The sequence below is a fragment of the Salvelinus alpinus genome, chromosome 30 (assembly GCF_045679555.1).
Source record: "Salvelinus alpinus chromosome 30, SLU_Salpinus.1, whole genome shotgun sequence".
Classification (NCBI taxonomy): Eukaryota; Metazoa; Chordata; class Actinopteri; order Salmoniformes; family Salmonidae; genus Salvelinus; species Salvelinus alpinus.
Window position 1 is genome coordinate 26,988,097 of NC_092115.1, and position 72,089 is coordinate 27,060,185.

The window sequence follows — 72,089 nt, forward strand, 5'->3', positions numbered from 1 at the left end:
AGATTTCTTCAAACCCAAGGGTCTCAAGAAAGAGGGTCTCCTGTCCATAGTTACACATGGGTCCAGACAACAGGCATATCAAGGTTATTATTATACCTGTATGAAAAATGAAGGTTATTCAAAAGAAAACTATATGTCAGTAGAAGATAATAGCGTTGTGTACAGTACAGGATATCTAATATGACACAAACCATATTTATAAACCAAAAACTAAAATCAACAATGCACCAACAATTACTTGGTTCCAGATTTCCAAACTTCAACTTATTTGGAAAAAAATGTACTATACATGCTCAGCTCCCCAAAAGCGTTTCTGGCACACGACCTTGGCTGAGGCACTAATTCAATTGAGTGTTTTTGAGGGCATCACCTCAGGCTATTCACTCACCAGAGGGGCCAAGAGATAACTCCAGGCACTTGTCTGACAGCAAGCAATTTTCTATCACCATTAACTACTTTAATACTTCATTAACAATTAATTAAATCAAGTCTTTGAGGAATTATGTCTTAAAAGTAAGATCAAGAATAAAGACCATGTTCATTTTCAGAATCACCTGTATTCACCAAGTACTGTACATTTACGCATACCCAGAATTTGCTTCATTGTGAAGGTGCTGCCAGCAATAGACAATATACAAACAGAATAGACACAAGTCCACATAAACATCATACAGCATATACAGTATCGGTACAGTAAACATAACACTGGAGTTTAGGCTGATCGCAGTGGGAATATCTATCTATATAAACAGAGGATTTTACACAGTGCATATACAGTGTTGTGTGGAAGACCAGAGGTGTACATAATGAAAATGCAGTATAGTGCAGATTAGTATTTGAGGTCATTGATGACAAGGTGCAGTAATCATCCCAATGCAGTCACTTAATCCCCATGAGCCCGATGGCCGGTTGATGAGGGCCACAGCAGGGAAGAAACTGTTCAGGAGCAGGGCGGTATTGGTCATGATTGACCTAACCCGTCTGCCAGAGTGGAGTCTTTGAAAGATGGGGGGTCTGGTATGGGCAGGGTAGGAAATGATTGTACCTGCATGCTTCCTTGTCCTGGAGCTCTGCAGGTCCTTGATGGTGGGCAGGTGACAGCCTATGAACTTCTCCGCAGACCAAACGATGCGCTGCAGTTTGGACTTGCAGCAGGCAGACCCAAACCAGATGGTGATAGAAGAGATGAGGATTGACAATGATGGACGTATAGAACCGAACCAAAATTGCCCAAGAGAGTTTGAGTTTCCTCAGCTGGCGCAGACAGTACATCCTCGGTCGAGCCTTCTTGGTCACCACTGTGATGTTGTCCTCCCAGTTGAGGTTGAGAGATGATGGTCCCCAGGAATTTAAACATGACTTGGCTGTGCTGACAGCTGAGCAATCAATCTTGAAAGGGGAGAGTTGGTGGGGGGGGCATTTCCTGAAGTGTACCACCATCACCACGGTTTTGACTATGTCGAGTTCTAGGTTGTTGCGACTGCACCAGGCCACCAACCCTTCTACTTGGATGACCAGGTTTACATCAGCAAACTTGAGTGTTTTGACAGATGGGTCATTGGAGGTGCAGTCATTGGAGTAGAGGGTGGAGAGCATGCAACCCTGTGCTGATAGGGATTCTGAAATATGTTTTCCCATCTTAATGTGCGGTGACCTGTTGGTCAGGAAGTCAGTGATCCACGGGCAGATAAGAGTCCGATACGTTCAGCTGGGGGAGTTTGTGCTGTAGCAGGTCCAGAATGAATGTGTTGAAGGCTGAGCTAAAGTCCACAAACAATATCCTCGGGACGGCGTCGTCTACAGACAGATCTATTGGCTCTGTAGACGAACTGCATGGGGTCAAGGAGGGTGTCGATGGGGGTTTTGAGATGGGACAGGACCAGATGCTCAAAGGTTTTCATGATGACCAAGGTGAGCGATGCAGCACTGTAGTCATTCAGGCTGACTGAAAATGTCAGTGAAAACAGGGAAAGCTGGTCAGTGCAGTGCTTTTGGTAGTCAGTGCTGTTTGGTTCAATACATGAAACCAACCAACTCTGCTTCTTGTTTTGCGATTGTAAATTTGCCACTGGCATAAGAGTTTCAGCACTGTTCCATGAATATCTAAAGAGGTATATTTGTGAGAAAGCAAAGAAATCTAAGATTCATTTTGACAACAAAGTTCTGATTTTATTCCAAAAGTGTTGAATAATTGCTAGAACCTTAATAGAATAAAAAAAATGAAAACCAATCCATAATTTAAACATTCAGTCCACAAAAATAACATCAATTTATGTATGCATTATCAGCGATTGTTACAAAAACCTACAAAACAACGATTATCTATTCACAGGGTACAAAATCTTGCAAAATATCAAGAGCAGTGTGACTGTACAGCAGTGTGACTGTACAGCAGTGTGACTGTACAGCAGTGTGACTGTACAGCAGTGTGACTGTACATTGCAACTTGTTTCAGTCGTCTTCATTGTTTCCTCCAGTACAGGACCTCAATGGAAAAATGCACTTCACTAAAACCCTCATCTTCACCTGACTTCTTCTAGTCTTCTCCTCCTTGGTCTTTGCCATCATGTGAATTTATTTGTGAGATTGTTAAGGAAAGTGGTGAGCAGGGCTTTAAATCTAGAATCCTTATTGGCTACATCCATTTTTTGACTTGTAAATTAAAGATATATACCGATTGATTCTTGAAAAATAGAACTTAGAAAATAACACTAATTTTGGGTTTAGTTGTTGTCAATTTGCAGTCTACAAATTATAATTATTTTCTGTCCCCCCGGACAAAAATCGCCCCACAGCTGAATCTAATGGCATACGCCTGCTGTATAGCCTCAAAACATGGTTAAAATTATCATTTTGACCTCATGGAGGGTCAGTCCTGAAATTGAAGGTGGTTACATTTTACCAGGCCCATCACGCAGCAGAGGCGGGGTGACCACTTTGTTATGGTTTCAATTAATCACAATAAGAATCATTGCAATCAATTGACAATCTTGTTTTTGGCTGTGCTCAGTGGAATCCGAAAGGCAATCCCCTGTAAAGCATGAAAAACACAAAATCTCACTGCTGATAGACTGCCGATAGGTACTTATCACAGTGGGAGACCGTTCCTTCTCTTGCATTTAAAAGGATATGATTCATAATCCAAGCTCTGTGTCAATACTCCAGTCAATATAAACTCAGCATTGTGAACGTCTGTATGGAAGAAACAGGGGAGACAAGAGTTAGGTTTAGCCTCGAGTCAAAACAGGATGCCATAACTATCAGCCATATTCAAAGCACATGTCCACATTGACAGGTTCCTCTTACCAATGTTCTTCAAGAAGTACTCTCTACATAGATGAAGATCATTCTCACAGGATATCAGAATGATCTCAGGAAGGTTCTGAAAATAACAGGAAACATTCCATGAGTTCAGTAATAGTAGATCACCTCCGTCAATCTTCAAGTACACAGTTACAACAGTTCTGTGACTACATGGAGATGACCAGTACCCTATTCTGCTTGTGCTCCATTATTTTGCGGAAGGAGGGCTGCTTGGGGAGCACCTTTCCTCCTGCGCTCTCTATGATGGCTTTCATAGTGGTAAGGCTGGGACAGATTCCAGGGGTAATATAGAAATACTTGCCCTAGGGAGGGAGAAGAAAACAGAAGACATGTTTAAGAGCCAGTTGGGAATCTAATGCATCCAATCAGACAAATGGACTCTTATCAATCTGACTCAACAGAACAATTAAATATTTCCAAATATCCACACATGGTGTCCACTAACCAGGCAGATGGATATTGGGGATAGATTCCACAAGTGCATGGGATCACTAACCTTGAAGAGTGGTGCAGTGTGGGCCCTCTTCAGTGACTCTTCCAGACTGAAGCCGAATAGCACCTCTGCCTCTGCATCTTTTAGCATGTAGTTCTGCTCATCTGAATGAACAAACACACATACTCTAAAGCCAGACTCACTCTAAAAAGATACACACAAAAAGGATGACATCACAACTATCTCGCAACATGAAACTCCCTCCCACAGATCCATTATCTAATAACTGAATACCAACTTAAAGCTAGAATCCTTAGTTGCTACATACATTTTTGGACTTTATGATATGTACCCATTGATTCTTGAACAACTTATAAATGCCTTATGAGCTTAGGTCAACTATCATATAGTCTTAAAACATGGTTAAAACTATATTATTTGTCCTTGCATCAATAGCTCAGTCTGTGAATTTGAGAGTGGTTACATTTCTTCAGGCATATCCCTCAGCTTTTTTACTAAAGCAGAGACGGGGTGACTGCTTTGTTATTGTTTTGATTAAGGATTCTCGCTTTAAAGTACCAACAAACTTCTGGCTCTTCCAGCTCTCTTCTAACCACTCAGGGGTGACGATGTGCTCGACAATGGACATCGCCGTGAGGAACTTCACAGTCCTCGTCACCTTGTTGGCCACCAGATGGGTGCACTTTTGAGCACTCTTTGCGATCTCCCCTCCAAGGTTGTGCAGCCTCTGAACAGACAGAAGGGGACATCGGATGCATTGTTAGAGGCAGAGTGCTGCGAATCGGATGTGAGCCTGTAAAAACTTTTACCTAAATATCGGTGATGGATATTCTTGCCAACAGTAATTCACAACAAAGGCTTCTGTTTCCTGCAGACTCTTGCTCAGCTGTGCATAAACATAGACATAACAATTACCTTCATGAATTGTTGGACCTGTGTTGGCTCAAAGCCAGTGAAGAAAATGTACGGTGTGGATTCTGGTGGAAGCTTCTTGGTTGGGGCTTCGATCTCCTCAAGTCTACAATTGAGAGAATATTTGGATCATTGGGAGATAAACTTTGAGTTGACTGTCCTGTGAGGATCCGAATGGGTCAGATCAGCTTGGCAATGGCCGACAGTAACCAGACCTTCTCCCACCCACAGAGGGGGGAGGAGGGAGCTGCTGCCGGGTTGACAGCTCTCACCCTGTCTTACATCTGTCTGTAGAGGAGATCTAGTGTCTCCCTCGCCAGTATTAACCAAAGGATTGTCTTTGTTAACAGACTTTCCCCGACGAAACTCTAACACGTTCAAAAAGTGAATACTGGAACAATATTTCTAACATAAGAATGTGGGGAATGGTCAGTGGTGATCTATAGAAAACTAATGCCATATGGGTTGATATTTTGTGATGTCATTAAAGTGTTATAAAGGAAATACTGTAACTTGAAAAGTATATACAGTACATGTACGAAGTCTCCATCCTCTACGTTGTATATGAAATAAGACTTGAATGCAATTTTAGGAGCCATGAGATAATTTTTCTCCTATAAAACTTTGCATAGTAAGTAGCCACGCCCCGAGTGAGGTCAGAGAGCGTCAGCCAGACAGAACCTTCCCCTTCGACTAGAGTACATAAAAGGATTGGTAAAGAAATTAACATTTAGGCAGAGAGGCGTGCAGCTGCAGCACACATCCAAAGTGGTCGAACTCTGAATATCAACACGATTTGGAGAAGAAAACTCCCCTCTCAGACAATTACTGGTACAGCTAATTAGCTGTCCTAAGAAAGGTATCTAGAAAAGTGAATTTAAGTGGGACCACTCTACTACTCTTCTCAAATCACTGTAGTACGCTACTCTCATCACCAAATGGGAACCCGTCGACACGGCTGGCTAGCCTATCTTCCAGAGTGAACAACAGTAGAAGGAGGAGACCCCTTTTGGAGAATCAGAGCCTTACAAGCGTGCCGCTGAAAGGCCCATCACCCTTCCTAAGGAGGGCTGGTTCCGACAGAGATCCACAGCGAACGAAGGCATTCACATGTAAATACATTCATGATTTCTTACTCCAAACGGGCGGCGGTTCGTGTACAAAATATATGACTACTGTGAGAAAAGTTTCTAAAATGTATAAACGATAAGTGTTTATTTTTTTCTCTCGCTCTCCCCCTCTCCATGTCGTTGTGTAACAAGCCGCCATATGTTGTGTCAGTCCGCTAGGGACCTTGTCCTAATGTATTAATAAGTGTGTATGTTATCTTGTGTAATCATTTAGTTAGCTTGTAAATAAATAATTAAACCAATTTGTGTAGTACTGAATTATAAGTAAGGCTGGGGTTTTTGCAGATGCAGGATGTTACGACTGTTCCGAATGATGATGTGATACAAGGTTATGATTAATACGTTGACTGTTTTATGGATGTGATAGGTAAAGATCTTTAGAGTTCATTTGGGAGATGGTGACCCTTTAACTTCTTATGGCTGCAGGGGCAGTATTGAGTAGCTTGGATGAAAGGTGCACAGAGTAAACGGCCTGCTCCTCAGTCATAGTTGCTAATATATGCATATTATTGGATAGAAAACACTCTGAAGTTTCTAAAACTGTTTGAAATATGTCTGTGAGTATAACAGAACTAAAATGGCAGGCAAAAACCTGAGAAGAAATCCAAACAGGAAGTAGAAATTCTGAGGCTGGTCGATTTTCAACCAAGATCCCATTGAAATCACAGCGAGATATGGATGAGTTTGCACTTCCTACGGCTTCCACTAGATGTCAACCGTCTGTAGAACCTTGTCTGATGCCTCTACTGTGAAGGGGGGCCGAATGAGAGGGGAATTAGTCATCATTGCCACGAGCTGACCATGCTTTCACATGCACGTTCACATGAGAGGGAGCTCTGTTCCATCGCTCATCTGAAGTCAATCTAATTCTCCGGTTGGAACGTTATTCAAGATTTATGTTAACAACATTCTAAAGATTGATTCAGTACATCGTTTGACATGTTTCTACTGACTGTTACGGAACTTTTGGACATTTCGTCACGTTATAGTGGACGCGCTTTGTGACTTTGGAATTGTTTACCAAACGCGCTAACCAAAGTAGCTAATTGGACATAAATAACGGACATTATCGAACAAATCAAGCATTTATTGTGGACCTGGGATTCCTAGGACTGCATTCTGATGAAGTTCATCAAAGGTAAGGAAACATTTATCATGTATTTTCTGGTTTCTGTTGACCCCAACATGGCGGCTAATTTGGCTATTGTTCTGAGCTCCGTCTCAGATTATTGCATGATTTGCTTTTTCCGTAAAAATGTTTTGAAATCTGACACAGCGGTTGCATTAAGGACAGGTATATCTATAATTCCATGTGTATAACTTGTATTATCATCTACATTTATGATGAGTATTTCTGTTGAAACGATGTGGCTATGCAAAATCACGTGATGTTTTTGGAACTAGTGAATGTAACGCGCCAATGAAAACTCAGATTTTTGGTTATAAATATGAACTTTATCAAACAAAACATGCATGTATTGTGTAACAAGAAGTCCTATGATTGTCATCTGATGAAGATAATCAAAGGTTAGTGATTAATTTTATCTCTATTTCTGCTTTTTGTGAAAGCTATCTTTCGATGGAAAAATGGCTGTGCTTATTGTGGTTTGGTGGTGACCTAACATAATCGTTTGTAGTGCTTTCGCTGAAAAGCATATTTGAAATCGGACACTTTGGTTGGATTAACAACAAGATTACCTTTAAAATGATATAAGACACATGTATGTTTGAGGAATTTTAATTATGAGATTTCTGTTGTTTGAATTTGGCGCCCTGCACTTTCACTGGCTGTTGTCATATCGATCCCGGTAGCGGGATGCAGCCATAAGAAGTTTTAAACAACCGCTCTCGTGGTGCCCCAAATTCCTAATGAGTTAATTGATGATTGATGATTAATTTAAATGGGATAACAATTAAAACAGTTAGTTGATTAGATAAATAACAGTCATAAGATCAATGAAAGTCACAACATATCCCAATATACAAAGATGTATTTTTAGAAACAAATTCTGCAGATTGTCTAACTCATCTTCATACCATGCTACACACCACTGTGAAAACTAGGGTGATGGAGTCTCACCTTGGTTTCTTATTTGGATGCTGGGAGTTTGACTCAGACTGTTTCTGCTTTTGTTGCAACTGCAATGCCTCCAACACATCAGGCGAAACCTTCACAGGAGCCCGCCAAGCACCTAAAATTAAGTCCAAAAGGAGAAAAAGTAATTATATTCACACCTATGTTTAACAGATGGTTGTCCATCTTAACAAAAACTTCCATATAAAGTCCCCTTGCCCCCACTGTAAGACTTCTGAACCCTGTACCCAGTAGGTTCTGAACCAGATGCTGGTTGGGGATGAGTGGTTCCTGCAGGTTGAAGTTGGAGTATCTGCTGTGCTGGACCTGCCGGAGGACTTCAAAGTTCCCCAGGAGAATGTCACAGAGCCACTGGGCGTTGACGCAGGGGATCCTCCACTCCTTGGCCTTCTCATACTTCAGACCACTGGGCCTGAGGGGACAGGGAGGGAGAAACGGTTAATAGATGGGTTTACTACAGTAGAGTAAAACAGACATGATACAAGCATTAACACACAAAATTAAACCTGACACCCATCCACACAAACATGAATACGCCAATGACTTGATTGTGCCAGCAACATTTACATGCCATTCATAATAGGTGAGAACATATCAAGGTCATCTCTTACTCTCTACAGATGAGCACAGTGTTACTACGACAGAGGTAGCCTGTGTATCTGGCTCCTGCCAGGTAGGCCATCAGCTTCAGGTCGTCACGTTCTGAGTCCACGAAGCCAGTTACGGAGATGATCTGAGGAGAGAATGATAGCAATGTCGATGGACTTAGTATAGAAGCTAAGCTATAAGCACCATTTATGAGTCATAGGCTTGCAAGTCTAGTCATTACCTCATGATACACCAAAGCAAAATGTATCATTGTTTCAAATTAAAAACATACGACAGCAACCCATGTTAGATGTTTTTAATGGGGTGCGATAAAAAGGAAGTGATGCGTACGTGTTGTGAGCAGGGCTTGGCTCCTGGTGGGAAGGCGAAGGGGAGGTGTAGGGTTCTGTGAGGAGGAACCATCTTCTTCTTCTTCAGGATGGTGTTCAGCCAGTGGGCAGTGACACAGCGCCTCCCCTCTCGTAGGGCCTGAGGTACAGCAACAAGAGAGATTACATTTAAAACCTAATCTAACTGACAAAGACACAAACAGATTTTGGCCTTCAAACAGGCCTTTAATTTTTTATGTAACCTTTATTTAACGAGGCAAGTCAGTTAAGAACAAATTCTTATTTACAATGACGGCCTACCCCGGACGACGCTGGGCCAATTGTGCGCCGCCCTATGGGACTCCCTATCACGGCCGGATGTGAAACAGCCTGGAATCGAACCAGGGACTGTAGTGACACCTCTTGCACTGAGTTGAAATTCAACCTTTAGTTGAAATGAAAAAACGATTTAGTGATGCTTACCTGGACATACATGATGCTGACTTGAGTTTCACAGAGCAGGTGAGTGCAGCGGTTGCTGAGAGAGGAGTCCACAATTCCACCATAGGCCTGGATAATCTGTGATTGACAAAATACAACTCAGCAATGCAAGGGGCAAAATAGTAGTTGAACAAATGCAGTTATAATGCTGTTTGCTCAGATACAAGATAAAGATAAGGCCATGAAAAGACAAAGTCTTTCTCTTACTCTCTTCCACGTGGCTAGGAGCTGCTTGTCTGCCATCTGCTCTGGGTAGTCAGCGATAGCAAACACACAGCCCACCAAGAAGCTATCTTCTGGAACTACAGCAGCAAATAGAAACATGATTGGTTAGTCAAACAAATCATAATCACAACCATTAAAAACATAATGATGATCATTGGCTGTATTTCATCTGATCACAATTGTTTCATGTATTTTTATAACAGATTTTTTTCTAATGAACTGAAACAGAAAGTGAAACTGACTGAAATCTATGTTAGTAAGAGTGAACTTACTCTCTTGGCCTGGCTCGTGGCCAAACAACTGGTGCACTTGAGGAAGCTGAGGCTGTAGTGACCCTTGCTGCTGCTGGCTCGGATGCTGCTGCAGCGACTGCTGCTGGCTCTGGAGATGCTGCTCCTGCTGCTGTTGAAGCTGCTGCATGTGCTGCTGCTGCATCTGTTGCTGCAGGAAATGCTGCTGCTGTTGGAGGTGTTGTTGATGGAGTTGCTGCTGCTGGTTCTGCTGCTGTTGGAGCTGTAACTGGAGCCTGTGCTGCTGGAACTGCTGTAACTGCTGTTGTAAAGCATGCTGCTGCTGCTGCTGTTGTTGGAGCTGCTGCTGCTGCTGTATGGGCGGCCGGGAGAGCTGCTGTGGTCGCAGTTGTTGCTGCGAGAATGCACGTGGCGGTTGCTGTTGTTGTTGCTGGGGGAAGATCTGTTGTTGGTGGATCTGCTGTTGGTGCGGCTGCTTCTGCTGCTGCTGGATGAACTGATGGGCCGGTTGTTGTGACAACTGAGGAGGGAAACCTTGCTGAGGAACCTGTGGTTGCTGTTGCTGCAACTGCATGAGTTGCTGTGGTGGAAGATGCTGCAGCATGGGGTGCTGTTGCTGTGGCAGCTGCTGAGGTGGGTGTTGTTGTGGCTGTTGGGGGACCTGATGGGACTGCTGCTGCAGTAACTGCTGCTGTGCTTCGGCTGTGAGCTGCTGCTGACCTTGGGGCTTCACTTGGTTGAACAGGAGCGGGTTGGGTTGGGTGTTAGGCTGGCCCAGGTTCGTTTGCTGCTGCTCCAATGTCTTCGTTGAGGCAGAGAGACTCTGTAGGATCCGTGGTAAGAAACCAAACAATTTACATTTTAGCACTGCTTTTAGAAATGGACTAGGAAATTTGGACTTCCAAGTATTTTACGCCACTAAAGCAAAAAGAAACCAAGCAAGAAAGAAAGCTTTTGAGCACATTAAAGGACAGTATTCTTACATGTGCAACGCTGGAGGGTCTGCTGGTCTGCTGGATGTCAGAGTTGTTGGTGATGTTCCGTAGCGTCCTGGCCGCTGGGCTCCAGCTTGCCATGCCCTCTGGCCTCTCTGCCCCCGGCTGGGCACCACTGGGTCCCAGGGCTGCCCGTGTGTCTGGTGGCCCTGCACTGCCCGGCACAGGGGGCACGCTGGCACAGAGGTTGATCAGGCCAGAGTCCTTCCCTGGCTGCAGTCTGCGTTTGGGACCCGGGGGTGGCCCGGTAATCTCTACTGGGGTCCAGTTCAGGTTCCGTTCCTCCTTCTCCGTGGAAGAGTCGTCCGAGTCGTCGAACATGAGCTCGTCTCGTCGCTCAGCTTTGGACGAGGTCCCTCCTCGGCCACTAGCAGGGGAGTCGTCTCTTGAGGAGCTGGATCTCCGGGACCTGGGGCCTGGGCGCCTGCGGCCTGGAGGGCTGTAGCTGCCCTCGGAGAGCGACTCATACTCACTCTCCTCATCCTCTTCCACCTCCTGGTAGGTCAACCGGGGGTGGTACAGAGCCTCGTCCTTCCGGCTCTTGTCTAACGCCGAGTGTGTGATCCACTCCGGCGTGACGATTTTGATGCTGCTGTGCTTCAGGGCGAGCTCATACTTTTCCTAGAACACACAATTTACACCATGGATCTACAGACATACAGTTCCGGTGTACAATATTTCACTGTGTAACTTACTGCAAAATTGGTGTTGTGGTGTCATCTGACCAACATAGTACCGCTATCAATATTGCAGATGTCAAGATTATTCGTTTTACTACAATACAACCTGAAGTAATAAAGATATGTTGTGTCCAGGTATTTCTCAGTGGTTAAGCAAGGACTAGACAACCCACAGGCAAGCTCTACCTCCTGGTGCCTGAGCACAAAGACAGCAGTAAAACAAGACATCCCCTTCCTGCAATAACCATCAGACATACCCGAGCCAAAGCAAGGCTAATAAAATATCCAATACAAGGAAGGCCTCAGCAGGCGCCTCAAAAGATCTTAAAATTAGCAACATGCAGACATTCTTTCTCAAAAGACTGTTCAATTCACCAATTTGTTCATGTGCTCCATGTTTTTCCCCCTATATTTGCCTTTGAGTCAGGAGAGCATTGGAATTATTTTACATTAGAAAAACACTTATTCCATCACACAAGAATGACAAAGCAACTTTTTATGGCTCTTATAGAATTGAAAAATAATTACCCCTTTTGGCTCTGGAACAATCAGGTGAGTGCATTTCTTGTTAAGGTTGAGTTGACAGTCACCGCCATAAAAAGTGATCAAGGCCCAAAGAGTGTTGAGATCTTCTGGTAGCTAAACAAAGAAATGCATGAGAAAGATGTTAACATTCTATAAAATACTCATCCTATGAATCCATAAACCATTTCCTAGATATGTGCATAATAGTTAAAAAGGTAATATGTAAAGGCACATACCTTTGGCAGACATGCCGTGACACCGAAGAATATTTGTCCCGACTCTGGGGAGAATCCTGTAACTCTGTATTATCTTTTGTCAAGGAAGTCATTCAACTCAAGTGTTAGGCTATTTGTTCAGCTTAAGTGTCAGAATATCAATCAGAAACATAAATAAATTGCCCGTAAAAAAAAAAGAAGAAAGGTTACGGTAGCAGGTCTCCACATCTTACGGACAAAGTCACCCAAGACGGCTGAAAAACAAAGAAAACAGAGTTTAATGTTTGAACTGTTCCTCATCCCTTCACACCAACAAGGCTACAGGTTTGTTAGTAATTGACTACATAAGGGGATCTACAATTCACACCCTTACCTTGACAACTGGAAGGTCAAAGACCTCTCGTGACTCCCCAACCTCTGGGTTATCCCCATCCTCTGCTATGATGTGTGTAGCCAAGGCATTGTATGAGACTTCTTTTCCTTTCCCCGCTTTAAGGAGCTGGACAACCTATAGTGCACATGAAATCACACCAATGAAACAAAACAGAACACCTGGAGTCGATTGCACCAGTTAAAGGCACATGATATGTCCATGTGTAAAATCCTGTCTCAAACCAAAGTGTGATAATGGAAGCCAGTAGGTTTCCAAGATGTTATTCATAAATCATGGGGTGGCCTGAAATGGAAGTTATCAATAGAAGATACTGTTGATTGCAGCTGTATTAGTAAATTACAAAAAACACTATTACAAACAAAAGCGCAATCGAGGAACAATTACATTTTTCAAGACGTATTTGATATTTAATATACCCTATGTACACGATTGATTAAATTACAGGAGTTATAAGAGAGTAAATTTAAGCCATTATTTGGCAGGAATTTAGAACTTGCAGCTCTACAATGGCGGGCATGTCCTCGCACATGCGCAATGTCAGGCGCACAATTCAGCAAGCGGACGATGGGCTCTCACCTCAATATATTATCAATCCATCTCGTTCTATGGTAATCCATACACATACAATTCAAACATTAGGACATTTCTGTGTTCTTGTCTTGCTAGCCAACTGCATTGAATTGTATAACAAAGTCCCTAGAATGCCAGGGTAATGGTTAGCAAGCTAGGTAGCCAGTATGTGCTATCAAAACTAGCTCGCTAGCTAACGTTAGTATCCAGCTGGCTATGGTAGTTCGGTAACCTCATCTGGATCAATGACAACTTCATATCTATTTGTAAATCGCAATAAATGTATTAATTCAAACGGCACATCCACAAACCATTCGGGTTACAAATGATCAATTTGAAGTGAAATTGGAACAGTAGACTGGTCGTTAGCTTTTCGTTAAGCTAAACGGCTATCGGTAAACATTGGTTGGCTAACGTTAGCTAGCTAACGTTGAGCTCTTCACCTTTTGGTCAATATCCCCGACCACGTAGAATTTAACATATTTGAAGAGCTCTTCTGGGACCTTCGGTTCTTCATCCGACATTACTATCCATAAAATGCTAATCGGGATATGTAAAACAAGATTACTAACAAGTTAAAGGACATGAAAAAGTTATTCCACTGCAAATGTTCATCTCAAGGCAACACTAGCGCCAAATCTCACTGTGCGCGCGCCATGGACCAGAGGATGTGACGATGAGGGGAGTGGGACAGAATAACATTCTTGTTTCAAAAGGGGCACACGGGGACAACAATTAAGTTACTTTAAAACAGTTACAGAGTTGAATGGCTGTGATAGGAGAAAACTGAGGATGGATTAACAACGTTGTACTTACTCCACAATGATTGACAGAGTGAAAACAAGTAAGCTTGTACAGAATACAAATATCCCAAAACATGCATCCTGTTTGTAATAAGGCACAAAAGTAAAACAGCAAAACAAATTGGCAAAGAAATAACCTTTATGTCCTGAATACAAAGCTTTATGTTTGGGGCAAATCCAACACATCACTGAGTACCACACTTCACATTTTCAAGCATGGTGGTGACTGCATGATGTTATGGGTATGCTTGTCACCGGCATGGACTAAGGAGTGTTTTATGATTTAAAAAATTAACGAAAGAGAGCTAAGCACATGCAAAATCCTAGAGGAAAACATGCTTCAGTCTGGTTTCCAACAGATACTGGGAGACAAATTCACCTTTCAGCAGGACAATAACCCAAAGCAAAAGGCAACACTGGAGTTGCTTACCAAGATGACATTGAATCGCTTGAAAATCGATGGCAAGACTTGAAAATGGCTGTCTAGCAATGATCAACAACCAACTTGACAAAGCTTGAAGAATTTTGATAAGAATAATGTGCAAATGTTAGAGGCTTACCCAGAAAGTCACACAGCTGTCATCGCTGCCAAAGGTGATTCTAACATGTATTGACTCAGGGGGTTAAATACTTATCTGATTAAGTGTTTTATAAAATAAAAAAATGTTTTTTACAAAAATCGTTGACACAAAATGACAATTAAATCCGTTTTAATCTCACTTTGTAACACAACAAAATGTGGAAAAAGTAAAAGGCAGGAGGTCTATGGCCCCCAAAACAAAACTGCCCTCATGTCAGGCAGCTCCTAGACAGCGCTTGATGCAGATGTAGCGACGATGGCCTTTTATTTAGCCTAGCTGTGGCAGAGCAGGAAAAGAGCCATATTATCAGACTGTAGCAGTCACAATTTATGATATAATGAGGCAAGTCATGCAAACAAAGACAGATCATAAGTGTGGACATGCAGAATGTTTTAAAGGCCTTCCACCCATGAAAAAATGTATATAAACATACTGTATTCATCTTTAAGGGTAATAATGTGTATGTTAGATTGTGACTGCTATCAGGCTAACATCTACTATAGGCAATGATGTAGTGTCAACAATAGGTGGGTAAACTCTGATCACCGGTCACGGTGAAAAAAGTTACACTTACTATACTCTCAATGCATTTGTCTGCAAAAGGTGGGTAAACTGTTGGGCAACAAAAAAGGTGGGTAAACTGTGTTTACTTGCGTTTACCCTCCACTACACCACTGACTGTAGGACTGATAAAGACTGTTATTTTCTATAAAAAAGGTGAGTAAACTGTGTTTACTTGCGTTTACCCTCCGCTACACCACTGACTGCAGGACTGATAAAGACTGTTCTTTTCTATACTATTGAGACCGTAACATGGTTTCCCCTATATTTCAAACACATGTAATTCACATTTTCCGAGATGTCTTCTACTCTGGAATTCATTCCTCCACAGTTCTTAGCTAATTGGCCTAATTACTTCATTAATTAGAAGGTGTCAAATTGAAGTCCTGTCAAACTGGCCACAGCGGGTGTGTATGAAATAGCCTATAGTTAAATAGCCATAGTGAATTATGGACATCAGTGTGAAAAGACCTTGACAAACTCTGAAATGCATCCAATTAAATCTGTAATGGGATCACTTAATTGACAGCTACATTACATACGAGAATGTGACCTTGTGACCTCAGAGTTAGAATTTGACATCCTTTATCTAAAGTGTTTGACAAGGTGAAGCAGTTTGATTAAAGTCAATTTTACCCATGCGAGCATATTGTCTTTCTCCTTTACAGGTATAGCATGCTCAAGAGGATTATATTAATCAAGCATGACTATTGAGGTAAGTACCTGTTCAATTGCAAGCACATCATGTCAGTTCATAAATTAAGTGTAGTGACCATTATGGCTCTATGATTTCATGACAGGGAGTCCATCTTGAAGCAACAGCTAACATGCTGTGCCTAGGTCCTTGGAAAACATTTTGGACAGTGAAAATGTTTCATATATATTTTAGACATCAGAAACATCTGATCATTCATAGAGCACATAAACAAACCCAATTGTTGGGTCACTGATTCTCTGGTTCCATAGATTACTTTCTATGAGGTAAATTTGGGTGAACTATCCATTTAAATAATCCATCTTCTTTGTATCCACTGAATGTTTTCCCAGGACTACAACAAGCTGCCACTAAGCATCACAAGTAGACCTTGTAGTCTATATTTTATTTGAGTTTTTAATTTGAATTACACTGAGACGTCTATTTTCTCACTAACAGGTCTGCCACCAGGCTCACCAGCAGCAACCATCCAGTATCAGTCCCATCCCTTCTGAGGCAGCTTCGTACACAGTCCTGGTGGGGGACTGACAGTCAGCCTTCCGCCCAGAGATTTCTGGGAGCAGGGCCAACTTTTCCTCTCTGGATCAACTCCATGGTAACGGTTCTGTTTCTTATACGAGCTGTGCCTCGGGTCATGAAGATAAGTGTGTATTCCATCCATGAATCATGGATCACATGTGGCCTATGTTGATCATTTTGTAATGACAATTATTAATTTTATGGACCTATTTACATAACAGATTGTCTGGACAATTACAATAAACCAGGTTTTTAGTTTAGCATGTTAAAATGGTAAAAAAGGTATCTGATATGCCAAAATGTTCTTAGATTTACAGTTGGAAAATCAACTGAAAGAAATGTTATAAAATCCCATGTATATCCCAAATATCTTAACCCAAATGCACCACTAGACAGCACTGTTTACACTTTCTGCTTATATGCCGGCTGGTTATCAGAATAACTCTGGATAATGGAAAGCAGAGACCCCTGCTGGAAAGAGACAACATTATTACTTATTTTGCTCGTGAAAAGAAATTCAAAACTACTTTCTAAGTAAGAGCAGTGATTGAAATCACAGAAAGTCACTCACACAAACGCATGTGCATTGTGCACACACTTCAAGAAACACTTCAAGGCACTTTCAAACATTTTCTAGGACCAATAGGTCAAACCATCATCAACTTTTATGGTACAGTATAGGCTACCTATTGTTAATTTCAATATGGGGGTAACATAAATTAAATTATGGAAATATTCTCTAAAGAAATAGTGAAATATTATCAGGGCTATTACTTTTTAATAACATTCTGTTAATTGAAATCCTGAAAATGACCTGCTGGAGAAAAAGGGAAAGAGCCAGCATGTCTAATAAAATATCCCTGGGGTCCATATACACTAGTACTTACACAGGGATTCAATCAGTGGGCTCAGATTAAAAAAAGGGAGCAGCACATTTTTTAATTGGGGCATTGTTCCCTGATAATCTATCAGAACAATACTATTTGGTCGATGAAATAACACATCACTAAGGCACTGTAAAGGAGATCGCTTCTAAATGTTATTCTACATTAGGTCAAGGTTTTAAGTTATCAATGCATATTATGAGAAGTAATTGAAAACAAACATATGTTATTTCATGGTCAATTATAATGCTGAATATTCAAGCCAGTTACACCAAGCACAACACAGTGGTCTCAGTCTTTCAAAAGTTCAATGCATTTCGTGACTTGCTTCTTTGAACTGAGTACAGTATAGGCTATTGTTGACCTCCATGCTGACAAATGATTAAAGTCCTCAGGACAGAGTGATAAATTATTTGTTAAATAATATTTAACATCAAGCAAATGCATTTACTGCACTTTGAATGAATAAATTTTGGCACCAAGGTTCAAACATTTCTGCTTTCCACCCTTTTTCATCTTTCCTTGTCTCTCGCTCTGAGAGAGTGTGAAGCTCTTCATGAAGTATTCTTGACAAAATGCATTATGAGAGGCCAGGTATTTTATCAAATCAAATGTCACATATGAGCCATAAAAAGATGTCACATAACAGTTGAGCATATTATAATGTATTATACATTCACTATTGAATGTACGTGCGTACTTCTACAGGGCTAAATTAGTGTCATATGAGTTTACGGGTTAAATAATCTTAGAATATTAGAATGTATTATTGTTTAACTTTCAATTATGATCAATGACTCAAACTTAATATACTGTATCATAGACTACTGAAGACAAGTAAAAGTCCACTAAATTCGTATTATGCACATGAGAAAACACATGGCTGGAATCCTTGTCTGTAAATGGATCAAGACACTTTTGCTTAGCATTATCAAGTGGTCCTAAATTACACGGATGGTGTCAGTTAAATTCCATTAAATTAAATTAAAGATCCAAATCATTATATAGGCCTATAAGAATTGATCAAGTACTCTATTTCACTGAATTACGCTATAATGTCTTTACTGAACTGACCGAAATTAAAATGCAATGGACCAAAACCCTCTTTTGTCGCTGTAGCCTGGTAGTTGCTGCAACCACGGTACCCCAAAAAGCAGAGGAAAAGACTGGAGTGGAGTTGACTGAAGAAACCCAGACTGGCTCCGTTTCAAACGCCTATTCAGATGTGATTTGTCCCCGCCAGGGCGATCAGGGTGATGAACCAGTAATTAAACCCCAAAAGCAATCGTCCCCTTGGCCTTTTCAACGTCTTGTCACTGGTCAAGGAGACTTGGTCACTTTGCACATAAAGGAAAGTGCGGACAGTGGGACAGATCAATAATCTAGGCCCCTCAAACTCAACTCCGGACCTCGAAACCAGCTCCGCTGCATTTTTTCATTGTTCCCCTCTAATCAAGGATTTGTTTAGACCTGGGACACCAGATGTGTGCAATTAATTATCAGATACAACAGAAAACCAGCAAGCTCCGGACCTCTTAGGGTAAGAGTTGAGTACCTCTGATCTAGGCTATGAGTAGATAACCAGCATGTCCTAAACTAGTTTCACTCAATTTCTCCAATAAGTTACATGTTTATGGAAAAATACACATGTAAATGACACGTAGCCTATACCTATATTAAAATTACATTCTTGACAACAAGCAATTGAGTTTTGTAACGGATTTATTTTACCGTTATTCACGATTAATTTCCCTGGGATATGACATTATGTGATGTAACATCGTTGTACATTAATGAGTTATATAAGGGTTAATCAACGAGGGGCTTGGCTATACGTTCTATGGGAAATAATGTTGAACGACGTGTACGGTGTGTTCCACGACCCGCACCCCCACCCCACACCGGGTGAACGTTAAGTTTTTTTCCTTAGCACTACACAGCTGATTCAAATAATCAAAGCTTGATGATAATTTGGCTATTTGAATCAGCTGTGTAGTGCTAGGGTAAAAAAACAAAACGTGCACGGATGGGCCAAGGACCGACTTTGGGAAACCTTGGTCAACTGAATAAAATGTGTCGGAAGATGTAGTTATTAGGCCTATACGGTATGTTAAACAGATCTACATAATCTAACCTAAAGGAAAACACTATGTAAATTGGATATGTCCTGGCCAGAAAAACCTTATCAGAGTTGAGACCAGTGTGCCGCACAATTTTCACCAACAGCTTTCCAGACTAAATAGGAAGTGGTCAGTAGCCTAACCTTTATCCGCATCCTCGGGGACCCCCTTAGTGTTTTCTCCCTCCGTTTGTTTTTCAAAGGCCAACCGGAAGCAGCAGGATCCCACATGACCCCTGCATTGTTACAGAGCAGATATCACAGCCATTCAATGGAGCACATCTGTGTGCTGCTGATCTGAGGCTATGATCTGTGAGCTGCAGCCAACGCTATAGCGTTCATTCACAAATCCCTCTGACCCTCTAGCGTATGAAGGGGAAGATAAACCAAATAGAAAGATACATTTACCCGAACAGAATGTTTTGGCTGGGCTAGGAGAGCTAGGATGGAAGTAACGAAAATGGGCATCAGGTAGGCCTAATAGAAATGGCTGGAGATTATTCAGTTCAAATAGGCTAGACTAGAATAGGACTCATAAGGCAATATTTTCCCAACTGTTTAGGCTAAGTCATGATGCAGATTTTTTATTTATTGAGTTGAATAATAATAATAGCCTATACAGAAAAGTGTTTAAGGAAAAGGTGCATATAGGTTGGTTGAACTGCGATGTTTTAAATATGAGCAGTTAATTATAATTTTGAAAAAGATATGAGTTGGCCTAAGACCAACTCTGTAAAGGGACGGATTGCACATTTGCAATCAATAGCCTACACCTAATTATATTTCTGTTTTACAGACAGATTTGCAGATTGTGAGAGTTGAGGATGTCACCATGAAGCACAGAAATGTCCATGAAATCTATTTCAATGGCTAATATTCACATCTCTGCACATTTGTTCATCTTTGCACTTCAATTGCAATATTAGATTATATAAGATAAGGTTTTGCTCAATTACACATGAAAGGCACAGTCACCATTTCAGTAGGCTATCAAATCTGCATGAGCTTAATATAAAATAAACATTACACCCTTGTTGTGGTTTATTAATTAGCTAATGTTACTGCTCAAAAGTGAAGTAAGTATTTTTGACTTTTGACTGTAAATCCTCTGGAATGCGGTTAAATAAAAGGTCATTGAAGGGAGGATCTACTTTCTATCACCCACCCTGATTTAAATGACGGAAAGTAGGCTAGGCCTATAGAGTGTCATTCTAGGATCCTTGTTTTGCCTAAGAAATTCAAAGCAGGTTAAAAGACATTTCGAATAATGGAGTAGCCATAATACAGGCTCAACAAAACCCATCTGACATCTGCTTGGACCTCTGACAACTTCAAGCTGTCTTTTTGATTACAGGCTCCAACTTCACCCATGAGTTCTGGTAAATTTGCAAATAAGCATTGTAGAACAGCGTAAATAATTTCAAATAACGTCAACACGTCTGCGGCACATCAGTTTCAATTGGAACACGAATGCAGTATTCCCCAAAAAGTTTTTCAGCCAATTGGAATTTCAGTGTTTGCTTCGTCACATGTAGCCTATACGCGCACCTCACCGTCCATGATAAAAGTGAGCGTTTCAAAAGCTGTTCATAAGCAAAGCACGTTGTCCTTTTAAGTGCTATAGGCATATGAATGTTGCATTTAATATTTGGTGCAGGTGCACTTTTTTTTAACCTTAACAATCAATACGGCATCAATATGATATGCAAACATAGGCATAATAGCCTGTATCACGACAAAAAGACCCGAAACAAAACTAATCACAAACATGTATTGAGATACTAGGTCTACAAAACAATAGGCCAATATTTTGCTGAATTACATTTTTTGGGGGGGGGAGGGGGTAGAAATTATTCAAAACCTTTTATGATTTAATACAGCCGTATAACGCAAAGGTTTGACCATATTTCGTGAACACATTTTTTTCATCTGTTTTTGATAGGCCTATATCCAAAGGTTTTCTATTCGGGATGTATAAACCCGTAACCTCTACATCCATCTATTAAGACAATGAAAGAGGGAAAATAGATCAGCTCAATCCAACTCAATATTCTCAAAAAGCAGCCAGTTTTGGACATTTCATATTTTAAAAGTAGCAGTCCAAAACATATATTTTCTTATTAGTTGGGCTTACAATCACTCCCATCAAAACACGACATCCTCAGGTCATCATTATCAATATGCTATTCTCGTCCATTATTTTGTACAGTAATCTTTTGCGGATCGTTTGGAGTAACTGGAGTAACGTCTGTCTTCTACATCCCCCAACTATAGGCCAACATTAAACACAAAATATGGATTCAGGTATATGGCCTATTCCAACAATAGGCTACATCGAGTTTTTTGGTGTTGCCATAGGCAATAGCTATCAAAAATAGAAAGTAACGATGTGCTCAATATGGCTGTATTACTATAACCTACTGCACACCAATTTTGGAGCGCAAGATGCGCTCTTGTTGACAGGAGTTAATTTCGCTCGGCAATATGTCGAAATGACCCACTTCGATTGTAGGCATATGACAGTTAGACAGTATATAGGCCCACTATACAGTCAAAAATGCCATGTGGGACTTTTGCAAATAATCATAAGATATAGTTATTTGGCCATAAAGGATTTAGGCTTATCTTTAAAAAATAATAACAGACATTGCTGAAACAAAATTTGCATCCCACTTAAGAGAGAACGCTTTGGCCTATGTGGGCTAGTCTAGGCTAAGCTGCTCTGCAAAATATCTCTCCACAAACCTTGAATGAGCATTCATGATTATTCATTAGCCTATTGGCTATCCTGTTTGGGCTAATGGCTGCATTTTACCTAAAGACGGGACCTGAGGACATCACCCATGGCTTAGGACACTGAGAGAAGACTAGTCTTCAATTCTTAAATGCAACATGTGAAATCACAGCATTTTGTTGCATCGCCAATATTTAAAGCGCCACGGTTCTTTTTAAGCGCAACCCGATTTTGGTTCATGAATAGACTAAAGACCAAACAGATAGTCAGCGTCCACCAGGGCAACAATCTTTAAGTAGAATTGTAGCCAATCAGTTAATTAGATAACCAGAGACCAACGACGGATGACTATTGTGCACCATCTTTGATTAGACTACTATGACACCATAGGCGAATATGAAATTGCATCCCCATGTAATTTGAAATATAGGACTACTTCAAGTGCAATAGCGGAAAAAACGAGTAGCCTCGCAAGTGAACCATCCCTCATGTGCGCCTAGTCGGGAAACACCGCTGGGAACTTATTCGGTAATGTTGGGGACTGCTAAAGCGTTTAGCGAGTGCTGGCTCATCCCTATATGTTTGGTAATCGTCTCCATCAATATGCTGCAACTATTTTCAATTCGAAAAACATAGGCCTATTTGAGGTTTCACACCCCACCCCCATTCGGGGATACCCCTTTTCATGGGCATGCCTAGTGCTCTTTGAACCGAGAAACCAACGAAATGTGGAGATTTCTCAATAGCCTTAAAAAAAACTCAGCAGAAAATACTTTGGTTTTGATGATAAAAAACTACCTGGGATGGCTGACTGAATCGGAAATAGTGTCCTACTTGTTTATGTTTTTTTAATACTACAGTTTTGGGAATTGGGTGGAGGGGTGCTGTCAAGTGTAGAGTCATCGGTCATGTGGTAACATTTCAGGAACTCTATTGGTCCAAGGCACGTGTCTTGGATACCGGACTGCAACGTCACTGGGGGAACTCGTAGCCTATTAAAAATAAGAACCAAAATCCATAGTGGAACTATTTCAGGAGCAGTTAGCACCTCTATCTACTCGTAGTTTAGAAGTTGAAGCATTAATGTTGGATTTGTTCTGAAAGGGAACCACTACAACTCAGCATTTTATATGGTAGGCTACTTTCTCAACAAATATATCAACCATAGCCAGGCGGAGAAATACATTTTAAAGTATGTTTTTTCTTTGTGAGAAAGGCAAGAGGCGGATTTTCAGTAGGCCTACTACCAAAACTAGATACTGAAAAAAACGGAACTAGTTTTTATTTCCTATTCCGTTTTATTGAAAAACGCATTGGACGAGGAATAAACTAAATTTATATTTATACTTTTGTGTGGGAGAGAGAGAAAAGTGCCACAATTGGACATTGAGTATTTCACTATGGAAGAAAATTATAATGGCAATAGAGAGCATCAAGATTCGGGCGAAGAGTCCAACAGAGCTATTCTTCCTCTTCTCCAAGCACCTGGGAACCAGCAACCGCACCGGATCACCAACTTTTATATTGATAATATTTTACGACCAGACTTTGGACGGAGGAAAGATGGGACTTTTAATTATGATGAGAATCACCTCAATGGACGAGAGAATAGTCCTGGCCTTCCCCCAAAATCTGGGCAGTTCGGTGGGACGGTGTCAGGGGAAGGAACATCGAATTCTCGTTCAGTCAGTGAGCCAAAAAAAGCAGATATTGTTGCAGATACGCTTCTCAAGCCCGGAGGAGAAATTGGAGATCAGTGCCTGAGCTCCGACTCGGAAAGTTCTCATGCCAATTCTGCACCTTCTTCGAAACCTATGCTCTGGCCAGCCTGGGTGTATTGTACAAGATATTCGGACCGACCATCATCAGGTAACGTCTAGTATTTTTATTGCCTTAGTATTTAGTACGAATATGAATACCATGAGCCATTGGATCGCTTGAGCGCAATATAAACTGACTCAGTGAACTAAATATGTCGAAAAATAAACCTGAAACCACATCCTGCAGCCACATAATACAAGCATTTAAAGTATCCCTTTGTGTAACATATTTTCAAGTCTTTGTCCTGAACTTTTAGGAAATTAATAAAATAATATTCTAATTCTTTTTTTACCTGCCAATTAGTGAAAAATATTCAGAATTTATCCATAACTACAGAAGACTTCGATTATCCTAGGAATTCTGGTTTCAAACCAAATAGCCTATATATCAGGCTACTACAAGTAAATGTTATTTTATTTTCACTGTTAGCCTATTATAAGTCTATTGTCAACATATAAATATTTGGCTAGTCATGCAATTTTATCAAGCTGACAATTCCAGTTGAATTATAAAGAGAGAAAAAAAGAAAACGAAGAAAAAATAGAAGTAAATCATTTTTGGAGAAAAAAAGGTTTGAAACTATCGTAATATTAAAAATATCGAAGTAGTAAAGTTTCAAAGTAACTTTTAAAGCAGTAGCGAAACGTTTACACCATTGTTCCACAGTAGTCTTTAGAAAAAAATATAATTCGAATTTTTGTTTACAATGGAGCGAGGCAAAAAGTGTATTCCGTGCACGTGCAATATGAGATGCGTGCAATCAGACTTTTAGAGTGCAACGTTTGGAGAAAAGAACTGGAAAAATATTAGGAATAAAAACTTTAGCTACTTTTACTTCTCTCCTCTGATATATTTAGCCTGTAGTTTTCATAATATTCTCAAACTATTCTCATATTAGGATATTAGGTCTAGGCCTAGCTGCTGGTTGTGATTTATTAATGTCAATCTTCCATTATGGCCTATAGCCGAATGTTTGTTTGATTTATTTTTTCTTCAACTTCAGAAGTGTATCAAAGCAACTATCATAGTTGGCCATTTTCATTTAGTTGGCCATTTTCATTTAGTTGGCCATTTTCATTTCATTTCTAGTTAACATCGTTTAAACTTAGGGAATTGTCATATTGGACTATTAATTTAGCTTTAGAAGCCCTAACATAAAGTTAATATTGTTAATATCCCATTGTCGTATAACATGTAGCCTATAGGCCCTATATTATGCATAATGGAATGAATACATTAACTTCTCCGAACAATTAAAAAATAATAGGCAAACAAAAGAAAGTTTCATTATGCTACTAAACAAAAAACGTTCCCACTGTGTTTAATGTTGGTCTTAAATAGCATAGGCGTGCATTTCACGAAATAAACTGGATAAAAACCATTCCAGAAAACGGAGGGTATTTTGCCGTACGAAAAAATATGCTTCGATGGAAGATGGGCCAATTGATCATAATAATATTCAAATGCTATATTGTGAAGCCAATAAACGTGTAGCTGCGAATCGATCTCTTATTTGGTGTAGAACTAGCCTACTCCAAACAGCAGAGTTCCAATAAATGTTTACAATATTCATTACACATTTATGAAAATGCAAGCTTATAAATGTAGTTCCTATGGTAACAGTGAGAAAGGGGCGCCTATACCGCCTCCCTCTAACCCCGCCCCAATCAACACCATCATCGTCTACTATGCACACAAAACATCGCACCCTTTTAGAATAGGCTACACTAAATTCTAATGACATTTAGGCCTATAGTTTATTGTGTCTATATTGGAAATTTGGCTAATATTAATACCAACACAATACTTATTCTGCTACTAAAGGCCCATATGGCCTACTAGGCCTCCTTGGCTACTAGGCCTACACTTGATATTAATTAGTCTGGCATTAGTGATCATGTTATTGAGGACGTTGAAGGTATACTTTTTTTCGTTTCAAAGTCTGATCATTGAATGTATTCTAATATACAGGGCCAAGATCTCGAAAACCAAAGAAGTCGACCACGACAACGACACCAAGCAAGGATGACAAGCGCCCAAGAACTGCCTTCACAGCAGAACAGCTCCAGAGACTAAAAACGGAGTTTCAGACTAATCGGTACCTGACCGAACAGAGAAGACAAAGTCTGGCACAAGAACTCGGCCTCAACGAATCTCAAATTAAAATCTGGTTTCAAAACAAGAGGGCCAAAATAAAGAAGGCTACTGGAAATAAAAACTCTTTAGCCTTGCACCTGATGGCACAAGGACTATACAATCATGCCACATCATCTAAGGATGAAAAATCAGACAGCGATTGAAGAAAAATAAACAATGCAATAAATAACTTTAAAAGGCCAGTGTACATAATACCAGCAGATATTTAAACATGAATGAGACAGGATTTTGCAATATTCTGTAGCCTATATACAGTATATAGGGACTAAACCATTTTGTGTTATAACACTTGCCATGTACTCCCTGGAACTTTAGAATGCTTCATCTTCATTAAAGTTTGTTTGGTTTTTGTTGTTGTTGGTAGGCCTACTTGACTTTGTGGACACATTTAACCGAAATAATGAAAACATGCTTAAGTCCAAAGATTTGTTCTGCTGCATTTTGCAAACCTGTGAATTTAAATAGCCTAAATTGTGTTTATCTATGATTTACATTTTTTATCACACTGTTTCGTTGTATTTTGATGTTTATGTTGAAAATACATTTGAGGTTCCTTTGTTTTGTGTAAAAATACAGCCTTTCTGAGTTGATATGGAGGGACCATAAGGCATTGAATTAAGCGTATTATCTGATAAGAATGCATTTTTATATTCGAATTCTGCATTAGCTAGGCTATAGTTCTCGTGAGCATTACATTTTAATTATTTCAGCAAAATAATTCAGCTTTGGGTAGGCCTATTGATATGAGACAGATTTGATAAAAATAAATAAATAATATATTCAATAGGCCTGCCTATACGTTACTTTAAACTTGACCCAAACGATAGAAATGAGTTGAGGCTTAAAAGGAATGTAACCTAACTTAACTTTCACTAAAGGACCTCTGTTGAAATAGATAGCATATTGTAAGAAAAACAAAATAGTATTATATAAACCGAAATATGTGTCTCGTATGCAAGCGCATAACACCAACTTTCTTGCAAGTTTTCCATTGGTTAACAATGCTATGATGCACCCAAAAGTTGAAGTCATGCGCGCTTAACTCATATCCAATGGGTTTTAAATAGGGAGGAGTGGTGGATGGCAACAACTGGAATTGAACAGATATCCATTTGAAAGTATCATGGAAATGCAATCGTTTTGGGTCAGTTCCACTACCAACAAAATCAATTTTTACCCCGGCTCAAATCAGGATTTCAGTGCCAAGTGAGGCCTATACGGACTGTATGTCTTCACTTCAATCATTATAGTCTTATTAAAAACTTCAGGGATGAAGTAACGTCAACGGGCGTCATATAGGTTTACTGTACAAATAATGTAGGCTATAGATACGGTAAAGAGGTCAATCGAACTCGACCAAATCACTGGAATTGCCATGGAAACTAGTAGAGGAAAGGGCCATGGGGTCAAGATCCCGAGTCTCATTGTCCCCCAGCAAAATTAGCCTACATTTAGGCTATTGTTTATATGTGTATTTCACACTATGTTGAGGTAAAACTCGGAGTATAATGCTTGTATGGATGTCAACCCCAACACATGTTCATGTAATCGTTACCAATCAACTGCATTACAGTTCAAAACGAATTTGACTACCACCACCGATTTCTGTACGCTAGCTATGCTGACCAGTTTATACGATCAGGAGTTAGCATTTAGCAGTCACTTCTTCTAAACCTGAAAGAGGACAACTTCTACATGTTATGCAGCGAAAACAGCCAAATATATCCAAATCGGACTTAAGTAACCACATTGTGGGCTGGTTACAATACATCACGGATTTAAAGAATATCCACTTTGTTAGATCAGATTTGTTGAATGTGCGCCAATCTGGTCTGCGTTCCGTTGAATCCTTTACCGCATCTATCTATATCAAATAGTCCATGCGTTCTATAGTATGAAATACATGTTATTATTTGCAAATAACATAACATTCATATTTATGAACAATACTCATAGTCTACGTGGTCATGTTTCTAGAAGAGACACTTCTGGAATGTTTACATAACTTATTTATCTTGCAATACCTTGTTTTTGTGAATGAAACGTTTAGAGGCCTTTGCATGAAAGCTGCAATCTGTCACCTGTATATCATGTGAGACAAAAGTTGCTGTATCCATACCAAATTGTGGTCTTATGATGTGAATGATCTTTCATTGTCAATATTAAAAAAGTGTGTGTAAATTAAAATCCAAACTTAAAACACACTTTGCCTTAAAAGTCCCGTAAATGAACTTTTCTATGAGTACTGTGCTACAAAGAACTAACACATTACATGTCTCTATCAGGAATGGGCTATTACCATTAGAGATGGTATACAACGTGAATTTACAACATCATTTTGAAACATGTATAAAGAAGGACAAAGTTTTGGTTGTGTTTCCCCCCCGGTATTCTTTGATATGAGACAAATGTAAATAATTTGTATCATAACTGTGTAGTTAACTGTAAGTAAATAAACCACAATAATACTAACACAATTTTAAATCCTTTATTTTCTATTGTGCTTATAAAGCAATAAACAACATAATCAGTACTCTAACAATACAGGCTGACTAATAGCGTACTGTTAATTCAGAAACATCCACTCTGGGAATAATTTGAGGCATAAATGTGATATGGCCAAGTCACATGTGTGTTGAAACAACATAATATCAATTAGCATAACAATTACTGGCCTGTCTTGAAGGTTAATGAGACAGCAAGGAAAATTGCATCCTGCTAAACAGTACAGAACAAAATGTGGGCAATAGGGCAACTTCAAAATATTGTCCTCTAATAGGCAGTTGATAAATTTATGGAATATACTATGATGCGAGTTTACTGTTGGGCTAGCTGGATGGGCTAGCTCTCAATAGACATATTTGTGGATTTGTTTTCTCATAAAGAGTAAACTGCATTGTGGAATTGGCTATTTGCAGGTGGTCCTCGGCTAAATAAACCTTGAAAGAATACATTATTTCATGCATCAAAATTATGGTTATACTTTATACAGTCTGCAATTAAAGTGGTGTTTACATAGACATTACATGCTAGTAATGGCCTACTGTAATAGGGCTACTTGCAGAGTTCAAGTTACTTAAAGTTGAATTGTTCAAAATGAACAGAATTCAAACATGGTATATAGAGAAAGTATCTTGTCCCCAATGACAATGGAAAAGATGACTGTTGGTTTCACCAGGCAAACAGTCTAAAATGTATTTACTAAATGAAAACTACTACCGAAATGTTGACCACAAAAAAAGTTACACATGAACTTGCACCAAAACGCACCATGATGTTATAGACAGTCTAAGTCATATGCAGCATAGTATACCTAATTTTAGTCAGGTGACCACCCCACAAGTCATAGCTAGGGAGTTTTTCCTAGCCACTGTACTTCTACACCTGCATTGCTTGCTGTTTGGGGTTTTAGGCTGGGTTTCTGTACAGCACTTTGAGATATCAGCTGATGTAAGAAGGGCTATATAAATAAATTTGATTTGATAGCGAAGTCAAAATACAGATTTCCATTCCTCAAGTCAACGCTATGCTGAATGCAAGCCACCTATACTTAGTAGTCATGAATAGAGCTTTGGAGCCTAACATGAAGACCCAGCATCTCAACAGCAAAATGTAGTACAGTTGTACACATTATTTCTGTATCCCAGAAATTGCTTAAATGTGCCAAAACTCTTTAAGGATCTCAAAGTGTTGTAGGAATCCCATGCCAGCAATTCCACTCAGTTGCTACAAATAACATTTACCTTGAAATCATTTGCTCTGTCAAACATGTCCACAGCAGATAACAAAGTGGGAATTAAAAGCTTATGGAAACATTCAAACTAGTAAGTTCAATATGATACATATCCTCATTAAATTAAAATTGAGACTTTTCTGCGTTGTTTGGAAACAGAGTTAATAGTTAATAACCCAGAATGTTAATAACCCAGAATATTGAGAGCTATCCCATCCCCAGTTTCTGCCTGTAACGGAGTCTCTTATCAACAAGATCAATTTCCCCTCACATACATCAACCAAGTAAGGTTGGTAAAATCCAGATCACAATGACACCTTTTCAATTTGATCATAATACACTATACTCATGTTGATTTCAAAACTGCCATACATAACCAAGCAATTCAAACGCAATCAAATATGACTGAACTTCAGTCACCAAAACTGGTTCCAACACTCTGCGGTCTCAGTATTACCTGATGCTTTTTTTTTTAAACAGAAAAGGATCCAAACACAAAAGGGGGAATTATCTGTGCGGACCATTTGTAGCATTGACCTGCTCCTCAATGCCCCAGAACCTCATCTGCATTTCTATTCTTTCCCAGCTTGTATGTGGAAGTAACACCCAACGGTCACTGACTTGATGAGCTCTCTGGGTTGAGAAAAGCTGGTGCCTCTCAGATGCTGAGCTGAGCAACTCGGTTGGTTCCTCAATGGAGTCTGTGGCCGGGAGCCCGATGAAGGTCAAAGCCTTCAGTCACAGCTGCAGGAGGCTCATTTCCTTTAACCCATCACTTCTTCTACACATCAGAATTCAAAATGTCCCTAAAAAGGAATTTCATAAAATTATGTAAATATCAAAATGTTCTAAAAAAATCCATCCTCAATAAGCTTGTACCTCAACTCTCGATAAGAGTGATGGATGATATCTTTTGAGCACCTAAAAAAATATGGGGAACAAATTACGCTAGCCCCTCCCCACCCCAGTCCATACATTTGAGAATTTAGCAATACATTTTTTTACTGAAATCTAGAGCCATAATCATTATGCTTAATTCTACAGATGTAGATGTTTGATGACTATTTTGATGTTGAGAATTTTCTTGTACAGCAGTAAATGCTAAATTGTAGTGTATTCTAAGTTTAAAACGGCTTCTAAAGTGTGTAATTTCCCCTTTAAAAATGGCAGAATTGATTTGCCCTAACAAAAAATACATCAACCCTTACAAAAAAATGTCCATTAATTATAATCCACATTTCCTGTTGCTGCAGGATTATTTTGTTGTTGTAGCAAACTGGCTAAAATTAAGATCTGTCAAAAAAGATGTATTTTTCTGCATCCTCATGACTGGTAGTTACATTTTTTTGTAGAATTAAATATGCTTCTCTGCATCTCTGCACTAATGTGAGTAAAATATTGAAAGGAATGTGAGTCTTATTCAATACATTTAGATATTGCTTGCTTTTTCTAAAGTCTACCAACCTTGCCAGCAGGCATGCCAGCTAAGATAGTTCCTTTGCAGTATGCTGGGGCACGTACCACTAAACAAGTTAGCTATTCTAACTTGATTGATACCAAGAAGCCATTTCAGGCTAGGTAGTTATCAGTTTGGGAACCTAGATGTGTTGGGTAAAGCCAACTTCATAAAATTGCTAGGTGGCTAGTAGTATTATAGAGAATAATTTGATTCGATTCCCCCCCCAACAGGACCAATCTGAGGGAGCATGTGCCCCTGTGCCCCCTATGGGCATGACACCTCTGCTTTTGAGCATCAACAACACAACTGAGCATCAACAACACACAAGTGGTCAAATCATTTCTGAATGAGATGGTCTTGAAATTACATTTGAGAAATTGTTTATCATAGTCCTTATAACCTGTGTGAGGGTTGCATTTCCTCTGAGAAACCCCCTCCAGGAGTCCACTCAGCATACTGCAAAGGAACTAACATGCATAGGACATTTGCATTACTGGTCCAGTTTGTCCAGCCATTTTGAGCCCCTTGCCAACAGCACCTTGGTAACCCTTGATCTGTCATGAAGTTAAGCTCAAGCCCTAGACACCGAGAGACGCTATCCACATAAAGCTGACACTTTCTTAAACCAGAATAAACTCCCAAAACACAATTTCTAGGAAATTGCAACAAGTTGAAGACTTGTTTTGGGAGATTGGGAACCTATATGTGCTAGCTAAAGCCAACTTCATAAAATTGCTAGGTGGTTAGTAGTATTAGAGAATAATCTTCTGAAATATTTTTTTTTTCTTCAACTGGACAAATCTGTGCCCCGTATGGGCATGACACTTCTGCTTTTGAGCATCAAGTACACAACAAGTCAACAGAGAACTCTTCATGTTGATGAAAGTTCAAGTTTGGATAGTAAGTTCTAACACATTTTCATTGCCTGCCTCTGGACCTGAAAATGATTTGACCACTTTCCAGCCACAAGACCTTAAAAAAAGGTCCACATTCAAATGTCCAAAGACAAATAAATAAATAGCTTGCCCTACGTGTTAGTTATCACAAGTTCACATATCCTGTGCCATAAAATTGAACCTCTTACAATTGGCAGAGGCAAAGGGCAGTCTGATTCAAAAAGAACATACATATCAGAAAAGTATTGGATGCCTCGTGTGTCTCTCAAACAAAAGACCCATCCTGTCCCTTCCCCCCACTGAGTTATTCATCCATAGTTTTTAAACGCTTCCTAGTCAAACTTGAATATGGAATGAAGAGCTAGGGCTTTGTGGCGGAAATATAATTAAGCTGGTGAAAGATGTATATGGTGAAGAATAGGGATGACATCAGGCCAATTTCACACTTGGCACTCGGATGGCCGGGCCCAAGCTAGGCTCTTGCCACGCAACACAGATCAAAGCACGCTGCCACTACCAAAAAGGCAAAAGAGGACTTAAGTATGCTAATCTCCAGGACAAATATATTTTAATCTGGTTAGAATACAAGTTAATGCCGCAGCTCAGTGACTGAACTTTATAGAGACAAAGGGAAAGATTCACTTTCCCAACATTTCTGAAAGAGATGGTCTTCCTGGACCATTGAAATTGCATTTGAGAAATTGTACAAATTGTTTATCATATAGTTCTCATTACCTGTGTGAGGGTTGCATTTCATCTGAGAAACCCCTCCAGCAGTCCACTCAGCATACTGGAAAGGAACTAACATGCGTAAAAATGAGCATTTAGTGGTCCAGTTTGTCCTGCCACTTTGAGCCCCTTGCCAACAGCACCTCGGTAGCCCTTGATCTATCATGAAGTTAAGCCTTAGACATCCAGAGAAGGCTGTACACACACAAAGAAAAGCTTACACTTTCTTAAACCAGAAAAAACTCCCAACACACAATTTAAAGGAAAATGCAACAAGTTGAAGACTTTTGTTTTGAAAGAACTGGAAGTGCAGTATGGGGAAAATGCTGTAATTCCTGATGGTAATGAAAATTTATATATTGTATCTCGTTTGTATTCAACTAGTCTGGTTCATAGGGTTTCATTTGTCACATGTAGCCAGTGAAAGTTTGACGCATACAAAGCTTGACCCATGCATTTGTTCTTTGGCCAAAGGTTTGACATGTTTTTCGAAAACTGACCCAAATATTTCCACAAAGAAGTATAGATACATTTTGTGTAAAACTGTACAAAAATGATAAATAATTAAAATATTTAGATCATAAACCCCCCAAATACTTGTGATTATTTGTCATTATATGATGAAGCGGTGAGGGTCATTAAATGTAAATTGAACATTGTCCATGAAGCACAAAGAAATCTCCTCTGTAGGAAGTGTTCAATCTGTAGGTGAATTTACAACCTGTGTGCTCTGAGATATGAGTGTTATCACAATTGGGACAATCATTTACTTGATTTAGGCACTTAGACTCATTTGTGTTATAGGGAGGTGGTTATATCAGGCCAATGTATAACTATTAAGGCTCTCATGTAGGTTTTTTCCCCCCACTGCAAACATTTTGTAACATTGCAAATTCACCGATAGAGGGACATCCCGTTGGATTCATTTTTCGCATGTTCTGATCTAAAGCTGGGCAATATGGAAAAAAATTCATATTGTGATAAATTGCCCAAATTGATGTGATAACGATAAAATAGAACGTCCCGGGTCTATTCTGATCTATATCCTTTAAAAAAAAAAAAATGGGTCATAACATCAAACGTAAAGTTCAAATAACAAAATACAAAACAATACATCTAAAAATAAGATCAATCAAACAGGTGTATTTTGGGGGGGAGGATACATTTTTTAGGATAAAATGATACATTTTGACATACTCCTACAGATTTTAAAGCTCATAAAGGTTTAAAATGATACCACAACGAATTCAATTGTTGCAGATGACGGGACGTAAGGGGACTTCCCATTTCAAAATCAAGAATCAACTCCCTCCTCCATCCAGGATTCACGGTGCAAATCAAATGCAACCTGCCATGCAGAAATCCACCATCTCCAACGGTTGACTTCTGGACCAAGAACAGGTCTGGATAGTCAACACAGTCGGAATTCTATAACATTACAAACAATTCTAAAACTGATCAGCTGATTTTTTTCTTTTAAAATAGGCAAAAATTGCTGATCCAGCTCACCTTGACATTGTCTGTAGGATGCCACGCCATCTTTTTTGACATGGCTGCCTCCTCAGTCTCTCACAGCTGAGTACAGCACATTTAAACTTAGCTTTTTCGTTTTTTACACCCATCTTATTATTTTGAGTGCCACTTCTTCCTCCTGCATTTTTAAGAAATGTATCATTTATAAGTTAGGCCTACTAGGATTACCTAAAGAAACAAACCTGACTTTCTATCTAATGATACAATTCCGTGTATCTGACAACATTATACCAGCATCTCCATTCAAAATAGAAAACTTTATTTAAAAGAATGTAACTTGATTGATACAATATCCTTCAAACATTATTTCTTAATTTGAAATATATATCTAAACTGGTCCAATCACCCGCAGCAGAGACGCATGTAAAACTATAGTTCGTCACTCTGGAATTTTGTGCCTTTACAGTGATCTGAAAATGAAATATTGACAAAAATTAGTCCGCCATCTTGACAGATGGCCTGCTGAAAATAACTATCAATATTTGCAGACATCCAGTAGGTGACACACCATTTACTGCAATGACACTCGCAGAAAAACAAACTACATCATATTGACAAACATACGAGATAGGAGCGGTGGTTTCTATTCAGATGATAAATTCCAAATAACTCATACTTCACATTCAAACTATCGGCCTACAACCGCAATCTTGTTAAACAAAAATTGCTCTTTTGCTCATCTAATAAAGTATCAGTATCATATAAGTCCACAACATCATCCTCCGAGACTCTATACCGATTCAAAATCAAACTGTTAAAAATGTTACGTTGCTGTTTCAGAACCCTCACTTAACAGGGTAGAAACAAAATGGCGGATCAAAGACGATAGTTACGTAAGGGGGAAATCATGACACTACAAATAGAGCTGTTTTAAATGGTAATTGTCTGGATGTATCCATTTTCATATTCTATTTTAGGATGCATAATAAACAAAAGTGGTTATGTTTGTATTCCCTGGTAGGCACACACGGTACTCATCTAAACATGTTTGGGGTAGCGCCATGAAAAATTGCGATATTAAAATGTTACGATAACCAAATTGAGTATTCACAGGGCATCTGTACTCTATTCTTTACAAATCAAATCTCTCCAAAGCCCAAACACCCAGATACTATTTTCTATTAACAAATAATTATTGTAAGTCATTTAAATAAATTCATATAAAAAAGCTAATCAAAACCCAATGGTGTTATACATTTGGGTAATAATGTGAGTAATAACATAGTTCTAGTTAGTATCTATGCAGAAAGGGGCAAACAGGAGGCCTGGTGAGTGAGAAACAACATGTCTGAAACCGTACCTGATACTTCATTGCATAACTTGTCGACCACATGGTCTGTCTCTTTGGCAAAAAGAGAGATGATATCATCTTCAAATTCCTCCACAATGCTTTCACACTGTAACAGAAGAGAGGGGATAGGTTACCACACAACAGACAGCACACCAGGTCCTCCGCACATGAGAGGTTCACAAGCATGTAGTTTCACACAATAGTGGGCACAGCAGTGAGTGAGACTGCCATTTTTCCTCTCCCCATGCTGTTCAGCCATCTTGGATGACTCATGTAACATAGATAGGCAACACGATTCCAAGTTAGCGATTCCACACACACACACCTTTGCGCATCATAAGATTACTTGCTTGTGGTGCCTAACTTGATCTTAAATATGTGCAATTTACATGCAAGAGTTCAAGATAATTGTAAAGGAACAAAGGAAAATATGTTATCGTCTGCATTTTGGGTTAACCCCTGGCACGTCTCCAGAATGAAAAACTTCAACACTGAATGTTACTGTAATAACTGTAAAACAAATTATAATCATAATAATGACAATTTAAAACGCAAGCTTTAATAAACATATTTCCAGATTTATTTTCTTTCTATATTACAGACTACGGTGCATGCAATATACCTTAACTAAAGTAAAGTGGAAAAACAATATCAATGTAAGTTTAAAAAGTTACCGGCCCAATTATCAAGAACGGGACTGGATTTTCAGATAAAATGAAGCTGTGATATCAACGACCAAGGCATAACATTGACTTCTGCGCTTTCAAAATTAAATTTAAGTTTACCTCAGTTAACCAAACATAAGAGGCAGTTACCCACCGCTACCAATATTTCAATACATTTTTGAAAGACTAATACTTGAAAAAGTATGTGGACATGCAGAACATAGGAAATAAATGAGCTACATCACATACTAATCTGAATGTTGTATGAAAGCATGTATGAAAGCATGACCTATAGCATGACTGAAAATAAAAATAAATACATTAATATGTGAGTAAATTAATAAATTATTGCCAAACTAACCGCAAATTTTAGGTCATTGGATCCCTCTGGGCCATCAAACTTGAAATTGTTAAAATCAGGAAAATCCCCGGCATCAGAACTTCTTGGAGCAAATCTTTTGTATTGCTTTATCTTGGTGTCTGGGTCCACATGAAGAGCATAGTCACTCATGCTACCACAAACTCCATCCAGAAGCTCACTCAAGTTGGTCTCAGATCTAGCAAGAGGGACCTGGTGGATAAAAAGACACAAAAGTATTTAAAAAATGTATCAGGTTTAATCTAAATTTAACTTAATTGAGTCCAGTTCTATGACGTTGCTTAGGATCCGTCTGGGTCATGTCGGTGACCCCTAACTACTATTCCCATCACACAAACAACCCCTACTTCCCCTGTGCTGGAACTATGACATTTAACCTGTAGAAGTATACCCCTTCCCCTTGGAAACAGGACAAAACATGCAATAGTGTCTAGACAGGTCAAGGTGCACTATGCTCCCGCCCCCGTGGCCTCCCCAGAAGGAGAGAGGGGAAAGGGTGACTGGGTGCAGTGAAAGGGCCGGGGAGGGGGGCTGAGTTAAGGAGCAGGGGGAGGCCTAAACAGCAGCCAAGTGCAGGGTAAACAGTTCAGTCTCATCCTTTGGTCTCTTTTGGTGGTTCATCTTCTCCACCCTCGAATGATCAAAGCAGGAAGTTTTCCTTGTCAATCCCGGTCAAAAGATGCTGGGTGAGGGGTAGGGGGGGGGGGGCATATTGCAGATGAACTGGATTTTGTGCAATGTAGATATATCCCTGACCCTATTGTCCCCTTTCATCCTCAGTATGGACCCTTCCGGACCCACTGATTACATTACGGAAGCATTTCCCCCTACTCCTTTTTTATATCTGACTCTTAGTGACACAAAGGGGCTTCCATGGCTCACTGCCATCTGCTCACAAATAAGATAAAAAGGTCTCAGGGAACTGCCTGAACCCTGCCACACATTTCTCTCCTTTTTCAATGTAAAGGGCAGGAAGCTAGTGGAATGTAGAGAGATAAATAGTTAACATTGAGGATGGTCTATCAAAGAAAACAAAGGTTTGACGACTTCAACATAATATTGAACTGTTAACTAATAAGTTATTGCAAAACAAAAAGGAATATCAAGTGTGCACTGCATTCAACCATAACAGCAATTATTGGGCTAAAGATGCTAACATGCAATTTTGATATTCTTAGTTTCTATATTTTTATTTTACGCCATTAGTGAATTTTATGAAAATGTATGATGAGATCTTGACATAATTGTTAAGAAACATCTACCTTAAATGTAAAAAATATATAAATAAATAAAAATAAATAAAACGTCCAGTATTAAAAAGTCCAACCTAAAGCAGAACCTTATCAAGCAATCCTGAAAATGTTGTGGAATTAAATTCCTTCCTTACCAGTATGAGGGGTTTGAAAGGGACCAGTCAATCACACATTTCCTGAAGAATGAGGAGGGGACTAGGCAAGCCTGGCAGAGAAAAGGCTTCTCAGGGATGCTATCCTCCATTGAATTCCCATTGGAAAACCAGCCATTATTGTAACACTGAGGAAAGGGGCTTTCAATTTCTTGTGAGAATAATATGGACCAATGAAAAACACAAATTAATAAAAACTAGAACCTATTAATGCCACCATTTACAACAATGTGTAATGTTGTTATAGTCTTCAGAAAAGTGATTGCCACAGTATGAACTTTTATCATGACAATCCAGAAATTGAATTTAAATGAAGAGTGACAGCAATTTTTCTCTATGGTCCAACCAGAATCATTAAAAGCCATTCATTGAGAATGAATAAATGGATGAAAAAAATAAATATATATATGTACAGAAAAAGGTAAGACATTAACAACTTCCATCAACTTATTCAATTAAGTTCAATGTCTTTGGCTTAATGATTCATTGTTGTAGGTTTAACATTGTGGTGTGAACCTTGCCTTCAGGGAGCCCCACTGGTTGCTGGAGAGCAAAGGAGACTTAAGACCAGCTAATCTCGTATGATGGAATCGAAGCTTGGACACCCCTCCCTCCTTGATTCAGACAGGGTCAAAAGCCGGTGGGGTGGGGGAGGGTTTCTTTGATTTATGCTCAGAAGTCAAAACAAGCCATTGATTAGCGCAACAGGTAGGCCTACACTTCCATAGGGCAGTTAGTACAGAAGTTGATCAGCCATCACTGTCTGTAGGCCGTTTCACTTAAAGGGCCAATCATCAGTTGAAACAACAACAAAGCGTTTCCCCACCACTGTTTAAGTAAAAAACTGAGGGATGGGGCTGGAGAAATGTAATCACTCAAATTCATACACAGAGCTATGGATGCAAGGTCTGACCGTCCATGACATCAAAATTATAATTTTAACCATGTTGAGGATAAACAGTGTTTGTTTAGATTTACTTTGTTTCTAAACATTGGAGTAAAACAAGCTTTTATTTGGGGTTCTGATGAGTTACGACAGTTCAACTAAAGCTCATGAGGCATTTTTATGTTATATTTTTCAAGAATCAAATGGGTACATATCATTAATTTACAAGTCCAAAAATGGACGTAGCAACTGCTGATTGCCCCTTTAAAAAGACAGTGTGCTTACTGTTCAGAGCGCTGTAATACCAAACTACTTAAGTGGTTACTTAACTCTTCTCTTACAAACATTCATTTTGATTCAGTAATTATAGTTGCGCTATATCATTGCATTCATACACTCTCATCTCTACAACAACAACAGGGGTAATGCAGACACACCCCCACAGCTTGAGGGCAAACATGGAATATGGACAAGACTCACATGGGTATAGGAACTGTAATTAGCATCTTTCAAATGAACCCTCTTTTAGAAAACACTTAATGAGTCTGTGAATATGACATACACAGTTGATCCATAGATTGAGCATAATGAACAGGAAGGATTGAGACAATTTGATGTCAAGAGTAGACCAAGACAACTCAAATGTTGATAATACTATGCCTATGGAATGTTTGATTACATTCAAACCAATATGAATGAGAGAACTGGAGTTGTCATATTAGGAAATATGTCATAATCCCTTTTACTTGAAAGTTAACTTGAAAATGGCTAAGGGGAAGAGGAAAACATGAAGCAGCCTAGCTAAATAAACAGCATGTTATTAGCTATCAATTACCATCAAAAGGGGATTAACCCCTGAGATCAATAGGTGAGCTGACCAGCTAATGACAGTCCCTGGACACTAGGGATATGACACTGGAACACCACCAGGCCTGACCTCTTCACACCACAACAATGCTTGGTTAGGAAAAGAGGAGAAGACAGTGGTTTGCATTTCCAGAGGGTTAACCAATAAGCAAAGCTTCTGATTTCGGAAATGTAGGTGAAACACTGTGATAAAGCATTTACCAATGCTTACAATGACACAAACTGAAATGAAGTTACATACTGATCTTACTTGTCTTATTTTCTTCTGTCGGGATATTTCACAATACACTAAATTCCATTTCTAAAGGTATTAGATCCAGGAAATCGAGCCACGTAATTACCAGACGATTACCGCTGCGCAGCGAACATTCATGTAAGCTCACGAGATCAAATGGCTTGCGAGGCTACAGGAAACCAAGAACTACTACAAACCACTAGGCCTAGCCTATGTTTTGTCAAGTATTTTAAGTATAAATATGCTTTCTATATGAATGATGCATCTATCCAATCTCTAAATTCGTAAAATATTTTATTTCCAGGAAGTTCACGTATGTGTACTATGCGATGTTTGGCTTCAGTGGAGTGCACTTTGGCAACAAGCTTTTACTAAGGTAGCTACCTTTTTATCAGTCAGGCTCCCATCAGGCTTGAGTCTGAAGGCTCCCACATTGATGGTCTTCTTCGGATCAATCTGACTGATTGAATAATTGAGCTCATCAACAATAGCCCTGCATGCTAAAAGAAACAGATATAGGTTAGTACAATATAGGTTAGGGATATACACAGTTGAAGTCGGAAGTTTACATACAGTTAGGTTGGAGTCATTAAAACTTGTTTTTCAACCACTCCACAAATTTCTTGTTAACAAACTATGGTTTTGGCAAGTCGGTTAGGACATCTAATTTGTGCATCACACAAGTAATTTTTCCAACAATTGTTTACAGACAGATTATTTCACTGTATCACAATTCCAGAGGGTCAGAAGTTTACATACACTAAGTATACTGTGCCTTTAAACAGCTTGGAAAATTCCAGAAAATTATGTCAAGGCCTTAGAAGCTTCTGCTAGGCTAATTGACATAATTTGAGTCAATTGGAGTTGTACCTGTGGATGTATTTCAAGGCCTATCTATATCCACAGTAAAACGAGTCCTATATTAACATAACCTGAAAGGCCGCTCAGCAAGGAAGAAGCCACTGCTCCAAAACCGCCATAAAAAAGCCAGACTACGGTTTGCAACTGCACATGGGGACACAGATCGTACTTTTTGGAGAAATGTCCTCTGGTCTGATGAAACAAAAATATAACTGTTTGGCCATAATGACCATCGTTATGTTTGGAGGAAAAAGGGGGATGCTTGCAAGCCGAAGAACACCATCCCAACCGTGAAGCACGGGGGTGGCAGCATTATGTTTTGGGGGTGCTTTGCTGCAGGGACTGGTGCACTTCACAAAATAGATGAGATCATGAGTAAGAAAAAGTATGTGGATATATTGAAGCAACATCAAGACATCAGTCAGGAAATTAAAGCTTGGTCGCAAATGGGTCTTCCAAATGGACATTGACCCTAAGCATACTTTTCAAAGTTGTGGCAAAATGGCTAAGGACAAGGAGAGCGAGCAAGGAGGCCTACAAACCTGACTCAGTTACACCAGCTCTGTCAGGAGGAATGGGCCAACAATCACCCAACTTATTGTGGGAAGCTTGTGGAAGGCTACCCAAAACGTTTGACTCAAGTTAAACAATTTAAAAAGGCAATGCTATCAAATACTAATGTGTATGTAAACTTCTGACCCACTGGGAATGTGATGAAAGAAATAAACCTGAAATAAATCATTCTCTCTATTATTCTGACATGTCACATTCTTAAAATAAAGGGGTGATCCTAACTGACCTAAAACAGGGAATTTTTACTAGGATTAAATGTCAGAAATTGTGAAAAACTGAGTTTAAATGTATTTGGCTAAGGTGTATGTAAACTTCCAACTTAAACTGTAGATCCATAGTATGCCCACAGGTAAAGAAAAGTAAAACTGTTCAAATGAAATGAGCTTGACAGACTGATGATTAACAGAATGACAGCAACATTGAGATACTACTAGAAACACAAGTAAATAAGCGATTATATTTATAGAACTGTTGATAAGAAAACATACAGTATATAGCTCAAAATATGATAACATTTTAATAAAATGTTACTAAAATGCTACTTTTGTTACTTTTTCATTTAACAAAAGTCTTAATACTTACATAAGCATCAAAGGAAATGCAAAAACATGACTCGAGCCATGCAATACTATTTTGTATACTGATATCTCCTTGTGTCCACATTCCACACTCTCTATTCAGCTATCCATTACATTTTTTTCCAAGACCATTTCAATTATTAAGTGTTACGATCAAGCAAAGCTCAATTCAATGAGCATGTATGAAAACTGCTGTAAAAGTGTTAAAGCCTCTTCTTTTGACAAGGTCCAAATAAAATGTATATAAATTATATCAACACCAAAGTAAATTAACCTTTTAACCCTGAGAATGGTAAGTTAGATAGCATCCAGTCACTCTTTAATTCAAAATAGAGGCTTGTTTTAATTATTATTATTATATATATTTTTTTAATCAGATCTACAATTGGGGTTAATGCTTCACTAAGAATTGTACAGGATTTTCATGCCAGATGTCAGACTGTATGCCTGGAGGGCTTCTAACAGTTCTTAAAATGTCATTGATACTATGACGCACAGTAGCCTACACTAATGGCGTACCGTGCTGAGAGTTTGTATTGGTAGCTTGACAAGTGTTACATAGTCATGCAAGGATGACTCCAAGGTTTGGTAAGACTGTAGTGTTGGTGTCGCTGTATTGTTAAAAGAAAGAAAATGGCCATGTGATGTCATGCCTTTCACCAAGTTTAATTTGGCTTTGTAAAATAAAATTACTAAAACTATGTATTAACTGAAAAAGTTGAATTATGATTCAAGTTTTCCATAGTGCTCCTTTTTTATTTTTAGATAAAGAACATTGTAACTTCTCTGTCATTCGTACACTTTTGAAATTCAACAGAAATATTTACAAACTGCACCAAAAAAAACACTTCAAAATATTTGGACAAATAAAATGATTTGTCCAGAATTGTAGAATAGGAAATTGCTGCCCTGGCAGGTCAAATGATATGAAACGAGCTTACAAGACTTTACTTTTAGCTTGACTCAACTTTCACAAAAGTTTATATTTTATGACAATACTTGTTCACTATGCAAATCTATAGTCTGCATTTACTATCAATAAGTATTGCATTACATGTACATCCTGAAAACCCCATATCTAATAGGTAGAAAAGGACAAAGTAGACAAATAAACATCCCAATTTACCTGAACAATACAGCACCTTGTCTTTTTTCCCTTCGGTAGTTTCGATTAAGATACTCATTGCCATCAAGGCAATTTTTATAATCCATGATGCCATATTTGTTGCCTGAGGGAAAGAGATATGTATAAAGCAAGCAAGCAAAGCCAATTCATTATACGAACACAATAGAGGTATTTTCCATTCAGCGCCTCCCACAGTCTAAATAGCAAGTCATATTCTGAAATCAGGTTGGGAGGCAAATAACTGTAAACGTTGCCTTTCTTAAAAAAGAAAATGTAAAAAAAAGAAAGGATTTTCACAAACTGTCTAGACATTAAAAAATAGAATGTGTCGCGCTTCAATGTGTTACTCCATCTGTGAAGGTGTATAATTGTACAGAGGCCGAGTATAAGTAGGTTTTACATGGGCCACAAAACTGACTGCCTCTCCACAAGTGTGTCAGGGGTTGGCCAAGTTGTGTCATCTTTAGACAACATATTCAAACAGAACTTAGTCTACAACTTCAAGCTGGTAGTGAAAAGCCGGCTATTGAAAAATAGCGGCACCGGAAGAGAGTGGCCATGGATGTAAACAAATACTGAATATCAAATAAAATGGTTATTTGTCACATGCGCCGAATACAACGGGGTAGGTAGACCTTAACGTGAAATGCTTACTTACAAGCCCTTAACCAACAATGCAGTTAAGAAAATATTTACAAAATAAACTAAAGTAAAACTTTTTTTTTTAATAAATAAAAAGTAACACAATAAAATAACAATAACAAGGCTATATACAGGGGGTACCGGTACAGAGTCAATGCCGTGATTGGGTGTCCCATAGGGCAGCGCACAATTGGCCCAGCGTCATCCGGGTTTGGCCGGGGTAGGCCATCATTGTAAAGAAGAATTTGTTCTTAACTGACTTGCCTAGTTAAATAAAGGTTACACACATTGCAGGTGTAGCGAAATGGTGGTGCTTCTAGTTCCAACAGTGCAGCAATATCTAACAAGTAATATCCAACAATTCTACAACATATACCCAATACACACAAATCTAAGTAAGGAATGGAATTAAGAATATATAAATATATGGACGAGCAATGTCAGAGCGGCTTAGACTAAGATACAGTAGAATAGTATAGAATACAGTATATACATATGAGATGAGTAATGCAAGATATGCAAACATCATTAAGTGACATTATTAAAGTGACTAGTGTTCCATTTATTAAAGTGGGCAATGATTTAAAATCTGTGTATATAGGCAGCAGTCTCTCTGTGCTAGTTAGTGATGGTTATTTAACAGTCTGATGACCTTGAGATAGAAGCTGTTTTTCAGTCTCTCGGTTCCAGCTTTGATGCACCTGTACTGACCTCGCCTTCTGAATGATGATGAACAGGCCGTGGCTTGGGTGGTTGTTGTCCTTGATGATCTTTTTGGCCTTCCTGTGACATCGGGTGCTGTAGGTGTCCTGGAGAGCAGGTAGTGTGCCTCCGGTAATGCGTTGGGGAGACCGCACCACCCTCTGGAGAGCCCTATGGTTGTGGGCCGTGCAGTTGCCGTACCAGGCGGTGATACAGCTCGACAAGATGCTCTCAATTGTGCATCTGTAAAAGTTTGTGAGGGTTTTAAGTGACAAGACAAATGTATTCAGCCTCCCGAGGTTGAGAGGCGCTGTTGTGCCTTCATCACCACATTGTCTGTGTGGGTGGACCATTTCAGTTTGTCAGTGATGTGTACGCCGAACAACTTAAAATTTTCCACCTTCTCCACTGATGTCCTGTCAATGTGGATGGATGGATGCTCCCTCTGCTGTTTGCTTTAGTCCACGATCATCTCCTTTGTTTAGTTGACGTTGAGTGATAAGTTATTTTCCTGGCACCACACTCCCAGAGCCTCGTCGTTGTTGTTGGTGGTAATCAAGCCTACTAATGTTGTGTCGTCTGCGAACTTGATGATTGAGTTAGAGGCGTGCTTGACCACACAGGCATGGGTGAACAGGGAGTACAGAAGGGGGCGGAGTATTCACCCTTGTGGGGTGCCAGGGTTGAGGATCAACGTGCGGGGATACAGGTTAGTCGAGGTAATTTGTACATGTAGGTAGGGATAAAGTGACTATGCATAGATAATAAACAGCGAGTACCAACAGTGTAAAACAAAGCATGTGCAAATAGTCAGGATGGCCATTTGATTCATTGTAGAAGCTGTTTTGGACCTTTTGGACCTAGACTTGGTGCTCCGGTACCACTTGCTGTGCAGTAGCAGAAAGAACAGTCTATGACGTGTGACTGGAGTCTTTGGCAATTTTTAGGGCCTTCCTCTGACACCACCTAGTATAGGTCCTGGATGGCAGGAAGCTTGGCCCCAGTGATGTACTGGGCTGTACACACTACCCTCTGTAGCGCCTTACAGTCGGATGCAGAGCAGTTGTCATACCAGGCAGTGATGCAACCGGTCAGGATGCTCTCGCTGGTGCAGCTGTAGAAATTTGAGGATCTCGGGATACATGCCAAATCTTTTCAGTCTCCTGAACGGGAAAAGGCGTTATCGTGCCCTCTTCAAATTTCTTGGTGTGTTTGGACCATGATAGTTTGTTGGTGATGTGGACACCAAGGAACTTGAAGCTCTCAACCTGCTCCACTACAGCCCCATAGATGGGGAATGGGGACGTGCTCGGTCCTCCTTTTCATATAGTCCACGATCATCTCCTTTGTCTTGCTCACGTTGAGGGAGAGGTGGTTGTCCTGCACCTCCTCCCTATAGGCTGTCTCATCGTTGTCGGTGATAAGGCCTACCACCGCTGTGTCATCAGCAAACTTAATGATGGTGTTGGAGTCGTGTTTGGCCATCCAGTGTTGGGTAAACAAGGAGTACAGTAGGGGACTAAGCACTCACCCCTTAGGGGCCCTGTGTTGAGGATCAGCGTGGCAGATGTGTTGTTGCCTACCCATACCACCTGGGTGCGACCCATCAGGAAGAACAGGATCCAGTTGCAGAGGGAGGTGTTTAGTCCCAGGGTCCTTAGCTTAGTGATGAGCTTTGTGGGCACTGTGGTGTTGAACGCTGAGCTGTAGTCAATGAACAGCATTCTCACATAGGTGTTCCTTTTGTCCAGGTGGGCAAGGGCAGTGAGGAGTGCAATTGAGATTGTGTCAAATGTGGATCTGTTGTGGCAGTATGTAAATTTGAGTGGGTCTAGGGTCTCCGTGATGTTGATGTGAGCCATGACCAGCTTTTCAAAACACTTCATGACTACCGATGTGAGTGCTATGGGGCGGTAGTCATTTAGGCAGGTTACCTTTGCTTTCTTGGGCACAGGGACTATGGTGATCTGCTTGAAACATGTAGGTATTACAGACTCAGGTCAGGGAGAGATTGAAAATGTCAGTGAAGACACTTGTGAGTTGGTCTGTGCATGCTCTGAGTACACGTCCTGGTAATCAGTCTGGCTCTTCGGCCTTGTGAATGTTGACCTGTTTAAAAGGTCTTACTCACGTCGGCTACAGAGAGCGTGATCACAGTCGACCAGAACAGCTGGCGCTTTCATGCATGCTTCAGTGTTAATTTCCTCGAAGCAAGCATAAAAGACATTTAGCCCGTCTGGTAGGCTCACGTCACTGGGCAGCTCACGGCTGGGTTTCCCTTTGTAGTCTGTAATAGTTTCCAAGCACTGCCACATGAGTGTCAGAGCTGGTGTAGTAGGAGTCAATCTTAGTTCTGTATTGACACTTTGCCTGTTTGACGGTTCGTCTGAAGGCATAGCGGGATTTCTTATAAGCGTCCGGATTAGGGTCCCACTCGTTGAAAGCGGCAGCTCTCGCCTTTAGCTTGGTGCGGATGTTGCCTGTAATCCATGGCTTCTGGTTGGGATATACACGTACAGTTACTGTGGGGATATGTAGGTCGTTGATGCACTTATTGATGAAGCCGGTGACTGAGGTGGTATACTCCTCAATGCCATTGGATGAATCCCGGAACATATTCCAGTCTGTGCTAGCAAAACAGTCCTGTAGCGTAGCATCCGCATCATCTGACCACTTCCGTATTGAGCGAGTCACTGGTACTTCCTGCTTTAGTTTTTGCTTGTAAGCAGGAAGTTAGAATTATGGTCAGATTATTTAAATGGAGAGTGAGGTAGAGCTTTGTACACATCTCTGTGTCTGGAGTAAAGTTGATTTAGTTTTCCCCCCCATGGTTGCACATGTGACATGCTGGTAGAAATGAGGTAAAACGGATATAAGTTTGCCTGCATTAAAGTCCCTGGCCACTAGGAGCACCACTTCTGGATGAGCATTTTCTTGTTTGCTTATGGCCTTAAATCAGCTCGTTGAGTGCGGTCTTAGTGCAGTCTTGTGGTGGTAAATATATGGCTACAAAAAATATAGATGAACACTCTCTTGGTAGATAGAGTACCTCGTGATAAGCTGTAGACCACACTACCTCAGGCGAGCAATACCTCGAGACTACCTTAATATTAGACATTGCGCACCAGCTGTTATTGACAAATAGACACCCCCCCACCCCTTGTCTTACCAGACGTAGCTGTTATGTCTTGCCGATGCACGGAAAACCCAGCCAACTGTATATTATCTGTGTCGTCGTTCAGACACGACTCGGTGAAACATAAGATATTACAGTTTGTCCCGTTAGTAGGCTAGTCTTGAACGGAGCTTCTCCAGTTTATTCTCCAGTGATTGCACGTTGGCCAATAGAATGGATGGTAGAGGCGGGTTACTGTTAAGATATTTTATCAAGGTTTAAGATTTATTTAATAATTTATCTACCCAGAAACTTAATCATTAGGATTAGAGGTTATGTAGCATGTAGGGGGGGAAAGGAATGTCTGTGTGTGTGCCTAAAGAAAGGTTAATGATCCACTTAGTTATGTTTGAACCGACTAAGCTATAACTCTGTGGAGATAAGGGAAGACAGCTCAAGCCCCTCTAGGTTTTTCCGTATCTGGGGGGGACTGGAACTGTCAGTTAAGTGGTAATAAACTGTGGAGAGATTTCAGGAGATATTCCAGATATTGTGTGTAAGGTATGTGCGTAAGTGTGTTGGAATGGACTTTTGATCAGCTTTGTCCTTGATTGGATAAGAGGGACATTTAGAAAGCTATGACACTGTGCGTAATATATAACCTAATGTACATGGTTTTTTGGTCAGAGCTCTCTCGAGAATAAATGCTATTGATTAATTAATTTGGTGGCTGGTCCTTGTCCATTTTATGCAAATAAGGATCTTACAAATTCTTAGAAACGGACAGTGTTTACTTTATCATAATTAAATTGGTTAATGAACATATAGGAAACAAATTCCTTCATCAGTTACCCACTCGCCGACAAATTCTCACAAGGCACCCTGATCTCCGCTCCCTGTAGTTCCTTATTTTCTTCATGCGAATGAATACTGCCACAATGTGGACGTTTTGCACCTTGGTCTAGCAAAAAGTTAAGAGTGTGGTCAATGATGAATGTTTGTAGAGTTTGTGGATAGACTAGTGGAGTGTAAATAGACCCTTAAACTAGTCACACCAAGTCCCTCATTCCAGTGCAAAATTCTATAGTTATGTCTTCGGTGATGTGTTTTGAGTGGATGCTGAAGCTGAACACCGTTTGAATGAGAGAAAACATAATTGTGCTCTACCAGTGTTGTTATGGGGTTGTTAGCCTAGATCTTTTGTAAGCCTGCAGATCAAAATCCCCCGCTCATGCTGTAAACACAGTCCAGTTCAAAGTAAATGGCACAGATCCATATATGGCAATGGTCTATTTGCATATAGGCCTCCTGCAGCTCTGATTGTTTATGCAGCACAAGTCTGTAGAGTACGGACTGAGTCGTGCGTGTCAATGCAATAGAATCCTACTCCTATGCGTTCTGTCTACAACAAAATCTCTTGAATAGTTTGTTTTGTTTCAGTATGTTGCATTGAAAGTGGCTAATATTGTGTTGATTAGATCACAATTGCCACAGAGACATTGAGTGTTAACAGGGAAAACTCCAGAACAGTGGTCACCAACCTTTTTTGGAGTGGAAATAGGAAGAACGCACATTATGGCTTATAAAAGTGTTGAATACAAACTATTGACATTTCTGAGTAAGAACTTAAACATGAACTCACTCATAAAAATAGCAGCTCTTTGCTGTATTCGTTGGCTCTCTCTCTAGTCATGGTTTTAAACGTTTTGAAATCTCACAGTATCAACTTTGCTGTAGCTTTCTTTTATGCCTGCTACGTTACTGCAGACACGGTAATCTGAGCCCATTCGATTGGCCAGCGGAAGGCCTATAGTGCACTTGATTTGCTCTCTGGGCCCACTTGGAAGGCAAGGTTTGTACCTTCAGACACATGAAATGGTTCAAAATGGCAACAGTTACCTACCCAGCTTAATAACCAACAGCCCGAGATGAAAAATAAAAATAGGAACACAAGGCTTTCTAGTTTTGTTTTTTACAGAAATGTTTGTCAATCGACTACGAAGGCCTTGGATATCGACCAGTCGATCACTGTTCTAGAAAGTTGTGTGAAGTTCGATCTCGTGCTTCTCTCTGCGGGCTAATTTGTCTTCTGCACGGCAGTCCCAGGGGAGCTGTGCGGCAGTATTGAAGCTACTGCACGCCTTTGCGCAGCTTAGAGAGAACATTGATTATGACCCCTCTATGGAAAGATGAGACCCTCACGAACAAGACAGTCTTCTCCATTTTTGCAGTACAGCTGATCTGCCAACTTCTGTCTGTAGTGGCCTGAACAGTTTGGGCTACACACTAACATGATCCATCTGTGTAAAGGTCAGACTCATGAACTCGTACATTGGTCGTTTTGCTCTAGGATGCCCACAGGCCTCACAAGACTCACCTGAAGGTCCCCCGTTACCAGTCAAAAAAAGTTATGGAAGTATATATGAAGACTGTTCAGTGACAAAAAAATGTTTGTATAGCTGTAAGGCCAAATAACATTTTTCATCAAATATATGTTTTATATATATTTTTGATACTTCAAAGGTCTTACAATTCAAATTCAAATAGCAAAATGATCCTTGGTATGACCTTCTTAAAACAATTCAATTTAGCTTAGTAGAACCTCCCCGGTTTAGACAGGGTTTAGACAGAAATATATATTGTTGGAGTAGAGGACCTTGTGCATTTCAGGAAAAATAACAACCCAATGTTTATATCCCAGGACAAATTAGCTAGCAACAGCAAGGTAGCTAAATTGCAATATATGATTAATGCTTTTCGACCTGTCCCCAAATTAATATAGTTGGTTCAGAGTTCGTTTTGATATTTCAACCTGCGTGTCCTGATCGAGTCTGGTGTTGGACAAAATAAACATGCGCGCGATGGCGGACGCACGCCCGCGAGCGAGCAATGTGGGTGCAATGATTGAATAACATGTATGTGTACATTTATTTTGCAACGCAAGCGGTGTGGCCCATACATACTGATCAACATATCACAGGCGTCCAGTCGGCGTTTTGAAAGCTTCAAAATACGAAGACTGCGTTGAATGCAGCATAGAGAGAAAATAAAGTTGTCGGGCAGCCTTTTTTCATGTAGCCTACGTAGGGTAAAAACATTATGAAGACAGACCAAATGCTATCCTGACATGAACTAACAATTCCATCAGTCAAGTAGCATAATAGGCGACTAGCTTGCAATAGACCCTTGGCTAGACGTGAACTTACCTGTTTCATAGGTCAGGTGAGTGAGAATTAGGAACAACTTTTCAGCACGGTAGGCTATAGCGGTGAAGTCGGACTTCAGACCCCTGGGACAACGTTGTGGATTCTGATTGAACATAAAACAAACGGCTAAAGTTAAGTTCTTTTTTTGCTCTTCATCTGTTTTGAATGAAACATGATCATCTACCTTAGTCTACTGACAGTGTATACTTAACGTTACTTGCTTGTTCCAGGAGTTGCCACGTTCAGCTAGGAAACAACAATGACATCTGAGTGAGCCAATGGTATTGTGTAAACTCAGCACATTATAGCCAATGACTGAACGCTGCCTCTTGAATGAACATGCTGAGAACACCGGCGTCTAGTTGCTCTGAGGTGTGTTCCAGATCGACAAACAATCACATGCTTTTGAGCTAACTTTAAATTGATGCTTGTGAGTGTGTGAGTCATTAGCTAGTGATGCACGGGTTAACTCATAACCCGCAGTCTCCGCGGTTATAACTGACCGGGCAGAAAAAGTCAACGTGAATCCAAGGAGGCAAAAAGGACTGTCTCTGAGTTTAATTCAATAAGAGAAAATCTGCGAAAGGAGATTTGAAAAAAAAGAGAAGGAGATTTGAAAATAAAGAGATGGTTGGACCAGAAAAGTAATGTTTAGGTACGACTTGATGAAGTGGTAAACAATGTTGACAGTCATATGATGTTGACTTCAAATAGGCCTATGGCATGTCAAGGGAACTGTAGCCTACTGTCCAGATGGGTTAAATGGAAACTGAAATCTGGACACTGACTGTTAGGTCTAACACCACTCACATAGCCTTAAATAACTCCTGCAGAATTAAAAATTTCTTCCAGTAAAATGATACAGCAAATGTAGACACAATTTTGACTTGGGAACAGGAGTGGAGAAATATGATTTTTTTCTTTCAGCATCTTGAGAGTATGGGAATGCACAGTTAGATATTATCTGTAGAGGTGCTATCTTTATCAGCATCATAAAAGCTGATAGTATTTCAAACACATAAAATATTCATCCAAGGTGAACTGAAATCTTATCAGAAACATGTTGGGTCATTTTCCACAGCATTCTATTTTCTTACAACCGGTCAAACGGATGTCATTTTGAAATTTTGCAAAGAAAATCTTTCCAGTTTATTTGTTGTTGAGTTTTTGCATTTTCTCCCCGTTCCCTTAACGTCTTTGCTTCACGAAAGATGACGGAGAACTTTACCGATGTCAACTAGATTGAAGCATTCATTCTATCAATTTATGACATTCTGGTGAGCAAGAGTTTATTTAGTCTTCTAGGGCAACATATAATGACATAAGAGAAGCTGCATGTAGGCCTATCTATTTATAGACAAGTTGACTAACAAGTAGCCTACCAAAATGTTATATTATAAGCAGAAACGTATCTAAATCAGGCAACAACAAAAAATCCTACACCCCTTGTCAAAAAATTGTTCTGCTGTATTTGACTGGAGCCTATAGTGCATTATCTTTATTTGTGGGTTAGGCTCGGGTGCAGGCCTCAGATTTTCACTTCATCACATAGCCTGTTAGGGCGGTTGCAGATGGGTTATTAACAATTGCTGGCAGGTGCAGGTAAACAAACCTAACTTGTAGCAGTGTCATGGGTGACCTGCCTGACCATTTTGGGGGGGGGGGACAGCTAACTTCCTACAATTCTACACATTTTGAAACATTTACAATTATATATCTAATCTCATGCTATTCTACACATTTTGCAATAAGGCTGAGAGAATTTAGCATTTTTAAAGATAATTTCCTGCAATTCTACACATTGCCATGGTGCAGAGAGAAAAATGTGCAAAATTCTGTAATTCTAAATATTGTTGCCATGCTTATTACCTGTTCATATGCTATCTGGGGAGGGGGGGATCTCCAGAGAGCCCACCTTGTGGGGGCTGCGGGAGGGTGTTGTACGTCAGTGAGTAGCTCCTCAGTCAATAACAATAACACAATTTCAACAATGTGCTATAATAGTTTGTTTACATCTTATAAATGAATAATTAACAGTTTATAAACTTTTTATTAACCCTTTATCATTCATCTTACAGGTAATGGTCAATACTGTATCCCTACTTTATTGTATAATAACCATGGGGGTGCTGGTATCATTCTTCCTTGCAGGCTTTTAGGATACCCTTTCACCCTAGTCCATTCTATTAGAAATGAACAATTAGTTATGTTAGCTTAGCTTAATTGTGGTCCCGTGATAAAGGAGATTTCATTGCTTGTGTTGATTTAGACATCCTTGTTTTGCATTAATGGACAAAGTGCTGATATCATGGTGCTTCTTTTCTATACATAAAAATGTTTTGTCTCTTAATTTTGGTGGTTAGTAATTCAAAGTAGTCAAGCACTATCAGCAAACTAGAGGTGTGCTAGAGTGACTGTTGGTTTCACATTGTGCCTCCAGTTAGTGACAGGTGGTCCCTTCACAGGGGAATTCAACCTGGTTTTCTGACCAGTAACAGCATATTATCCACAAATCACCTTCTCTTATGAATGGGGAGTATGTGTGCATTGAGAAGTCTCAATAGAAATGAAACATTGTGATAGATGTAATAGAGTTGGTTCTTTATTCTGAAAGAGAATAGTATTATTACTCAAGTATTAGTTGAATTAGGCACTTTTGATATATTTATATCTATCAATGTGAAGCTTTCTACAGAGCCCCCATAGAATAGATATTGAATTGCATTTCAGCATGTACTGTATATAGTGTGTAAAAATGGCTGATAGTGATACAATTCTGATGGTAAATGATTATCTACTTGGTCTTCAGTAATGACTGATAGTGATATACTGATAGTAGGTCTTGCTCCCCAAAACTGTGCTGGTATGTCAGATGAAGAGCTGAATGATGACCTTTAGCACAATGGGCAGGAGGCCCAAACAAAGAGGTTGGATGAACTTTTCCCCCATCTGCACCCGTCAGTGGTAAAGGTAAGCATTTAGTTGAAAGGTTGCTTTTTGATGTCCCAGAGAGCTTCTGGATGAGAACAAGGTCAAAGTAAACACACAATTCGATGTGTTATCTACTCCTGACAAATCAGCAAACAGGGATTACGTGACTGCGTTGACCAACAGCCATTGGGAAAACTTGCAACCAGCTTGGCACCGCAGGAGCATGCCAGTGCTCAGTTTTCACATGGATTGATAGTATTTTTGGGGGAAGTTAGTGTACATCACTGGAGTTGAATTACAGCATAATGAACAGGTGTCAGTGGTGTTCCCCCTCTTCGAGCCATGGCCTAACAGTAGGCCTATAGCCCACCTTTGGTCTTCGTAGGAACCTTTGGGGTACACATATTACTAAATGTCTATGTGAACTGGGGACTAAAGATGGGAAAATACTGAATATTGAGATGTGAGGACGATGAGGCAGAGGGGGATGGAGACCAAACAACTCACACTGATGGACAAAATGTCCAGGCCAGGGTGAAACCCATCATATATGTATTAACCCTAGATGACTGATAAGGTGTGCTGTTTTGAAGCCAATGCGCGTATTGGCAAAAAAAAATACAATTCTGAACACATTTCCATTTGTTGGCCATCTCAATTAGTGTAAAAAAAAATTAAACTAAACTAAAATGACATAAGTTGATGAGGCAAACGGTACGGAGTACTAAACCGCAAACCAATCAAAATTTGTTTAATCTTCGTGTGACCTGGAGTCTGCCAATCATATTCATCAAAACAGGATGTAAACAAGCTCAGCGAAGAAGGAATTAAGTACTTTCAGGTAAGGCGTTTTAGGATCACATTCCATCATTTTAGTATTGAAATATGACATAAAAGTTGTGTGTACATCCTTTGTAAGCAAGCTTTTAATGCAGTGTATTCAAGAGTGTGACCGGGAGATACAGGAGGTCAGGGAAAGATAAGTGCCTCCCTCACATATCAAATGCCGACTTCCAGCTGGTGAGGAATTCACCAGGGTTAGAGCACAATTTGTTACATAACGTTATGGAATGTTACATGTTGGTAACGTTATGTTTGTTTGCTATTAGTAATAGTAAGTTAATGGTAGGCCGTGGTACCAATATTTTGTAATGTAACCTTATATTTTATGTCAGAATGCTATTTTCTCTGTAGGCCTACATGTTAAATACATTGTCACGTCACTTTTTATACCTCAAGATTCTCTGTATGTACAGTTAAAGTCGGAAGTTTACATACACCTTAGCAAAATACATTTAAACTCAGTGTTTCACAATTCCTGACATTTAATCCTAGTAAAAATTCCCTGTCTTACGTCAGTTAGGATCACCACTTTATTTTAAGAATGTGAAATGTCAAAATAATAGTAGAGAGAATGATTTATTTCAGCTTTTATTTCTTTCATCACATTCCCAGTGGGTCAGAAGTTTACATACACTCAATTTGTATTTGGTAGCATCGCCTTTAAATTGTTTAACCTGGGTCAAGCATTTCGTGTAGCCTTCCACAAGCTTCCCACAATAAGTTGGGTGAATTTTGGCCCATTCCTCCTGACAGAGCTTGTGTAACTGAGTCAGGTTTGTAGGCCTCCTTGCTCGCACACACTTTTTCAGTTCTGCCCACAAATTTTCTATGGGATTGAGGTCAGGGCTTTGTGATGGCCACTCCAATACCTGAAACCATTTTGCCACAACTTTGGAAGTATGCTTGGGGTCATTGTCCATTTGGAAGACCCATTTGCGAACAAACTTTAACTTCCTGACTGATGTCTTGAGATGTTGCTTCAATATATCCACATAATTTTTCTTACTCATGATCTCATCTATTTTGTGAAGTGCACCAGTCCCTCCTGCAGCAAAGCACCCCCACAACATGATGCTGCCACCCCCGTGCTTCACGGTTGGGATGGTGATCTTCGGCTTGCAAGCCTCCCCCTTTTTCCTCCAAACATAACGATGGTCATTACGGCCAAACAGTTCCATTTTTGTTTCATCAGACCAGAGGACATTTCTCCAAAAAGTACGACCTTTGTCCCCATATGCAGTTGTAAACCGTAGTCTGGCTTTTTTATGGCGGTTTTGGAGCAGTGGCTTCTTCCTTGCTGAACGGCCTTTCAGGTTATGTTGATTTAGGACTCGTTTTACTGTGGATATAGATACTTTGTACCTGTTTCCTCCAGCATCTTCACAAGGTCTCTTGCTGTTATTCTGGGATTGATTTGCACTTTTCACACCAAAGTACGTTCATCTCTAGGAGACAGAACACGTCTCCTTCCTGAGCGGTATGACGGCTGCGTGGTCCCATTGTGTTTATACTTGCGTACTATTGTTTGTACAGATGAACGTGGTACCTTCAGGTGTTTGGAAATTGCTCCCAAGGATGAACCAGACTTGTGGAGGTCTACAATTCTTTTTCTGAGATCTTGGCTGATTTCTTTTGATTTTCCCATAATGTCAAGCAAAAAGGCACTGAGTTTGAAGGTAGGTGTCACGTTCTGACCTTAGTTCCTTTTTTATGTCTTTATTTTAGTTTGGTCAGGGCGTGAGTTGGGGTGGGCATTCTATGTTGTTTTTCTATTTTTTGTTCTATGATTATATTTCTATGTGTTTGGCCTAGTATGGTTCCCAATCAGAGGCAGGTGTCAGTCGTTGTCTCTGATTGGGAGCCATATTTAGGTAGCCTGTTTTTCATTGTGTTTTGTGGGTGGTTGTTTCCTGTGTCTGTGTTTGCACCATATGGGACTGTTTCGGTTGTTTGTTTGTACTTTTGTTATTTTGTTCAGTGTTCTGTGGAATTATTAAATATTCACATTATGGACACTTACCACGCTGCACATTGGTCCGATCCTTGCTACTCCTCTTCAGACGATGAAGAGGAAATCCGTTACAGAACCACCCACCAAAAAAGGACCAAGCAGCGTGGTATCGGGCAGCAGCGAGTTCTGGACTCATGTACATGAGTGGAGATTCTGGACGGAGAAGGACCCTGGGCACAGGCTGGGGAATATCGCCGTCCCAAGGCAGAGCTGGAGGCAGCGAAAGCTGAGCGGCGGTGGTATGAGGAGGCAGCACGGCAGCGCGGCTGGAAGCCCGAGAGGCAGCCCAAAAAATGTATTGGGGGTGGCACACGGGGATTGTGGCTAAGTGTGGTGAGTGTCGTACTGGTCAGGCACCGTGTTATGCGGTGGAGCGCACGGTGTCTCCAGTACGTGTGCTTAGCCCGGTACGTTACATCGCAGCTCCTCGAATCGGCCGGGCTAGAGTGGGCATCGAGCCAGGAGTAATGAAGCCGGCTCAGTGCATCTGGTCTCCAGTACGTCTCCTCGGTCCATGTTATATGGCACCAGCCCTACGCACTGTGTCTCCCGTGGGTCTGCACAGCCCAGTGCGTCCTGTGCCTGCGCCCCGCAAGTGCCGGCCTAAAATCAACATCCAGCCAGGACGGGTTGTTCAGGCCCTTAGTTCGAGACCTCCAGTGTGCCTCCACGGACCGGTCTATCCTGTGCCTCCTCCAAGGACCAGGCCTCCAGTAGATCTCTCCAGCCTGGTGAGTACTGTGCCTGTTCTAAGAACCAAGTCTCCTGTGTGTCCCTCCAGTCCGGACGCTCCAGAGCCTCCCGTCTGTGCTGAGCCGCCTGAGCCGCCCGTCTGTCCTGAGCCGCCCGTCAGTCGGGAGCCGCCTGAGCCGCCCGTCAGTCGGGAGCCGCCTGAGCCGCCCGTCAGTCGGGAGCCGCCTGAGCCGCCCGTCAGTCGGGAGCCGCCTGAGCCGCCCGTCAGTCGGGAGCCGCCTGAGCCGCCCGTCAGTCGGGAGCCGCCTGAGCCGCCCGTCAGTCGGGAGCCGCCTGAGCCGCCCGTCAGTCGGGAGCCGCCTGAGCCGCACGTCAGTCGGGAGCCGCCTGAGCCGCCCTCCAGTCGGGATCCGCCAGAGTCTCCCTCCAGTCCGGATCCGCCAGAGTCTCCCGCCAGTCCGGAGTCTCCCGCCAGTCCGGAGTCTCCCGCCAGTCCAGAGTCTCCCGCCAGTCCAGAGGTACCCCTCACTAGGGTCTCCAATCCAGGGTCGGTGACGAGGGTCGCCACTCCTAAGGTGTCACAGAAGTGGGCCGAGACTATGGTGGAGTGGGGTCTTCGTCCCGCTCCAGAGCTGCCACCGCGGTAAATGCCCACCCAGATCCTCCCCTATAGGTTCAGGTTTTGCGGCCGGAGTCCGCACCTTTGGGGGGGGGGGGGTCTGACCTTAGTTCCTTTTTTATGTCTTTATTTTAGTTTGGTCAGGGCGTGAGTTGGGGTGGGCATTCTATGTTGTTTTTCTATGTTTTGTTCTATGATTATATTTCTATGTGTTTGGCCTAGTATGGTTCCCAATCAGAGGCAGGTGTCAGTCGTTGTCTCTGATTGGGAGCCATATTTAGGTAGCCTGTTTTTCATTGTGTTTTGTGGGTGGTTGTTTCCTGTGTCTGTGTTTGCACAATACGGGACTGTTTCGATTTTCGTTTGTTCTTTCACTTTGTTATTTTGTATTTTTGTAGTGTTCAGTTTTACATATTAAAATGGACACTTACCACGCTGCAAATTGGTCCGATATCTCTTACTCCTCGTCAGAAGAAGAGGAAAGTTGTTACAGTAGGCCTTGAAATACATCCCCAGGTACACCTCCAATTGACTCAAATGATGTCAATTAGCCTATCAAAAGCTTCTAAAGCCATGACATAATTTTCTGAAAATTTCCAAGCTGTTTAAAGGCACACAATTTAGTGTATGTAAACTTCTGAGCCACTGGAATTGTGATACAGTGAAATAATCTGTCTGTAAACAATTGTTGGGAAAATTACTTGTGTCATGCACAAAGTAGATGTCCTAACCGACTTGCCAAAACTATAGTTTGTTAGCAAGAAATTTGTGGAGTGGATGAAAAACGAGTTTTAATGACTCCAACCTAAGTGTATGTAAACGTCCGACTTCAACTGTACACTACCGTTCAAAAGTTTGGGGTCACTAAGAAATGTCCTTGTTTTTGAAAGAAAAGCAAATTTTATAAGGCAAATTGATTATTAGAAAACCCTTTTGCAATTAAGTTAGCACAGCTGAAAACTGTTGTTCTGATTAAAGAAGCAATAAAACTGGCCTTTTTTAGACTAGTTGAGTATCTGGAGCATCAGCATTTGTGGGTTCAATTACAGGCTCAAAATGGCCAGAAACAAATAACTTTCTTCTGAAACTCGTCAGTCTATTCTTGTTCTGAGAAATGAAGGCTATTCCATGCGAGAAATTGCCAAGAAACTGAAGATTTCGTACAATGCTGTGTACGACTCCCTTCACGGAACAGCGCAAACTGGCTCTAACCCGAATAGAAAGAGGAGTGGGAGGCCCGGTGCACAACTGAGCAAGAGGACAAGTACATTAGAGTGTCTAGTTTGAGAAACAGATGCCTCACAAGTCTTCAACTGGCAGCTTCATTAAATAGTACCCGCAAAACACCAGTCTCAATTTCAACAGTGAAGAGGCGACTCCGGGATGCTGGCCTTCTAGGCAGAGTTCCTCTGTCCTGTGTCTGTGTTCTTTTGCCCATCTTAATCTTTTCTTTTTATTGGCCAGTCCGAAATATGGCTTTTTCTTTGCAACTCTGCCTAGAAGGCCAGCATCTCGGAGTCGCCTCTTCACTGTTGAAGTTGAGACTGGTGTTTTGCGGGTACTATTTAATGAAGCTGCCAGTTGAGGACTTGCGAGGCGTCTGTTTCCAGCTACTATAGTCATTTACAACATTAACAATGTCTATGCTGTTTTTCTGATCAATTTGATGATATTTTAATGGACAAAAATAAATAGATTTTCTTTCAAAAACAAGGAGATTTCCCAAACTTTTGAACGGTAGTGTATGTGTGTCTGTGTGTGGATATTCCTGGAAGGTACAGCTTGTTTCAAGTGCAGACCTGTAAGGGCCCACGTCCCAGTTCCATGTGAAGGCTGGGGCTTTGGAGAACATGATCAGATAGTAGAGACATAATCCACAATTTTGTAAGTAGTGTAAAATGTATAATTCTTCACTTGCCTTACCTATGGTTGACCAGACAAATTATAGTGGAACAAGTAACATATAATTGAACAGAAGTTTGTCAACATCATTTTCCTATTCAAGAGCAGATCAACTTTGTCACTGTCATGTGATAAAGGCTACACTTAGATGTGCAGTTTGCACAGTTCACACAAAGACACATATCTGTACATGGTAGCTTGTTCGATTTGCAGGTATATCTCCCATCTCCCTTTTACACATTGAGTTTTCTTGCAGGAGCAGTGCACAAGCTCCAAGATGCTAACTGGGGCTGGAGGGAGTGTTATCCAGTTGACCACAAAGAAGTCTCCCTCAATCTTCCAGCCATGGGCCATTGGTGGGGGGATGTCTGGCTGGCTCTGCAGGCTTCTCCTGTGTATGGCTGCTTGGTAGTTTGTCCATTGTTTATGCAAGGAGTCTTTGTTTGGTTGTAGACTTCTGTCTGAGCGCTTTCTGTTCCTGAACATCTGACAACTTTCTTGATTTACATCCCTGCATTCTTTTTGATCATACAGGTCACACGTGAAAGCTTCTATGGATTATAGGTCTGGTGGCTGTTGGAAAGCTGTTCCCAACTGTATGAAGGTAGAGCAATGTTCATGGCTAGAGAGTAGTGTATTTGCTGCCTTCACTTTACCAATGCCTTGCAGAGTGCTAGAGCGCTCACTGTGTCACAGCCGGAGAAGCAGTGGAGATTGATCAGAGCATTACAGACTTCTTCTTCCAGGTGGTCGTTTGTCCTTTGGACATGTATAGTGCGTGTGTTTGCCCCTTTCCCTGTGTGGAGTACAGGTTTTCTCCAACCTTGCCGAAAGTGACTGCCAGTACAAACACATCAGTGTCAGGACTCTTGATCACTACATGTGTGCTGTACTGTGATGCATGCGCACAGTCCAGTAATAGCCAAGTGACGGCCTCCTCTTGTATTGTGAACAGTGCTGGCAGTGGTAAAACCTCAAGATCTGTGCCGCTGCTGTTCATTCTGAGCGCATGACACTCAGATCCATGTCCATCTATTAGGGTAATGTCCTCAATCAGATCTTTCCTGGTCTTGGATCATGTCACAAAGACAAACTGTTGCAGACATTCTTTGTTATCGCCACAGAACAAGAATTTGGACCATTGTTTGGGGGTTTTCTGGTCGTCCGAATATATTTTAGTCACCTGACACCCTTTTGTTGCTCAACGACCTCCTTCAGCGTTCTCGATGCCCATTGTTTTGTATGTGTCTGGGACAAAATGCACCACTTTAGATTAGCTGGCTTTGTCTGTAGTTATCAGGAACTTTAGTGCCCTGTTGGCAAACATCCCAAATGTATCTTGCTGTTTCATAACTTGAACAGGTGTCGTTGCATCCCACACCCAGGTTGAGCCATCAGGGATGCTTTCAACTGTGGCTGGTGGGTTTACTGATCCCTCTAGAAAGTACATGAACTTTGCTTTATCGGTTTTCACGAGGGAGCCATGCATGTTGGCAATTGCTGCAGGCAAGGGCCCCAGACTATTAGATGAGCATTTTGCTGTTGATCTTTCTCACTGTGCCTACCACAATGAGCCTTGCAAAAAGATCTCGAGGAACAGTGCCTGGGAGGAACAGTGCCCGAGACCATTCAATAAACCTATCAGCTAAGCTGATCCTGTCATGTGTCGAACAGCCATGGCTAATGAGTAATGCTTGGGCATGAGCCATCTCCCTTTCATTGTGAGGTTCATAACATCCTGGCAAGTTGTATACAATCTTCTGACTCTCCTCCTCTAACAATCACACGTACATTGTGAGTAGAGGGGTCTGTTGTCATGCCTGTTGTCCAGGCAATGAAATTGAAAAGCTCATTTGGGACCAGATTTGAGGCAGAGAGAGAGAGAGAGAGAGATGAGGACTGTCAGTTATTGTAGTAATGCTGCCACAGTTGTATAATGCTAATTTAGTCATCTAGCTCTTAATCTGCAATGGTTTTTAACTTAGAAACTGGTCAAAGTAAGGAATATAACAGCTATTGAATATCTTTATTCATTCTTTGTTCATAATAAAATAAGATTAGCAATTTACACTGCAGGATGAAGACATTACTGAACATATTTTTTATAAAGTGCAACTGTAAAAAAAATATGGCTCTTGTACAATACAACAGTAACACATGTAAATGTAAAAAAAAAAAAAATCCTGGTTAGGGGATATGCTATTGCTTGCTTTTTCCATGATGTAGTGTACTAGAGTTTTGATTGGATCATCGAATAGTGGTGGCATATAGCAGTACCGGGATTTTGCCTGACCAGACAGATAATTATAAGATATGTTTTTAGATAAATGTGCACAAAATAGAGGTGACAACATATTTTACAAGTCTTGTAGAAATTATTTATGTCATATACAAAAAATCAGCTCCTCTCTCCGCAGATCGATCGACTTCACTTTTTTGGGCCTCGGGCCACCACTGAACTCCTCCATTGTAAAAAAATATATTTTGGAAGCTATAGAAAGATATTTATTAATGTCTACATTCGTTTTTGACAGGTATATTTTATTTCAGACACCTTACTACATGCTTTTACATTATGTTAAGTGAACTGAAAATGAAACAAAACAGTAAAAAAAACATATACAAACATATTCCTTAAAGTTTTTTTTTTTTAAGTCTACAAGGAATAAATACTTAAATACATTTAGCTGAAATACTGTAGAATTCCATTCATTCCTATGGAGGACTGCTCTTTCTGTGGAGTACCAATATAGACTCCAGTGGCTTCAAAGCCTCACATTGGCCAGTACATAGCATCAGCAATCCAGGGTTTATACACATCATTGGGTGAAATCCACATAGATGACATCAAAATCAATGACTCAAGGTAATGAATTTCAAGTAAGTATTCTTTTCTTTTGTATCACGAAAGATAACATTGCATTGGATTTTTATAGAAGGTAAGATTTCAGATCTATTCTAGTCCCAGGGGAAGGAGGGAGGGGAGGGATGGAGGGATGGAGGGAGGAGGGCTGGGTTTGGGTAGGGGGACGATCACATCTATTATTACTATCTAGCAGTTTATTTGTCTATCTGTGCCCTGACTGACAAAGTTTGTCCTGACAGCTTGTTTGGCAGGAGCCGACGTTCCTCTGTCGTCCTTCTTGCTGCTTTCTGCACTGACCTTGGGAGCTGTGGCCCTTTGGAGAGAGATGCATTGTGCTGCAGAGATTCACTGCCAATTACAAGTGACAGGTAATACAATGGCCTCTGTCTACACTAAGACTAGATCTGATAAAGATCTTCACTGGATAAAAGAGTATCGACCTCTTTAGATGGATGTAATGAGGATAATTGTTGCTCCTCTGACTTTGTTTTTACATTCTCATGAGACACTAGATTTGTAACGGATTTCCTCTTCTTCGTCTGAGGAGGAGTAGCAAGGATCGGACCAATGTGCAGCGTGGTAAGTGTCCATAATAGATTTTAATAAATCAAAATGAACACAGAACAAAATAACAAAACACGAACAAACAACCGAAACAGTCCCGTATGGTGCAAACACTGAAACAGGAAACAACCACCCACAAACACAGGTGGGAACAGGCTACCTAAATATGATTCTCAATCAGAGACAATGATAGACAACTGCCTCTGATTGAGAACCATATCAGGCCAAACACACAGAAATACAACACAAGGACAACATAGAACACCAGACATAGAATGCCCACCCAAACTCACGCCCTGACCAACCAAAACAGAGACATTAAAAGGATCTCTAAGGTCAGGACGTGACAGTACCCCTCCCCAAAGGTGCGGACTCCGGCCGCAAAACCTGAACCTATAGGGGAGGGTCTGGGTGGGCATTTCACCGCGGTGGCGGCTCTGGTTCGGGACGTGGACCCCGCCCCACCTTAGTCTTGGCCCACTTAGGTGGTGCCTCTGGAGCGGGGACCCTTACCGCCGACCCCAGACTGGGGACCCTTGCAGCGGGCCCCGAATAGACGGGCGACTCCGGCAGCGCCGGACCGGCGGGAGACTCCGGCAGCGCCAGAGTGAAGGGCGGCTCCGGCGGCTCCGGCAGCTCCTGACTGACGGAGGGAGACTCTGGCTGCTCCGGCAGCTCCTGACTGATGGAGGGAGACTCTGGCTGCTCCGGACAGGAGGGAGACTCTGGCTGCTCCGGACAGGAGGGAGACTCTGGCTGCTCCGGACAGGAGGGAGACTCTGGCTGCTCCGGACAGGAGGGAGACTCTGGCTGCTCCGGACTGGAGGGCGACGCTGGAGGCTCCGGACTGGAGGGCGTCGCTGGAGGCTCCGGACTAGAGGGCGTCGCTGGAGGCTCCGGACTAGAGGGCAACGCTGGAGGCTCCGGACTAGAGGGCGACGCTGGAGGCTCCGGACTAACGTCCTTCGTTGGAGGCCTCATGCCATGGATCCTCACCGGAGGCTTCGTGCCATGGATCCTCACAGGAGGCTTCGTGCCATGGATCATCACAGGAGGCTTCGTGCCATGGATCATCACTGGAGGCTTCTTGCCATGGATCATCACTGGAGGCTTCGTGCCATGGATCATCACTGGAGGCTTCGTGCCATGGATTATCACTGGAGGCTTCTTGCCATGGATTATCATTGGAGGCTTCTTGCCATGGATCATCACTGGAGGCTTTGTGCCATGGATTATCACTGGAGTGGAGAGACACACAGAAAGCCTGGCTCTGGGAGAAGGCACAGGACTCACCAGGCTGGGGAGACATGCAGGAGGGTTAGACTTTAGCACAGGCACAGAACTCACCAGGCTGGGGAGACATGTAGGAGGCCTTGTCCTGGACCGAGGCACCGGATGCACCGGACCGTGAAGGCGCAGTGGCGGTCTCGAGCGCAGAGCTAGCACCACTCGTCCTGGCTGGATCCCCCCTGTAGCCCGGGAAGTGCGGGGAGTTGGAATAGGCCACACTGGGCTGTGCTGTCGAACTGGAGACACCGTGCGTAGGGCTGGTGCAGAATACCCCGGGACGAGGAGACGCACAGGAGACCAGATGCGCTGAGCCGGCATCATCCTTCCTGGCTCGATGCCCACTCTAGCCCGGCCGATTCGAGGAGCTGCGATGTAACGTACTGGGCTAAGCACACGTACTGGAGACACCGTGCACTCCACCGCATAACATGGTGCCTGACCAGTACGACACTCGCCACGGTAAGCACAGGGAGTTGGCTCAGGTCTCCTACCTGAGTCCGCCAATCTACCCGTGTGCCCCCCCCCCCCCCAAAAAAAAAATCTGGGGCTGCCTCTCGTGCACTTTACCTCGCGCCAATTCCTCATAGCGTCGCCGCTCCGCTCTAGCTGCCTCCAGCTCCTCTTTAGGACGGCGATACTCTCCCGGCTGTGCCCAGGGTCCCTTGCCGTCCAAGATTTCCTCCCATGTCCAGGAGTCCATTCCACCACGCTGCTTGGTCCTTTGGTGGTGGGTGGTTCTGTAACGTATTTCCTCTTCTTCGTCTGAGGAGGAGTAGCAAGGATCGGACCAATGTGCAGCGTGGTAAGTGTCCATAATAGATTTTAATAAATCAAAATGAACACAGAACAAAATAACAAAACACGAACAAACAACCGAAACAGTCCCGTATGGTTCAAACACTGAAACAGGAAACAACCACCCACAAACACAGGTGGGAACAGGCTACCTAAATATGATTCTCAATCAGAGACAATGATAGACAGCTGCCTCTGATTGAGAACCATATCAGGCCAAACACACAGAAATACAACACAAGGACAACATAGAACACCAGACATAGAATGCCCACCAAAACCCACGCCCTGACCAACCAAAACAGAGACATAAAAAGGATCTCTAAGGTCAGGACGTGACAAGATTACCCCTCTGGTGTTGGAGTGATACCTCTCCACCGTGGTCGATGTTCTGTTACTCGCATACGATGTGGTGCAAGGACACTGTAGAAATCCCTCTCTCAAACCCTCTCTCTTTATCTACACCATGGAAAAAGATGTGTCACTTCCTATAACACCAAGATAAGATGTCACTTTTTAATTCTCAGGATACAGCTGCAAAGTGTTGTAATACTTTTTGAATCCTTGCATGCAACCAGATAATAAGGTATGACTTATATTATCACTTTATATTTAGCTAACTGTCCTGACCATAGACTGTATCTTGACATTCTGTAGAATTGAATCATACACAGTGTCTATGATGTTACCCCTAGTTTGAGTGATTCATTTTTTTAATGAAACTGACAACTCATGGTCACCAGTCATCTTTAAAAAATATTTTGTTACTCAAAGATGGACCTCTTTTAGTGACAGACTCTAGAGTCCTGATAAATATGTACAGATAGCTTCTGCAGTGAGATCTACAGTATGGTCGTGCAGCAGGCTCTATGCTAAGCTAGGTTGCCATCATTTGTAGCAGGGAGCCATGTTGTTTGTGTCTGGAGTGGGGAACAAAAGGGCAGGGAGAGGGGGATTTTGGGGTGGGTGAGAGGGGTTGGTGGTTCATCGAGGGAGGGAGGTAGTAGGGAGATTGGTCGCTTTACAAATGTGACAGGCACATTGCTGTAGTTGATGCACTCTGTCATCTTTACTTTTAGGAATGCAATACATTTTTACACTTCTGTTAATAAGTATTTCAAAAAAGTGGGCTGACTGTTTTATCATTCACATATCTGTTTAAATGAAACCCAGATGTGCCATTTTTGTCTGAAAAACAGGGGCACCTCTCTGGATGTAGGCAGCAGAGATATAGTGTTAACTTAAGATACAACCCATTTTAAGAGGAGCCAAATTCACTTTATGTGACAGGTTTTTTTTATCAGTTGGAAGCGTTTCAAGCCTACTGATTTGAAGATGTCATCTGAAATCATCTTATTACGTAGGGTGGTGGAATTAATCTTGACATTTAGTATCAGAGAAATACTTGTTGATTCGCAGTATTAAAGGAGATTGCCTGTCAGTTTAAATAATATGGTATGTTTTTGCTATGTATTCAAGCTTCCATCTACGATTCCGGACCTATTCCCATTTGAGCCAGGTTATTTTCATAAATTGTGTTATTGATTTGAACCGTATTACCAGTACTTCTAGGGAATATTTTCTCCTCAGATGCTGATTTCTGAAATGTAATAAGCACTTCTCTTTTTCCATGTTTTTCTTACAGTATTTTAAGAATGACTATTGGTGTGTGAAGCTGCAGGAACCCATATGGCAGGGTTCCCCAGTAGGCTGCCCGCGGGCCATTCTATTTGGCCCCCCGAGTTTTTTGAGCCCCAAATTGTTTTACTTTTTTATTTTATTTTTGATGTTGGACATAAAAGACTAAAATCACTAGGAAATCATCTAAAGTGATTTTAAATTAGAAAATCTGTTTCCAAGTATTCCCACACATAAATACAGGGGCATAGTATGTGATTATGCCATATTATGTGATTGTATCCCAGTATAATCAAGGTTTGAAATTACTTTCTCAGTTTGGGCTTCTTGTGATCATTTTGCAGTGTACAAATGATTTATAACTATGTTCCGGCCCCCGACCATCCGCTCAGCCTGCGGATTAATGTAATTGCCCTATGGGATGCCCTTCAATTTTTATTTCAACCATGTTTATATAGTGGCAATGTCTGCCATCCTCTCAGAAGTTCTTTTTTTTTTCAGGTAGCTTCTACCCTTCTATTGACATGTCCTTGTGAGTTTAGTATGAGTTTGCTTTAGAAAAAGACAATTAAACCAAATAATTTCCTTCTCTTATCCATGTTGATACATGGATTATATTAGATGACTTGGCAATCGTCCATTGTGTGAGCACATGACATGAAAGGAAATGTGTGCTTTGCCTGTGATTTAGCATATTGTTCCTTGTTTTTAGGATTTTAATTAAATATCTGTCAGAGCTAGGAATATGCCCGTTTGAAAACTTTCATGGGGTTTAATTAATACAGTTGTCTACCATAACCGGCTTAAACATGTATACGATTATGATACATTTCATTCCCATTCCATAATCCCTTTAGTCATACTCTGAGTTTTCAGGTGGTGTGTAAAAGAGGTAGTCTTGCAAAAGCAGAGTCAAGTGGAGGAGGAGCAGCATGGATGAACAGTCAAAATCTTTATTCACTGTTGAATAATACTGTACACTCATTTACTGTGGCATTTCTCAGAGTCTGACGGCTACTTGTATGTGAAGTATCCAGGTACATGTACAATATATGGAGCGTGTCAGGGTTGTTGGCTTTCTTCAGTGCTCCAGGTGAGGTTCACTAAAGGGATGTCACAGGATATTCAACTGTAGGCCTGCAGTCATTGATCTTTACACCACTGCTGTACAAGGTATAGCTTCCACAGACAGTGACATGTTCATTATAATGTTGGCCAAAAACAAATAAAATACAGCATACAGTTTCACAAAGAATGAATATGCCGCTCCATTCCAAAATGAAGCTTTGCAATGTATTTCACTAGTTTCCCATTCTAAACAGCTGTGTATATGTGTAATATCTGTCCCCCCGGCTACAGTTTGTGTCTACACTGATGGTCCACTGATGAGTCCTTATGATCAGTATTGTCCTGCTCCTGGGTTCAGTTCAGGGCTAATATCCAATCACAGCTTTAATATACACACACAGCCGAGGGACTCGTATGACCAAAATATACCCCCGCTCCTTCACCCCTCGACTGGCTCAATTTAAGCATGGGGCTGTGTTCTCCTCCTATCTGCACTGGGGGTTTTTACATATCTGATATCCTATGTGTTCCTCGATTTAATGTGTATGATCTGAGTGTGATTGTAACAATGAGGAATAACATTTGTGCTGTTATTTCACAAGCCAACACAGCACACAGGCATCAACTATTTATGTGACATGTGTTTTGGGAAGAGGTTGTGTGGGATAGGGTTTAAAAGTGAACAAAGAATATGAAACACCTAAAAATGAACGCAAAGGGACAATATTGAAAAGATATTGGATTGTAATGTTGAGATATTTAATAAATATAATTAAGTGCTTTCTCCCCAACACCTAGTTGGCACAGCTCTGTTACGAAACAGTGTTACATTTACAAACCTATAATGTATAAAGACCATTTATACAATCAACATTTTCATCCCATGTTACAGTACCCTCTGCCTCAGGGGACTGCACGTCCTTGGCTTACATCTATCTCTCAGGTGAAATGGAAGATGTGTATCTAGGCCTATAGCTACTACAGCCCATATACTTTCCAGAGAGAGAGAGTGTTCTGTTCATTGTATCTATAAAGATCTCTTCCTCTCATTGCTGTGCCCTTGATGTGCTCACAAAGCAAACCCAGGCCTGCTGTGGGTCCCCAGAGACACCCAGAGTAGCAGCTGCTCACTCTTTCTCCAAACCAACATGGGCAGCACACACATGGGGTGGGGGGTGACGGATGAGGGGGTACTATTTAACGCTCCGCCATGGCTAAACACTGTTGGAGAATCGGTAAACATTGATAGGCATCCTTGCACAACTGGAAATGTTTGATATGAGCATCAGGGATTTAATTATTTATTTCATTTAGAGGGCAAGGGGCGGGGTTTAGTTTTGCTGTGAAGGATGAAGGATGCACAGTCATGGGTTTAGCATATCAAGGCGTACCCCAATGACGGAAACTAAAAAGTGGTTCTAAAAAAGTAGTTGTTTTGTATCACTCTCTTTTGGTTCCCTGTCTATAAGCTTTTCCATGTATGTCCAAAAAGTGGTGTGATCAAACTTTGGCAAAAATAAATATTTTTGAGCATTCCCTGGTTCAGTAAATCAAATTAATTACAACCTTATAAAGAGTCTAAGTGGGCTGTGGGGATCTAATGTCTAGCCCCCTCCAGCGTGCAGTAGGCTAGGCTGCATTTCCCTGGTATCAGGTGGCTCTGATTGACATATTGTGGGGCAAGCTTATTAATGCCAAAGGGGATGGAGAAAATTTGATTCCAGTCTGTGTCACAGCCAGGCTATGTATGCCAAGCCAAGTCCAGGCACGTATATTTACACATATCAGGGAAAAGGGGATGCTTCCTCATTTTGAGTGAAGCTGGTAATACATAGACTGTAATACGTTTAGCTGGTAATACATAGACTGTATGTTGATTCCACAGTAGTGAAAGGAAGGCAAGACAGGCATTTATTGCTGTCTAATCAGATTGTGAAATTAATTATGCAGACAGTATCAAGCTCAATTGCAGTTAATTTCTCTCCAATTAATTGTAATGCAAGCCAATTTCAAGATGTGAAAGATTTGAGAGCACTAACAGAAACTGTCATCTCCATACAAATTGCTTGTGTTTCCACTCTGCCCATCCCACACCTCATCCCAAAAAGTCCCATTGAACAGTTTATATTTTTGTAAATGGGGGGATTAGCCATCAGGAGGGCATGCTTGGTTATTACATTTTCACAATGCTATCGCATTGTTGTGGTTCTTTTAATTTAAATCCTACTGTGGGTTGGAGCTGACCTTTTTAGAGGGGATAATTAAGACCATAATGGCGAGGTGCTCCTCTTGTCTGTCTGTCTGCATAGATATATGATTAACTGAGTCTCTGTTAATGGGGACAAGGCTGGACACTGAAGGCTAGATTTGTTCAGTCAGTGGAGTTGTATTATTCAATCACCATCGCAGATCACCTCCCTCACCTGTCTGCTGGAAGTACATTAAGATGAATAAGGGCCGTTCTGTTTGGTATTTTTTAGCATGTCAGATGATCTGCTTTGCCTTTGCTGTCGTTGAACCAAACTGGTGGTCAATCAGAAATTATCTTTTTTATCAGTCCCTTAATGCTCCTTTCTGATAAACAAACACTCTAGTGATGAATCTGTGTGAGCATTTGAGGGCATCACTGGATTCTAGTGTTGTATCCCTTTGTGGAGACATACTTACATTGATCTCCTGCTGAGTGTTGTCCTGCACCTAAGGTGCAACAGAAGTAGAGATGTCACATCAGATCAGCGGAAGTGTTGCAATACAGCGCCTCATGGTCACTTCCCCTCTTTTTATCTTGTCTGGCATTCAGAGTGCCAAGGTTCCCAGGACAGCATATGTTTGATCAGCAGATCCCAGCTCCACTCATGAATAGTAATGTCCCCCTCCCTGGCCAGGGTCCCATAGATTTTAGCCAGCCTGGGACTGGAGTTTTACCAATGGGACCAGCCCCCCATGCTCCGTGGGGACACTGGGGGGGCCCCAGCTTCCTGCCAAGGAGGTCCATCAACGCCAAGCCCACTGTCTGATGCATGGAGTCCCAGTCTGAGTGGGACTGGGTTGGCCAACCCCAGGCATTGTCTCCCTCCTAGACACAGTAGGATGCACCCCCAGCCAGGCCTTGCTTTATGTCCCACAGCACAGGGTCATGGCAGAGGTCCTGAATGACCAATAACTCTGTGTTATCTCCTGTACTTAATGTTGTCAATACTTTATGTTGCTTACATATTGAGGTAGTAGTCATTGACACATCGAAATGACACAACTGTGACAGATATGTAGGGATTAGGGATCACCATACTGAGGTTCTCAACTGAGGTTCAAACTATTTAAAATTGTTACCTTCTGGATATTGTGCGTTAAGATGCATTTTTCCGTCTTTACACTTGTTTTCGGTTTAATTCTCTGTTCAGATAAACCATTATTTAATCAAATGTAACAGTCTTTAAAATGTTATGGGGTCTTTGTATCACCGCTATAATAAATGCCTCATAGCTGGGTAAGAGCTATACTGCCCTCTAGTGCTGCCTTGAAACAAATGTATTGTCTATGCTATTTTACTGAGAGAAAGGTATTATAGTAGTAACATTTTAAAAGATCTGTAGATAAAGTACAGCTTTTCCTCTTGCCTACCACCGAAAGTTTAGCTATCTCCTTTTCTAAATCTTGCTATCTCTGAATAAATGTTAGTATTGTACCCTGAAGGGTTGAGCTCACCACAACAACAGCTGCAGCATTTGTTTGCCTTGGTTCTGGCGAAGGTGAGAGGCAGTTATGCTTATACTCCACCATGCAGACTCCCTCCTGCCTGACAGGCTAGGCCCGTTGCCAGGCCAGGCCACGGTCCTTGCCAGGGGAATGCCCATTACTGGAGAGCAGCCCTCCACCCACACTATAGCCCTCTGCCAAGGCGCTAGC

General features: G+C 41.1%; 3 protein-coding genes and 2 long non-coding RNA genes across 9 annotated transcripts; 2 read left to right on the forward strand and 3 right to left on the reverse strand.

The window, feature by feature from the left end:
• Positions 1 to 537: 537 nt before the first annotated feature.
• Positions 538 to 13,858, reverse strand: LOC139560135 (PAX-interacting protein 1-like). Its single transcript, XM_071376670.1, has 20 exons — positions 13,632 to 13,858; positions 12,598 to 12,732; positions 12,435 to 12,478; positions 12,246 to 12,309; positions 12,013 to 12,123; positions 10,793 to 11,425; positions 9,831 to 10,632; positions 9,541 to 9,635; positions 9,316 to 9,411; positions 8,855 to 8,992; positions 8,527 to 8,648; positions 8,143 to 8,327; positions 7,901 to 8,012; positions 4,694 to 4,796; positions 4,337 to 4,505; positions 3,821 to 3,921; positions 3,492 to 3,626; positions 3,307 to 3,382; positions 3,131 to 3,192; positions 538 to 2,579 (listed from the first exon to the last, which is right to left on the reverse strand). Exons 1-20 carry the CDS (start codon positions 13,710 to 13,712, stop codon positions 2,565 to 2,567), a joined length of 3,279 nt encoding a protein of 1,092 aa, XP_071232771.1. The 5' UTR covers positions 13,713 to 13,858; the 3' UTR covers positions 538 to 2,564.
• LOC139560136 (uncharacterized) lies at positions 13,161 to 16,558 on the forward strand. Its single transcript, XR_011671872.1, has 3 exons — positions 13,161 to 13,226; positions 15,802 to 15,848; positions 16,287 to 16,558. It is a non-coding gene; the product is annotated as an uncharacterized lncRNA (long non-coding RNA).
• A 6,859-nt stretch (positions 16,559 to 23,417) lies between these two features.
• Positions 23,418 to 26,431, forward strand: LOC139560137 (homeobox protein engrailed-2b-like). The gene is made up of 2 exons (XM_071376672.1): positions 23,418 to 23,973; positions 25,897 to 26,431. Exons 1-2 carry the CDS (start codon positions 23,505 to 23,507, stop codon positions 26,223 to 26,225), a joined length of 798 nt encoding a protein of 265 aa, XP_071232773.1. The 5' UTR covers positions 23,418 to 23,504; the 3' UTR covers positions 26,226 to 26,431.
• Positions 26,432 to 28,556: 2,125 nt separating this feature from the next.
• Positions 28,557 to 33,026, reverse strand: LOC139560139 (uncharacterized). The gene is made up of 2 exons (XR_011671873.1): positions 32,906 to 33,026; positions 28,557 to 30,621 (listed from the first exon to the last, which is right to left on the reverse strand). It is a non-coding gene; the product is annotated as an uncharacterized lncRNA (long non-coding RNA).
• A 1,644-nt stretch (positions 33,027 to 34,670) lies between these two features.
• LOC139560138 (protein canopy-1-like) lies at positions 34,671 to 51,430 on the reverse strand. 5 transcript variants are annotated; one of them, XM_071376676.1, is made up of 7 exons: positions 51,185 to 51,430; positions 50,964 to 51,066; positions 43,299 to 43,401; positions 40,545 to 40,660; positions 36,750 to 36,959; positions 35,733 to 35,829; positions 34,671 to 34,842 (listed from the first exon to the last, which is right to left on the reverse strand). In XM_071376676.1, exons 2-7 carry the CDS (start codon positions 50,970 to 50,972, stop codon positions 34,802 to 34,804), a joined length of 576 nt encoding a protein of 191 aa, XP_071232777.1. In that variant the 5' UTR covers positions 50,973 to 51,066; positions 51,185 to 51,430; the 3' UTR covers positions 34,671 to 34,801. The 5 variants fall into 5 exon arrangements, with proteins under 5 accessions (XP_071232777.1, XP_071232774.1, XP_071232775.1 ...); XM_071376673.1 differs by having other exon boundaries at positions 51,181 to 51,352; XM_071376674.1 differs by having other exon boundaries at positions 51,176 to 51,352.
• Positions 51,431 to 72,089: the final 20,659 nt, after the last annotated feature.

Excerpts from the sequence above, each read along its gene's own strand:
- LOC139560137 (XM_071376672.1), top strand. The coding sequence starts at position 23,505 with ATGGAAGAAAATTATAATGGCAATAGAGAGCATCAAGATTCGGGCGAA. Across the intron at positions 23,974-25,896 it reads TTCGGACCGACCATCATCAG|GGCCAAGATCTCGAAAACCA; the intron begins GTAACGTCTAGT and ends TCTAATATACAG.
- LOC139560138 (XM_071376676.1), bottom strand. Across the intron at positions 36,960-40,544 it reads GGAGCCTGACTGATAAAAAG|GTCCCTCTTGCTAGATCTGA; the intron begins GTAGCTACCTTA and ends TTTATCCACCAG. Across the intron at positions 34,843-35,732 it reads GTTATGCAATGAAGTATCAG|ATCACTGTAAAGGCACAAAA; the intron begins GTACGGTTTCAG and ends TTTCATTTTCAG.
- LOC139560135 (XM_071376670.1), bottom strand. The coding sequence starts at position 13,712 with ATGTCGGATGAAGAACCGAAGGTCCCAGAAGAGCTCTTCAAATATGTT. Across the intron at positions 12,124-12,245 it reads TCACGGCATGTCTGCCAAAG|CTACCAGAAGATCTCAACAC; the intron begins GTATGTGCCTTT and ends TTCTTTGTTTAG. Across the intron at positions 8,328-8,526 it reads ACTGTGCTCATCTGTAGAGA|GCCCAGTGGTCTGAAGTATG; the intron begins GTAAGAGATGAC and ends CTGTCCCCTCAG.